This window comes from Carassius gibelio, chromosome B5 (genome assembly GCF_023724105.1).
Source record: "Carassius gibelio isolate Cgi1373 ecotype wild population from Czech Republic chromosome B5, carGib1.2-hapl.c, whole genome shotgun sequence".
Classification (NCBI taxonomy): Eukaryota; Metazoa; Chordata; class Actinopteri; order Cypriniformes; family Cyprinidae; genus Carassius; species Carassius gibelio.
This window is the reverse complement of record NC_068400.1, coordinates 21,695,339-21,767,427: the sequence shown is the minus strand read 5'-3', so window position 1 is coordinate 21,767,427 and position 72,089 is coordinate 21,695,339. Positions and strand designations below refer to the sequence as shown.

Genomic DNA, 72,089 nt, shown 5'->3' with positions numbered 1-72,089 from the left:
AGAGATGGGAAATGCCAATAATGAAACATGACATGGAAAACCTGCAGGCAGGGAATGTTTTCTGAAGGTTATGTCACCCTCAACACTTCTCTGTTGGAAGAAGGCAGAAAAAGGTTAACTAATCTCATTGAGAGAGAGATGAATGTGCTGTCGGGATGAGTGGTGAATGCATGTAAATGACACCAGAGCTTCAGATCAAGTAATACGAATGCTTGCTCTGGTCTAGGGATATGTGTTGCAAAGCTATAAATGAACTGAATATGCAGTCAGGAGATGACCAGGATGCTGTGTAGGTGTTTCGACAGTAGAATTGATGTGCACTCAAGTGGGCTGATTTAGCCCTTGACTCACACTGTATCAACAGTCACAAGTCAGTCTATTCGGGTGTCGTTTCTGCTGCTTCCAAAATTTCTCCTAGATTGGAAAGTAGTTAATCACAGTTTTGTCTTTTTTCCCCGTCTTACCAGATTCAACTGAGAAATCTGATGTATAAATGTATCTGTTAGCTGGATAGTTCTCTGAATGCTATTAAATGTTGCCAAAATCCTAGGAGTGAACCATTCACTGATGTGGAAACATTGGTATACACTCTTAAAAATGAAGGTGCTTAAAAAGGTTCTTTTAGCGATGCCACAGAAGAACTTTTGAATTCACAGAAGAATTTTTGGTTCCACAAAGAACTAAGGGTGTCGAATCTGAATTTTCGAATCTTGCTGATATTCGACTGATAGTTGAATCATATGTTTGGGGACGGGGCAAAATACATTGAGTCAAGTCAGACATTCGACTAACAATTACTGATGTTAACACACAGGGAAAATGTGTAACAAATGCCTCGCAGATACAAACAGGGTAAATAATTTTTTCATGTTTTGATTAAAAGATAGTTACCACTAAACGTCAGCGAAACCCTAACAATTCACAATTTTTACAATAGTGCTCTCATTATAAAGTTAGCCTATATGACAGAAGTTATTAATGTTTTGCATTTCTGTTTTGAGCTGCACACGCTGAGTAGAGTGAGCATTTGATAGCAAGTTTTTAATCAATGGGATTAAACTCATAATTACATATAGAATATGCTGTTATTTATACAACATAACGTTAATATTTGGACTTAAAGGTTATCTGCAAAAAGAGCCCGAATGCAAATGAACATGTCTGCGTGGCTCTGAATGAACTAATTTTGTGGACGCGTTCTTCATGAAACAATATAGAGAAACACGGTAGCTAAACTCTAAAAATTCACAGCGTTTTATTATAATGGTGTTCTCATTATAATGGTATGGGTGTGACAGTCCAGCCATAGTTATTAATATTCTGCATTGTAGTTTGACCTGCTCGCGCTGTACGCTGAAGAGATATTACCATAGTACTACCATGAAGTGCTTGACTCAAAACCAACTGCATATATATACACCGGCTGAAATGTTTTGAAATCACTTGGACCCTACCTGTTCGAAAAATTCCAGTCTCTGCCTGTGTCAGTTTGAGTCTTGGTAAAGTTTTAAATCTCTGACGCCAAGATGCTCCTCTTTCGGTCGCGGATTATGAAAAGTGAAACTTATATAGGGGTGGTTGGATTTATTCACGCACTTTAAAATATTTATTTGAAGCTTGTTTCTTTTCAGATTCTTATTGACGGATTTATCATATTAGGCTGCATATTAACTTATTGGTAGAAAAACGCAAGTTCTATGTGAAATCAGACATTTGAGCGCTCACATATAGTCAGAATGGCATAATCATAACAGCCCGCAAATATTCGACTGTTAGATTGATAGTCGAATCAGGCTCCTTGAATCGAAGCATCGAAACGTCGACTATTTTGGGGTAACCCTTACAAAGAACCATTCAGTCAAAGATTCTTTAAAGAACCATCTCTTTCTTACCATTTTATAATCTGAAGAACCTTTTGTGAAAAAGAGATATGTGAGTTCTACCATTCTTTTTTTATGTTTTTCAAAAGAAGTCTCTTATTCTCACAATAAAATAAAGAAAATACTGTAAAAACAGTAATATGGTCAATTATTATTACTTTTATTATGTTTGATCACATGATACTTTGGAAATCATTCTAATATGCTGATTTGCTGCTCATAAAGCATTATTATCACCACAGTTGAAAGCGGTTGTGCTGCTTAATATGGAAACCATGATGACAGATTTGCACATTTTACTTTTACTTACATATCATTAGTTCTGTTGTTTAGGAATAAAGAATCCATCCTCACTATTTGACAAAAAGCTGCAGCAGTCGGAAGTAGGAGTGAGTCATTTTTGCAGTTTAATACAAGGTCTTTTTAGATTGGGGACTTTTGACTTCTGAAAGTTATAGTATGTTTTCACAATATACATAACACATTTATCTCAAAAGATCAATAATAATTTGATTCCTCATGGATATATGACCCTTTTAAAATATGCTTTTGAAGAATTATGTTTCAGAATTTGTCTCCATAGAAGGCAGCTATTTCAGAACATCAGATTTTTCCCTTTAATTTTTTGAAATAAAGGAAAATCTTTTGTTCTTTTGTTCTTATTTAGACATATAGGTCACTGATCCAGAATATGAAGACTTCACCATCACTTCCAGTGTAATGTAACAACACGATTATAAAAAAGAAAATGTTAGGACAACTGTAATTACTTCCATTCATTCAGCAGCAAGGATTTAGCTGGAGGACAATGGTAGATCAAATGAGAGAAAGTCTACATACAAAGCCACTCTAAAGCATTTGTTCTCCTATATAATTCCCTCTGCCCAGTGATCCAAAAATTACCACCCCAGTCTAAATCAAATCCTGCATTATTATTAAAGGCACAGGAATATTGCTCCAGATCATCAACAAATGGCTTCCACCAGCATTCTATATACAGGGTATATACAGTGTGTGTGTGTGTGTGTGTGTGTATACACACTGTATATACACATACAACATGTCTGAGCCTCAGCACTGTGCACTGCCACACACTAGCCTTAAATAATAAACAAAATTAGCCCAGCATTAACAAAACATTTATGTAATATCACTGTCTTCAATGTTTGTAGGCGGTCTGTCATTAAAATGTTCCGGGTCATTAAAATTCTATAATCGGTGTCCATATAGAAGGTACAGCAAGGAAAGCAACACATTTGTTAATGCCACAGCATGTTGACTTGTCACAGCTTGAAAATGAGCTTGGGTGGCTAAAAATGACAGTGTCATTATTTTCTCATCAGAATACAGAAACCATGTCCTTACATTTTTCATAAATGAACAATTTTGATGACAAGCGTAAAGCTTAACCTGACTAATGTGGATTCCTATTATTCAGATATTTTGACTGGAATCCAGCTCTATGTTTATTTATATTTGTTTCTTCCCATTGAACAAAATGCACATGTTCTCAGTTTCTCAAAGCTGTTTATTTATTTATTTATTTATTTATTAGATAAAATTATACCAATATTCAGAAACAATATATCGACTTAAATCACTTTTTGTTTATATTAACTGTAAATGAAAAGTCTTTAAATTATTTTAATTTTGGGGAATTTTACTACAGAAATATTTATATATGTGATTACCTACAACTACTTACATCAGTTAGTTGCCATATAGTATAATTCATTCAAATATAATTTTTAATTGATACGTTTTTCTTCATCTGTATGGTTAAATACTGGATGTACAGCCATCATTGCCAAAGGGTGACATTTGCATCGAATGAAGAAAGAGAATAAAGCTGCTCTTTTCTTGAATGGGTTGCTGTCTCTTATATTCACGCTCAGCAAAGATTGCTTTCAGCTTTCGATGTTTAATATATGCATGTCAAAAGAATCCAGGAAAATAGGCTGAAATCTGCAAAGAAATTCAACACTGTAACTAACAGCACACAATGGCTGCACACATCATAAACATTTAAAGCCATTTTCGAAATGAAATAATGTGGACTCTTTTTGCAGGTGTGGTGACATCACGTACGTTCCATAATTGAGTGTTTGAGGTCTTACATTGAACTTAAAATGAAAAGGTTATGTGCTGAATTCTTATTTAGAATGCAAAAGGCATTTCCAACTGTGAGCAGGATCAGCAATATATGCAAAATTTATTTTATTATGTTTACCTTATATATAAAAAACAACTTTATATGCATATTTTAATCTTTTAATCTGTTTTTTTTTTAAGTTTTGAAGTTGACTTTAATCTTATTACAATGTGATGCAGCACATCATCACAAAGCACTGTATTTTACTATCCACCAAATGCAAAAGTGAAGCTTTAAAAATAACAGTTTCATTTAAGAATGAATATTTATTGATCCAGTATTACCTTGCATAGGTTTCTAAACTGGTAGTCTCCTTGATCTCAGCCACAGTCTTGTAATTGTGTTATCATGGAGTGCTATTGATTGTCTTTAAACCTAAAGTGCATGTAGAGTCACAAATTGATATTGCTGCCCTTACATTAGGACTATTCAAAGACTGAATGGTTCTGCTTGTACCAGTAATGATAGAGGTAGTTACCACTCTTAAATAATGTTTCCATCATACTTAGGAGCTCTACTACTTAACTGCTGTCTCCTCCACATTATGTACTTGAGTCATTCTAGTTCATGTTCATAGGATATGGTCTTTCCTGAGGCCAATAACTTGATAAGAGAAAGGTCTTTATCTGATTGTAAGTTTTAAGTTCTATAATTTTAAAATTCTATATATAGAGAGAGAAAAAAAGAAGCCACTTCTACTGTTGTTTTGCTTTGTTTAACTAACAAAAAGTAGATTTTTGTTCTTCAAAATTGATGTTTCATAAAAGATAGTAAGTCAAGAAACAATGTATGAGGGGATAAAACTGTCCATTTATGGTGAAAGTATTATTATATCTGTCTGTAAGCTATTTATTGTGACTGATTTAACTTTTTTTGACTTAACAAATAATGAGTAAGTGATATGATTCACTCAACAGACTCTTTCAGAAATGCTAAATCAGAATGGTGTTGCTCAGAGACAAAAAACAGTTCTGCTGTGGCTTCATTTGGAACTATTTGAACAAATGAATAAACAAATTAACAAACAAATTATGCACATTTGTATGACTGGGTTACCTTTTTCTACTAATTATTGTGACGAGTCGGCTGCCTCGTTATCATCCCCTAATTCTCATCATCACCCTATCCCTTAAACACTGCCCTACACCAGGCTCCCAGCCAGGTCTGGAGACGTGTGATAAGGCACACGTGAACCGAATAGAGACTGGTCACTGCCAATGTTAAATGCAGAGCGCGCCTCTCTTTGGGAGACCGGTCTCTTCCCCCATGCATGTACGCTGTTGTACTTGTGGGTACAGGAACGGAACGTAGAGGGACTCCCGCAACGCAAAAGACACAAGCTGCAGGACCTGCGGTCCAGACAAGAACTGCACCCCTTATATGGCTGAAGGGCCAGGATGACGGACTGTTTATATCCGTGAAGCATAGTGGGCCAAGCAGGACGCAGCCGCTAGAAGAAGCCACCGCCCACTCACTCCCCGGACCAAAGTGGGGAGCACGTACAGGACCTGGACCCCTCCTTCCTGAACACTGCCCTTCACGACTTCCTCTGCATGACGATGACACCAGATCTCCTGTTCATTTATGGACAATTTATTTCCCATTTTGGACACTTCATGTTGATTTTGTGTTTAACAAAAGCCTCTCTGAGGCTTGACACCACACCCACTGTGTCTGTTGTTTGCACCTCCCATAACATTATGTTGTATTTATAAGCATTAAATGCTATGGTTATAATTAGGGGTGGAGCAGTACACAGATGTCACTGTTCAGTACGTGCCTTGGTTCAGAGGTCACAGTTTGATACGATTTCGGTACAACAAACAAATCTATTATGCTCGGTGTCTTTTCATTTATTTTGAACAGACAGTAGTACAAATTTAGAAAATGTCCACCTGGATGTGAAAATACTAAATATTATTACATTATGCTAAATATATATAATCTGCAGTACACATATACATGTAAGAAATACATTCTTGAAATATATTTGATTTAGTTTACAGATAACTATTTGTTTTCTTTATGTTACAGAAGCACAATGTTTTGTTTTCATTGTGAGTGTACACAAATAAAAGTAGACCTTCATACAGTGCATTATTAATGCATTATTAATAGGACAATAAGCACTTAAAGTTCATTCTGCTGGTATAAGCTAACAGCTTAAGTAATCTTGCCGGTGCGTGATCAAACACATACACACACAAATCACATCAGTTCCAGCATTACTAACTTTACAGCGCAGCTGGTACTTTATCAAAATAAAAAAAGAGTGAACCAAACATCAGTGTGCTCGCCTCTGTGTCACCAATGGAACTGAAGTACATAATAGCATAATAGCATAATAGTAAATGAAGAATTGACATAATAAATAATAGTTTAGCATTCTGTTACGTTACATCGAAAATATGGAAATATTATGGAATATTTGGATTTGTGTTGAATGAGAGAGGTAGGATACGCGATCACAAGCTCCATTTCACAAACATTTGAGTGCACAAGCCTTCGAAGAACACTTTCTTTGTTTTCTTTGCTTTGTTTTCAAGTGCACAACTCACAGCATCTGCTGTTCTTCTGCTTGCGGCAGGTTATCAAACAGTGTTGCGTTACTGCAGGTGCCCCCTTCTGGATTGGGGGTGAATTGCCTGTATTCGTTGTAAGGCCTTATGCACCGAACGGAGATGTCTGTACCGTGACGCCCATATGTATTGTTCCACCCCTAGATATAATATATAAAATGGAAAAGAGAAGAAAGGGTTCGGAGTGAATGGGTTTGGTGATGCCTATGGTGTAGTAACAAACAACAAAAAAAGGTTTATTCAAACACTCCCTGTGCTTTTTATTATGTTCACACGGCAAAGGCTGCTTATATTACTATTAAGGTTTCAAGAGTTGCTCTCTGATTCCAGCCTCAAAGTAGAGCTCTATTCTGAGACAGGCAATGTGCCACAGTGCCACTGGGACTGCTTCCTGGTGGCCTTTCAAATATGTGATGTGAACAATTAATTACTGAGACAACTCACGATGACATATTTCATTAACATTCAAAGCATTCCCCAGCCTGCCAGTGCAGCCTGAGCTTCAGTAAGGATGGCAGGGGAAGGACACACAGCTGGAGGGAGGCCAAGTCTAAAACCCAAGACAACTGTGTCTCATTTTCTGGAAAAAGAAATTAACAAATACTAAGTCATTTCAAGGTCTATGCACTACAAATTAGACAAACACTCAAACATTATGTGGCACAGGTTAGTTATTGTTACACAGGGTTAGGTATAACTTCAGACTAGGGATGTAACCATTACCGTTTTGATGATAAATCATGATTAAATTCCCACGGTTGGTATTACCGTTTATCTTTTATTCATCATTAAAACCGTATTAGATTACCGTGATTTGAGCAACTCGTGATTAATAAATACCGTCCAGCATAAGGCACAGTTTTCAGTAACAGTCTCATGTGTGCACAGCATGTAGTTTCGTTTTGAGGAAAACGGCGGAAAAGATGGGAGGTTTTAAAAGAGTGCTAAGGGAATTAATCAAATGAATATATGAATGAATTAATTATATGAATGTACCTCTAAAGGTTCTGTCTTCAGAAATGATTCAATGCCATTTTGTTTATCTTCGCTCCATATATTACCTAAAGGAAGTGTTCTTAATCGAATTACTGCTTTGTCCACGGAGGTTATGTGAAACAGCTCTAATTCAGCTTTTCCATCAGCGCCACCTGCTGTCAGTGAGTGGATTTACATTCAGCCTGTGTGCAGCTTCTGTCCTGCCGAAAACAGACCAAATTTGTAAATATTGATGGTTAATGTAAAACAAGCTTATTATGGATTCTACACATTTAAACAATTCAGGTAAGTTATCTCGAATTATTTATGGAGCAGGTAAAATACATATACAGTGGGGCTCGAAAGTTTGGGCACCCCTTGCAGAATCTGTGAAAATAGTAATTTTCAAAAAATAAGAGAGATCATACTAAATGCATGTTATTTTTTATTTAGTACTGTCCTGAGTAAGATAGTGTACATAAAAGATATTAACATTTAGTCCACAAGACAAAAAAATTGCTGAAATTATTAAAATAACCCCCTCAAAAGTTTGGGAACCCTTGGTTCATAGTACTGTATGTGGTCACCTGATGATCCTCGACTGTCTTTCTGTTTTGTGATGGTTGTGCATGAGTCCCTTGTTTGTTCTGAACAGTTAAACTGAGCAGCGTTCTTCAGAAAAATCTTTACGGTCCTGCAGATTCTTGAAAACTTTTGGACTTTGAAGATCAAGGTAAATTGTACTTAATTTGTGTACCGGGAAACATACAAGTATCTTCTGTTGCTTACGAAGGGCAGAACTAAATGGAAAAAAAAAAATATTTCAACAAAATAAGACAAATTTGGCCATCTTCATCGTGTTCAAAAGTTTTCACCCCCCAGCTCTTAATGCATCTTGTTTCCTTCTGGACCTTCAGTGAATGTTTGAATCTTTTTTAATAGTTGTGTTTGAGTCCCTCAAATGTCCTCAGTCTGAAAAGATGCATCTCAAAATCATAAAGTCACTGCTGGAAAGGGTTCAAATATGCAAAGATGCTGGAAAACTGAATGATCTACAGGACCTTAAAGATTTTTCTGAAGAACGCTGCTCAGTTTAACTGTTCAGAACAAACAAGCGACTCATGCACAACCATCACAAAACAGAAAGACAGTCGAGGATCATCAGGTGACCACACAGAGTACTAAGAACCAAGGGTTCCCAAACTTTTGAATGTCACACCTGGACTCATTTAGTGTGTTTTTGCCCGTGACCCAGTTTGTGTCTTTCCGTGTTTGGTTTGATTAGTTCCCAGGTGTGTCTATTCTATTCCTCATGTGTTCCATGTCCCTGTTAATTTAGTCATGCCATCCACCTGTGTTTCCCCAATTATCCTTTGTACATAAGCCTTGTCCTTTCAGTTCTGTTTTGTCGGGTATCATCACTTGTGACTAACTCACTCACTTACGTGTGTCTATCGCTGTGCCCCATGAATGGTATATATTAAAAGCCTTATTTCATCTATCCTCGACTCCGTATTCCTTCAGGCAGCGTAAAACCGTGACAGAATACCCGACCTAAAGAAGAGAGTATAAAACCGCGTGTTTTTCCCTCCGTTTTGCTTTTGTTTTTTCACAGTCTTTTCGTAGTCTCTATGGATCCCCTCTATCGCCCCGAATTCCTCATCCTCCTGCTGAAGCAGGAAGGACGTTCTCTCGAGGACCATACCAGACAGTTTCTTCTATTAGCTAATGCCACCAGCTACCCGGACGACGCGCTCTGCACCTTCTACAACACCAGCCTGAACTCCAAGTGCAGAGCGTTGTCGCCCGAAGATGGTCCTCGGGAGGATTTCGCCGCATTCGTGGAGTGGACTCTGGCGAGAAATGGCTCACCTTTCACCGTCTGCCCCATTGAGGATCTCGCCAGTCCCACTCCCGACCCAGAGACCAGCCAGACACCATCTCGCTACACGGAGCCAGAGCCCACCGCAGCCGCAGAGCCCGAGCCATTCACCGACAGGGAGCCGGAACTCGAGAGCGCGACTGACCAGGTGTGTGAGCCGGCAACACCGTGCATCGTGGGAGTCCTCGTGGAGATCGAGGGCGTGGAGGAAAGCCCTGCCCACACTCCTGCGACTGAGGGTGAGCTGTATACAGTCTCTGAAGGTCATATGGAGCAAGTTCTGGATCTGATGGACTGGTCTATGGAGGTAATCCCTAATTTTCCTGTTTCCCCGCTGGTTCCGTCCAGCCCTGATTCCCCTGTATACCCTCTCAGCCTCCCACTCCTACCTCCTCCAGTCATTTCCTCTGCTCCATTTCCGCTGGTTCCATCCAGCCATGAATTTTCTGTTTCTCCGCTGGTTCCGCCCAGCCCTGAATTTTCTGTTTCTCCGCTGGTTCCGCCCAGCCCTGAGTTTCCTGTGTCTCCGCTGGTTCCGCCCAGCCCTGAGTTTCCTGTTTCTCCGCTGGTTCCGCCCAGCCCTGAGTTTTCTGTGTCTCCGCTGGTTCCGCCCAGCACTGAGTTTCCTGTTTCTCCGCTGGTTCCGCCCAGCTCTGAATCTTCTGTGTCTCCGCTGGTTCCGCCCAGCTCTGAATCTTCTGTGTCTCCGCTGGTTCCGCCCAGCCCTGAATCTTCTGTGTCTCCGCTGGTTCCGCCCAGCCCTGAATCTTCTGTGTCTCCGCTGGTTCTGCCCAGCCCTGAATCTTCTGTGTCTCTGCTGGTTCCGCCCAGCCCTGAATCTTCTGTGTGTCCGCTGGTTCCGCCCAGCTCTGAATCTTCTGTATCTCCTGTGTTCCCTCCCGGCCTCCCTCTCCCACCTCCTCCAGGACCTGCTGGTCCCTCTGCTCCACTTTCGCTGGTTCCGTCCAGTCCTGATCCTCCTGTCCTTCCTCCCATCCTTCTCCTCTCTCCTCCTCCTAGACCAGCCAGTTCCTCGTCATCCCTGCTGGTGCCAGTCAGTCCTGCAGCTCACCCTCAGTCCGCGCCATCGGGGCGCGGTGGTTCGCCGCTGGACTGCCAGTCTCCAGCTCCGCCTTGGCGTGTTAAGGCCCTGTCTCCGCCTCCAGCCTCCGAGCCCTGGACTCCTCCTCGGTCCTTCGACCCAGCGGCTCCGCCTTGGCTCTTAGCTCCCTCGTCTCCACCGTGGCCTGTCATCCCACCTGCTCCACCGGGCTCCCTCGTCCCTCCGGCTCCACCTTGGACAGTCGTCGACCATCCGCCGCCTCGGGACTCCACTCCTCCGGTTCCACCTCGTCTTTCCATCCCTCCGGCTCTGTCAGGCTCCTCCTTCCCTCCTGTTCCACCTCCATCCTCGGTCGCTCCGGCTCCACAGCGGTCTGCCAGGACCCCGCCTCCGCCTTGGTCGCCTGAGCCGTCTGCTCCACCTAGGCCCTCCGGAACCTCGACGTCCCCCTGGCTCTGCGGCTGTGCTGCTCCATCTTGGGGTCCTCACCCACCGGTGCAGTCTCCGCCTGTTGGCCCCCTGGTGTCGTCGACCCCTCCTTCACCATGGCTCCTCCCGCCGTCGACCCCACCTTGGATCTCCGTCCTGGCTGGTCTCTGGTGGACCATCTGGCTCCTCCTGCTCCTGTCTCCTCCCTGGCTCCTCCCTCCGTCGTCTCCTCCCTGGCTCCTCCTTCTGTGGTCCCTGTCTGCTGGCCCCCTCCTGGGAGTCCGTCCTCCACCGGAACCTCCTCCCAAGTTCCCACCTACGCCTCCCTCTGTTGTTTCTACGGTGCGAGGACGCACCTACCGGGAGGGGGGAGTACTGTCACACCTGGACTCATTTAGTGTGTTTTTGCCCGTGACCCAGTTTGTGTCTTTCCGTGTTTGGTTTGATTAGTTCCCAGGTGTGTCTATTCTATTCCTCATGTGTTCCATGTCCCTGTTAATTTAGTCATGCCATCCACCTGTGTTTCCCCAATTATCCTTTGTACATAAGCCTTGTCCTTTCAGTTCTGTTTTGTCGGGTATCATCACTTGTGACTAACTCACTCACTTACGTGTGTCTATCGCTGTGCCCCATGAATGGTATATATTAAAAGCCTTATTTCATCTATCCTCGACTCCGTATTCCTTCAGGCAGCGTAAAACCGTGACAGAATACCCGACCTAAAGAAGAGAGTATAAAACCGCGTGTTTTTCCCTCCGTTTTGCTTTTGTTTTTTCACAGTCTTTTCGTAGTCTCTATGGATCCCCTCTATCGCCCCGAATTCCTCATCCTCCTGCTGAAGCAGGAAGGACGTTCTCTCGAGGACCATACCAGACAGTTTCTTCTATTAGCTAATGCCACCAGCTACCCGGACGACGCGCTCTGCACCTTCTACAACACCAGCCTGAACTCCAAGTGCAGAGCGTTGTCGCCCGAAGATGGTCCTCGGGAGGATTTCGCCGCATTCGTGGAGTGGACTCTGGCGAGAAATGGCTCACCTTTCACCGTCTGCCCCATTGAGGATCTCGCCAGTCCCACTCCCGACCCAGAGACCAGCCAGACACCATCTCGCTACACGGAGCCAGAGCCCACCGCAGCCGCAGAGCCCGAGCCATTCACCGACAGGGAGCCGGAACTCGAGAGCGCGACTGACCAGGTGTGTGAGCCGGCAACACCGTGCATCGTGGGAGTCCTCGTGGAGATCGAGGGCGTGGAATAAAAAAAAACCCTGCCCACACACCTGCGACTGAGGGTGAGCTGTATACAGTCTCTGAAGGTCATATGGAGCAAGTTCTGGATCTGATGGACTGGTCTATGGAGGTAATCCCTAATTTTCCTGTTTCCCCGCTGGTTCCGTCCAGCCCTGATTCCCCTGTATACCCTCTCAGCCTCCCACTCCTACCTCCTCCAGTCATTTCCTCTGCTCCATTTCCGCTGGTTCCATCCAGCCATGAATTTTCTGTTTCTCCGCTGGTTCCGCCCAGCCCTGAATTTTCTGTTTCTCCGCTGGTTCCGCCCAGCCCTGAGTTTCCTGTGTCTCCGCTGGTTCCGCCCAGCCCTGAGTTTCCTGTTTCTCCGCTGGTTCCGCCCAGCCCTGAGTTTTCTGTGTCTCCGCTGGTTCCGCCCAGCACTGAGTTTCCTGTTTCTCCGCTGGTTCCGCCCAGCTCTGAATCTTCTGTGTCTCCGCTGGTTCCGCCCAGCTCTGAATCTTCTGTGTCTCCGCTGGTTCCGCCCAGCCCTGAATCTTCTGTGTCTCCGCTGGTTCCGCCCAGCCCTGAATCTTCTGTGTCTCCGCTGGTTCTGCCCAGCCCTGAATCTTCTGTGTCTCTGCTGGTTCCGCCCAGCCCTGAATCTTCTGTGTGTCCGCTGGTTCCGCCCAGCTCTGAATCTTCTGTATCTCCTGTGTTCCCTCCCGGCCTCCCTCTCCCACCTCCTCCAGGACCTGCTGGTCCCTCTGCTCCACTTTCGCTGGTTCCGTCCAGTCCTGATCCTCCTGTCCTTCCTCCCATCCTTCTCCTCTCTCCTCCTCCTAGACCAGCCAGTTCCTCGTCATCCCTGCTGGTGCCAGTCAGTCCTGCAGCTCACCCTCAGTCCGCGCCATCGGGGCGCGGTGGTTCGCCGCTGGACTGCCAGTCTCCAGCTCCGCCTTGGCGTGTTAAGGCCCTGTCTCCGCCTCCAGCCTCCGAGCCCTGGACTCCTCCTCGGTCCTTCGACCCAGCGGCTCCGCCTTGGCTCTTAGCTCCCTCGTCTCCACCGTGGCCTGTCATCCCACCTGCTCCACCGGGCTCCCTCGTCCCTCCGGCTCCACCTTGGACAGTCGTCGACCATCCGCCGCCTCGGGACTCCACTCCTCCGGTTCCACCTCGTCTTTCCATCCCTCCGGCTCTGTCAGGCTCCTCCTTCCCTCCTGTTCCACCTCCATCCTCGGTCGCTCCGGCTCCACAGCGGTCTGCCAGGACCCCGCCTCCGCCTTGGTCGCCTGAGCCGTCTGCTCCACCTAGGCCCTCCGGAACCTCGACGTCCCCCTGGCTCTGCGGCTGTGCTGCTCCATCTTGGGGTCCTCACCCACCGGTGCAGTCTCCGCCTGTTGGCCCCCTGGTGTCGTCGACCCCTCCTTCACCATGGCTCCTCCCGCCGTCGACCCCACCTTGGATCTCCGTCCTGGCTGGTCTCTGGTGGACCATCTGGCTCCTCCTGCTCCTGTCTCCTCCCTGGCTCCTCCCTCCGTCGTCTCCTCCCTGGCTCCTCCTTCTGTGGTCCCTGTCTGCTGGCCCCCTCCTGGGAGTCCGTCCTCCACCGGAACCTCCTCCCAAGTTCCCACCTACGCCTCCCTCTGTTGTTTCTACGGTGCGAGGACGCACCTACCGGGAGGGGGGAGTACTGTCACACCTGGACTCATTTAGTGTGTTTTTGCCCGTGACCCAGTTTGTGTCTTTCCGTGTTTGGTTTGATTAGTTCCCAGGTGTGTCTATTCTATTCCTCATGTGTTCCATGTCCCTGTTAATTTAGTCATGCCATCCACCTGTGTTTCCCCAATTATCCTTTGTACATAAGCCTTGTCCTTTCAGTTCTGTTTTGTCGGGTATCATCACTTGTGACTAACTCACTCACTTACGTGTGTCTATCGCTGTGCCCCATGAATGGTATATATTAAAAGCCTTATTTCATCTATCCTCGACTCCGTATTCCTTCAGGCAGCGTAAAACCGTGACAGAATACCCGACCTAAAGAAGAGAGTATAAAACCGCGTGTTTTTCCCTCCGTTTTGCTTTTGTTTTTTCACAGTCTTTTCGTAGTCTCTATGGATCCCCTCTATCGCCCCGAATTCCTCATCCTCCTGCTGAAGCAGGAAGGACGTTCTCTCGAGGACCATACCAGACAGTTTCTTCTATTAGCTAATGCCACCAGCTACCCGGACGACGCGCTCTGCACCTTCTACAACACCAGCCTGAACTCCAAGTGCAGAGCGTTGTCGCCCGAAGATGGTCCTCGGGAGGATTTCGCCGCATTCGTGGAGTGGACTCTGGCGAGAAATGGCTCACCTTTCACCGTCTGCCCCATTGAGGATCTCGCCAGTCCCACTCCCGACCCAGAGACCAGCCAGACACCATCTCGCTACACGGAGCCAGAGCCCACCGCAGCCGCAGAGCCCGAGCCATTCACCGACAGGGAGCCGGAACTCGAGAGCGCGACTGACCAGGTGTGTGAGCCGGCAACACCGTGCATCGTGGGAGTCCTCGTGGAGATCGAGGGCGTGGAATAAAAAAAAACCCTGCCCACACACCTGCGACTGAGGGTGAGCTGTATACAGTCTCTGAAGGTCATATGGAGCAAGTTCTGGATCTGATGGACTGGTCTATGGAGGTAATCCCTAATTTTCCTGTTTCCCCGCTGGTTCCGTCCAGCCCTGATTCCCCTGTATACCCTCTCAGCCTCCCACTCCTACCTCCTCCAGTCATTTCCTCTGCTCCATTTCCGCTGGTTCCATCCAGCCATGAATTTTCTGTTTCTCCGCTGGTTCCGCCCAGCCCTGAATTTTCTGTTTCTCCGCTGGTTCCGCCCAGCCCTGAGTTTCCTGTGTCTCCGCTGGTTCCGCCCAGCCCTGAGTTTCCTGTTTCTCCGCTGGTTCCGCCCAGCCCTGAGTTTTCTGTGTCTCCGCTGGTTCCGCCCAGCACTGAGTTTCCTGTTTCTCCGCTGGTTCCGCCCAGCTCTGAATCTTCTGTGTCTCCGCTGGTTCCGCCCAGCTCTGAATCTTCTGTGTCTCCGCTGGTTCCGCCCAGCCCTGAATCTTCTGTGTCTCCGCTGGTTCCGCCCAGCCCTGAATCTTCTGTGTCTCCGCTGGTTCTGCCCAGCCCTGAATCTTCTGTGTCTCTGCTGGTTCCGCCCAGCCCTGAATCTTCTGTGTGTCCGCTGGTTCCGCCCAGCTCTGAATCTTCTGTATCTCCTGTGTTCCCTCCCGGCCTCCCTCTCCCACCTCCTCCAGGACCTGCTGGTCCCTCTGCTCCACTTTCGCTGGTTCCGTCCAGTCCTGATCCTCCTGTCCTTCCTCCCATCCTTCTCCTCTCTCCTCCTCCTAGACCAGCCAGTTCCTCGTCATCCCTGCTGGTGCCAGTCAGTCCTGCAGCTCACCCTCAGTCCGCGCCATCGGGGCGCGGTGGTTCGCCGCTGGACTGCCAGTCTCCAGCTCCGCCTTGGCGTGTTAAGGCCCTGTCTCCGCCTCCAGCCTCCGAGCCCTGGACTCCTCCTCGGTCCTTCGACCCAGCGGCTCCGCCTTGGCTCTTAGCTCCCTCGTCTCCACCGTGGCCTGTCATCCCACCGGCTCCACCGGGCTCCCTCGTCCCTCCGGCTCCACCTTGGACAGTCGTCGACCATCCGCCGCCTCGGGACTCCACTCCTCCGGTTCCACCTCGTCTTTCCATCCCTCCGGCTCTGTCAGGCTCCTCCTTCCCTCCGGTTCCACCTCCATCCTCGGTCGCTCCGGCTCCACAGCGGTCTGCCAGGACCCCGCCTCCGCCTTGGTCGCCTGAGCCGTCTGCTCCACCTAGGCCCTCCGGAACCTCGACGTCCCCCTGGCTCTGCGGCTGTGCTGCTCCATCTTGGGGTCCTCACCCACCGGTGCAGTCTCCGCCTGTTGGCCCCCTGGTGTCGTCGACCCCTCCTTCACCATGGCTCCTCCCGCCGTCGACCCCACCTTGGATCTCCGTCCTGGCTGGTCTCTGGTGGACCATCTGGCTCCTCCTGCTCCTGTCTCCTCCCTGGCTCCTCCCTCCGTCGTCTCCTCCCTGGCTCCTCCTTCTGTGGTCCCTGTCTGCTGGCCCCCTCCTGGGAGTCCGTCCTCCACCGGAACCTCCTCCCAAGTTCCCACCTACGCCTCCCTCTGTTGTTTCTACGGTGCGAGGACGCACCTACCGGGAGGGGGGAGTACTGTCACACCTGGACTCATTTAGTGTGTTTTTGCCCGTGACCCAGTTTGTGTCTTTCCGTGTTTGGTTTGATTAGTTCCCAGGTGTGTCTATTCTATTCCTCATGTGTTCCATGTCCCTGTTAATTTAGTCATGCCATCCACCTGTGTTTCCCCAATTATCCTTTGTACATAAGCCTTGTCCTTTCAGTTCTGTTTTGTCGGGTATCATCACTTGTGACTAACTCACTCACTTACGTGTGTCTATCGCTGTGCCCCATGAATGGTATATATTAAAAGCCTTATTTCATCTATCCTCGACTCCGTATTCCTTCAGGCAGCGTAAAACCGTGACATTGAATGGGGTTATTTTAATAATTTCAGCATTTCTTTTGTCTTGTGGACTAAATGTTAATATCTTTTATGTACAATATCTTACTCAGGACAGTACTAAATAAAATATAACATGCATTTAGTATGATCTTTCTTATTTTTTGAAAATTACTCGCATTTTCACAGATTCTGCTAAGGGTGCCCAAACTTTCGAGCCCCACTGTAATCATTTATTAATCAGTTATCATTTCGACTTGTGTCTTTTCTTATTCTTTAAAAGCTGAAATGTGAGGTTTACCTTTTTATTAAACTTTTTCAAAGCTTTATTTGAACATTTACATTCGATGCTATTAAATTCGATTGCTACATGCTATTAAACTGTTCTCAGTCAAGTTGTCATTTAAAATGCCAACATCATTGGTAATGCTATTGTTTTAGTGATATGCAAACAAAAAGTCATTTTATTTGTTGTTTGTTGATTTTTAAATATAAAACTTGAAGTGATTTGTGTCATTACTTTCTCCAGCACAATACCGTGATAATACTGATAATCGTGAAATTTTGGTCACTATAATCTAAGAAATTTTCATACCGTTACATCCCTACTTCAAACGCTTCATACGGATAAAGACAGGTTTATTTTAAAGAAAGATCAATTTCTAAACATGTTTAACATAAAAACACCTTGAAGCTTTTAACATTGAAGTAGCCCCAAAAGATACCTAAACCACACTTAGATAAAAAATACCAAAGTAAATTAGACGATGAAAAAGCTTTTCTCTCTCATTTTAATTTTTTTTTGCTATGACAATGGGTTCCAAAGTGATTTTTAGAAGTCAGACTTTAGAAGTTAGTTCCTTTAATAAAGTTTCATTCATTCATTAATTCTTTCATTCATTCATTCATTCATTTTTGTTTCTTAAGTGCCCTAATGCTCTGTGGAACCACTGTTAAAACACTATCCAGTAGGCTGAATATAAGAACATCAATCTAGAAAGAATCTGAAACTATTAACCATTTTTTAGGTGATGTTAGCCTCTTCGTAGGGAATAGGATTCTTTGCTAAAACAAGGGATATGTATTCATTATACATGTTGTTTTTCCTAACCAGCATGACACTCGCTTGCTTCACAGACACAGCATGTGTTCATGGATTAACACGAGAGAGTCTTCAATACTTAATTCCCCTTGTAACCATTGTGAGTTCTTCTCCTTAGCTTTCTTCAATGAACAACATCAATCACAGCTAATAAATACGCAGCAAATGGAGTTATTCTCTCTTCTGCTTTAACTTTTTAAGTGAATATTTGAAAATTAACAATCCCTCACATAATAGGAAAAATACTGCCTTTGGTTAGCGCAGAGACGGCAACTTTATGACTCCAACATTATAAAAAGTCATAAAGGAGTGATAAAAATTATAGCTGGTTGACATAAAAAAAATTATTCTTTTCATGTTCAGTAACCAGATTTTAGTAATTCATTACCTCTGATATTCTGAAAACACCTACTGACCTATTTTAACATTGTCCTGATTAAACACTGCCTCAGATTACATTCAAATAGCATTGTAAAGGTCTTTTCTCCTTGGAAATGACAGATTTACAGATTTGACTTTGTGCTTTTTGTTTAAGTCATACATTTATATTATAGGTTGAGATATCTATTAAAAATGTATTCTTTTTTCCTAGGGACAACAATTTAAGAGACTGTTCACACAGGACACGTTCTTGCATCAGCCTGCACTTTCGTGTATGTGTGTGTGTGTGTGTGTGTGTGTGTGTGTGTGTCTTTTTTTCTAAATAAACAAAATAGACCAAGGTTTATCATATCCGGTCCTGGACAACCACACAAAAGAATAGTAGTAGTAGTAGCAGTATAGTAGTAGTAATAGTTTTAGTAGAAGAAGGTAAAATATTTTGTTAAATGAAAATAAGACATATATTGGCAATTTAATGTGACATTTTGTGTTTTTGTACACCTTACCTCTTTCTCTGAGGTGCCACTGCAACATACATGGCAACTAACTCAATATATACACTACCATTCAAAAGTTTGGGATCAGTAAGATTTATTATAGTTATTTACCGAAGTCTCTTGTGCTCATCGAGGCTGTATTTATTTGATCAAAAAAAAAGGCAGCTGTGGTTGCCAGAATAATTTTGTAAAAATACAGAAAACTGTAAACACATTTACGTCAAAAACTGTTAATTTTACAATATAAAGCTGTAATTTACAAACAAGAAAATGTGAATATAAACCAGTAAATTCAACAACACACAAAATTAAATCTGTTTTGTACCTTGAAAATACTGACAACCACCATAATAATAAAGATGGTACTGTATAAGAGAAAGCCACATGAAGTATCAAAGCTCATCACAAGTAGCTTCACCACAAGCAGAAGTATATATTAACATATAGAAGGTGCACATTTATGGAAACACAAAACACCATCATGGTAACACACGTGATACTTAAATAATGCAAAAAACTTTCATTAAGCAACAGAAGATGTAACATAAAGCTCAAATGTACATAACTGATAACAAGAACTATTTAAAAACATGATTATTTAAACAAAATACTTTCAAACGTGGAATGTCACGCAGGGAATTCTGGGAATATCAGTTTACAGTTTTAGACTGTAAATTATACATTGATTTGTTCTTTTTTTACTTCTAAAAGCTGTATAATTAACAGAATTTTACTGTAAATTTACATTAAATGCTTTGTTAGATCTTTTACAGTTTTTCCCTGTATATAGTACGGGAACTTACTGTTAACCTATTATCAGTTTTTTTCCGTAGTGTTTTTACAAAATTTTACAGTTAAAATTACACTTATTTTTTACAGTGTATATATATATATATATATACACACACACATAGTACAGACCAAAAGTTTGGACACACCTTCTCATTCACACCTTCTCAAGAGTTTTCTTTATTTTCATGACTATGAAAATTGTAGATTAACACTGAAGGCATCAAGGGCTGTTTGACCAAGAAGGAGAGTGATGGGGTGCTGCGCCAGATGAACTGGCCTCCACAGTCACCAGACCTGAGCCCAATCGAGATGGTTTAGGGGTGAGCTGGACCGCAGACAGAAGGCAAAAGGGCCAACAAGTGCTAAGCATCTCTCGGGGAACTCCTTCAAGACTGTTGGAATACCATTTCAGGTGACTACCTCTTGAAGCTCATCAAGAGAATGCCAAGAGTGTGCAAAGCAGAAATCAAAGCAAAGGTGGCTACTTTGAAGAACCTACAATACGACATATTTTCAGTTGTTTCACACTTTTTTGTTATGTATATAATTCCACATGTGTTAATTCATAGTTTTGATGCCTTCAGTGTGAATCTACAATTTCCATAGTCATGAAAATAAAGAAAACTCTTTGAATGAGAAGGTGTGTCCAAACTTTTGGTCTATATATATATATATATATATATATATATATATATATATTGTAAGGGAAACAGGTCAATTTAGCTCAAAGGGAATCATTTAAGATTTTAAAGGGAATTTGAACAGAATCACTGTTTCACGGCTGTTCACGGAGACGCGCCTGCGGTTCAGTGAACGAGCCGTTTAACATCAAATCTGCGCTGGATACTAATATCCAAACTATAGTGAAAACACTATCAATTAGCACAGTAACAAGATCGGCAGTTTAAGACATTAACTTGTAAGCACAAAACACAAGATACTTCTCTTTTCAATATGAATAAAGCTTTATTAGATAAATCTAAGACATATAAACTAATCTAACACATAAACACACGCACTCACACATTCACACAAGTTGCAGGAAGATCGAAAGTTAGGGAAAGATGAGTTTAAGAGAATGGAAATATGGAATTCCGAGTTTACAGCAATACGTTAAATTGCATAGACATGAACAACCATCAATCACGTAATTAGTGCTCGCATTGAGTTCCTCAATGTGACTAAAATTATATTAGATACACCAGCACAACAAATATCTGGGGATACGTTGCCTTCGTTTCCTGTGAAAGGGACTCCCATTGAAAGGGGTATCCCGGTGTCGCTGATTGGCTGGAAGTTCAGTAGTGAAGTGACGTCTTGGGAAGCCCGTGGTTGTTGGGCGTTGGCTCAAAGTGCAGAGTCGTGTGCGCTGGTTGGAGTTGAACGGGCATCCGAGGTCAGGCGTCGGAGACTCGACGTTACAAAACTTAACTCAGAACACGAAACTCTCAAACGGAAAAGAAAAGAAATAAAGTTTGACGAGACTAGGTTGTGTTCCTTCTCATCGTGGCATAGTAGCAGCAGGCAGGCCGAAGCACGCAGGAACCGCGCTCAAACAGTGATGACTAAACCTCATGGCTAGAAGCTACAAGCTAGCAGAAGCATAGCTAGAGACTAGAAACAGACATGGCTAATAGCAGCAGCAAGGGATTAAAGCAAGGCATGACTGATAGCACAAGCAATGCTAGAACTAAAAGCAAGATTTCATGGGGTCCAAAGTATTTAAACTTCCTTGTTGGCCACCCCTCAAATGTTGCCTTGACCAATCAGATATGGTCTTGGGTCTGGGGTATCATAAATCATTTGTTTATCTTACCAAGCATGTGGTTCTTGCCTCACAGGGTCTAATTTTGAAAAATTTTGAAAAAAAAACAACAACCAAAAAATGCATTTATTCAAAATGGAAATCTTGTGTTACAATATACACTACCATTCAAAAGTTTGGAGTCAGTCAATTTTTTTTTTTTTTTTCTTTTGTTGAAAGTAATGAATACTTTGATTAATCTTTTACTAAGTGTTAAATTGATTTAAAAAAAAAAATGATAGTAAAGACTCATATTGCTATAAAAGATTTAATTATTTTACTTTTTATTCATAAAAAAATTATCCAAATGCATATATACGATATATACAAAATACATATATACGATATACAGCTCATTGCTTGCAGCGCATCAGCCACGCTCGTCAGGAAAGTAAATGAAAAACACACACACAAAAAACAAATAATAGATCATTAATATCGGTTCACTTCCGTGATTTGGCATGATTCTATTCATATCAGCAGCGAACCATACCGGAGTTCACATGAACCGTTCCCCAGAGTCAGAGACCACACTTTTTAAGCAGAATCAGATACGGTTTGCAGGCACCTGAGTTTGGAAGACAGCATTCATCATCCAAATGAACCAAACTCTGATATCTATCCGGGTGCGCACCAAAAGTGCTAGTGTGAAAGCATCCTTAACGCGGTTTGATATAACTCAATTCCAGTTTAATTTTCCTAATAAAAAGGCTGTTCAATCCTAAATTTTGCATTTATATTCTCCCCTTTAAATTCTCTCTGCCTCACAAAAATCCCAATTTAACACGCTTCTGCCTTTTTTTCTTTTTTGCATTCCCATTTGCTCAGATATCAAAAGAAAATTGCCACAATAGTGTTTTCATGACTTATATATATAGAGAGAGAGAGAGAGAGAGAGAGAGAGAGAGAGAGACTGAATGGAGGTAAGAAGAGAGTGTCAAATATACCATCACTCACATAGATACTGTATTACAAATACTCCCATTAGCATTAATTATTGTTTTTGTTTTTTTGTGATATAATTCAAAAGGTAATATAAGTACAGTGTTTTTAATGTACATGAATGCAATTCATACAAAATATTTAAACTGTGTTACTTAGAGACCACCTCTGAACTTTCTACCACTATTCTGCAAGTACAACTGTTTTAAGATTTGTCATTGTGTTTTCTGACTTGTTATAATGTTTTTGGAATGGTTGTTGTGTTTTCTTATTTGTTTTCTGATTTGTATTTATAATTTGCTATTTTGTTTTCAGAACTGTGATTTGTTTTTTTTTTGCATAATGTATATAAATACACACTCACTATGTATTTTGTATGTATATATATATATATATATATATATATATGAATGTGTTTGTTTTTTTATATACATGATAAATATATACAGTATACACATATTATGTAAACAAAAACTAATCATTTCGCTGCACTAATATATATGTATACATACAATTTTTTCTTTCTTTTTTTGGAGTCATACCTCTAACCTCAACTCTAGAATTCCCTTGTGCGAATTCACACTCTGCATTTAAAGGGACAGTTCAGCCAAAAAATAAAATTTGATGTTTATCCGTTTACCCCCAGAGCATCCAAGATGTAGGTGACTTTGTTTCTTCAGTAGAACACAACAGGAGATTTTTAACACAAACCATTGCAGACTCTCATTCTTGTAATGGATGTGAATGGAAATCATGGCTAAAACATACAATAAAAGTTTTAGCCATGATTCCCATTCACATCAATTTCTGCATACAACGCAAGCTGCTAACATGACACTTAGTTGATCTTGATAATGGCTACGCAATACACACAGCGATATGGATTAGAAGAGCATTTACTTATCTTAGATGTTGAATTCACTGTTCTAAAGAAAGCTGCACTGCTACAGCAAGCTGTAATCATATATTTGAATGATGAACAGCACACTCATTGGCTACCAATACAGGAGAGAGCCAATCAGCTGTGCCATGTGATGATGTCATTATGTCAGACTGAGTTAGACCTAACGGACTGCACCATCAGAGTTTCATGCTAGAACTCTGTACAGTATGTGGGAATAGCTATACTGTAACAGACAATAAAAATATGAAAGGGCACAGCCTTGGGCACCTGTTCTGCGGGCCCTCATAAGTGTTTCTGAAGGATGACTGGTAAACAGACAGCCTGTGTTCATCTATAGCTCATGGGTGTGATGTATAGTGAGAACCTTGGTGATGGACCATATGGAGCCCAGCAGGCCTGACACAGATCGCTTATCCCCACCGCACTCCATATCAAGCTGTGAAATGACATAAAAATGGCTTTAATTATTCGCTGTGATATCATGATCTTAAGTTCTTTGAAAAACAAACAAGTGTACCATTTTTCTATAGTACATCAGTCTTTTATCACTGTGGTACAATGAGGTCAGATGTGACTTTCAAACACTACTTTCTTTTTTCCCCCTGCAACCTAAAACAACTTTCAGATAGCAAAATCTCAAGACAATCAGTGTGAATAGTAACTGGGACTTTCAAACTCTAAAAAAATTAAATAGATAGAAATAATTTGATAAAAAGCTTAATAAAAGTACCATAAAAGTAGTCCATGTAACTATTTGTGCTATTTTCTAGATCGTCTGAAGTCATATGTTGGCTTTGTGCAATAGACCAAAATTTGGAAGGACATAAGTGTGAGTAAAGGATCATAGAACTACTTTTTTGGGCTTAGTATCCATTTAATAATAAAATCGAAAAAATAATGCCATAGTCAGGCAGAAGTCACAACCAACATAAGAAAAACAAGCCAAGATAAATCAGACCCAGAGTATCCAAGAGAATAACAAACATTATTGCAATAGAAATGTCAAGATGTGAGGACGTGGGCTTTTTAAACATTCAAAACAGGAAATTAAAGTATGATGGTGATGACTGTCCATTAGCATTCAAGAGATTCTCTCATTCTTCAGAATATCTGCTTTTGTCTTCTGCAGAAGAGGTTTGATGTGAGGGTAAGTAAATTATGACAATTTTAATTTTAGGCTGAACTATTCCTTTCAGAGGAGGACAACCTCATGTTTGATCTTTCTAGCTGACATTAAATATCACATACTAGTTAACTTTGCCCAGACAATCTGCAAGTAGAATTTAACCCCTGCTTTATGGGGATTTTGGTTGTGTAAGCAGTCCTGTCATTTCTTTTGATGGATACCCCACTGTGCATTATCCTCTATGACTTTGGTCCTTTGTTCTGCTGAGTGTTTCTGTTCTCAAATGTGCTTCATTTAAACTGTAGGGCTAATGACGAAGTTGACTCAAGCGTATAAAAAAAAAAAAGACTTTCGGAAAGAGGATTTTTTTAAATTTATTTTTCTCTCCCAAGAAATGCTGAATTGCAGTAAACACAGTAATATAAAAAACAAAAGCAAGCCTGGCCACAGAAAGTCCCTCAGTTTAGTTATTTGATTTAAAGGTAACCACTAAAACATCTTTGAAAAACTGCAAGTTTTTTTATCACATTTAACTGTGAATGTGAAGCTACTTCGATCGTGGGAAAGCATATGACCCTTAAAAGTTATATATAACTCCTGAATCATCATGGCGGTGCGTCCACACGCATCGGCTTCTCTCTGTCCCGACAGAATGGTGTTTTCGTGTTTTTCGTTGTCTTGTGAGTCGCAGTGTTTTGGTATGTCATCATCGCGTCTACCTGTCTGTAAGCGTGCATACAACGATGTCGGCAGAACTGCATTTTTACAGTTAAACTCAGCACATGCAGAACAGCTGCAGGATCTCTGTCTGCTACGAAGGTCTACACCATCACCGATCCCCACTACTGCATGTCGCCCACAGCGGAGGTGCCACAAGCGGTGTGAGAGGAAGTAGAAGAGGGGTAAGTGTGGAGGTATCCGGAAAAGGCTAACGGCTAACCCACACAAGCCATCTTTCCCCACCATCGTACTGGCTAACGTACGCTCGTTGGACAATAAACTGGACTACATTTGATTTTTACGTTCAACACAGAGGACTATAAGAGACTGTTGTTTTTTTGTGTTCACGGAAACATGGCTCAGCAACAGCGTTCCAGACAGCGCTATTAAGCTCGACCAGCTGACATGCTATCGAGCGGACAGAGCTCTCGTCACGGGAGGAAAAACCTGTGGCAGCAGGCTTTGTGTTTATATCAATGACGCGTGGTGCCGCGATGCTGTTGTGATCTGCAAACACTGCTCACCCCTGGTGGAGTTTATGATTATTAAGTGCCGGCCGTTCTATCTGCCGAGGGAATATACTGCCATACTGCTCATTTCGGTTTACATTCCCCGAACAACAACAACAGGAACGACGCACTAAATGAACTGTACTAGCACATCAGTGAGCAGCAGACAGCACACCCTGATGCTTTTCTCATCATAGCTGGTGATTTCAACCATGCTGACTTAAAGAGTGTGTTTCCAAATAGACACCCACACATTAACTTTCCAACATGAGGTAATAACATTTTGGACTTTGTTTACACCACACAGAGAGGAGCTTACAGAGCCTTTCCCCTCCCCCACCACGGAGCCTCAGACCACATCACTGTCATGCTAATGCCTGCATATAGACCGCTCATTAAAGCCGCCAAACCAGTTCAAAAACAGATTCAACTGTGGCCAGAATGATCATCAGAGGTTATTCCAGACTGTTTCAACACAACTGACTGGGACATGTTTAAGCAGGCTGCCACATACAATAACTACACTGACCTCCAGGAGCACTCCGAGACTGTCACTGCCTACATCAACAAGTTTATTGATGATGTAACAGTCACAAAAACCATCACTGTCCGGGCCAATCAGAAGCTGTGGATGACAGGGAAGGTCTATAGACTCCTGAAGACACGGAACGCTGCCTTCAGAGCTGCAGATGAGGTGGGCCTGAGAACAGCTCATTTACATTTAGCTGACGCTTTTATCCAAAGCGACTTACAATTGCTATATATGTGTCAGAGCTCGCACGCCTCTGGAGCAACTAGGGGTTAAGTATCTTGCTCAGGGACACATTGGTGTCTCACAGTGGATTCGAACCCGGGTCTCTCACGCCAAAGGCATGTGTCTTTTCCACTGCGCCATCACCACCCATGTTTCAAAACTACCACCATCATTCCAGTTCCAAAGAAGCCATCTCCATCCTGCTTCAATGACTACCGTCCTGTTGCACTTACTCCCATCCTCATGAAGTGCTTTGAACAGCTAGTCATGCACCACATCAAGTCTGGGGGGCTTCCAGATTGCATATCAGTCCAACCGGTCGACCGATGATGGCAGTATGGGTCGGCAACATCACATCCAGCATCATCACAATGAACACTGGGGATGTGTGCTGAGCCCCCTCCTCTTCACTCTGCTGACCCATGACTGCATACCGTCACACAACTCCAACCTCTTCATTAAGTTTGCGGATGGCACGGCTGTGGTGGGTCACATTAGCAACAAAGATTAGAAACTACAGGAGCGAAGTGAGCCACCTGGCCGGGTGGTGCAGTGACAACAATCTCTCTCTGAACGTGGAGAAGACAAAGGAGATTGTCGTTGACTTCAGGAGAGCCCACACTCTGCACGTTCCTCTGACCATCAACGATGTGACCGTGGAGAGAGTGAGCAGCACCAAGTTCCTGGGTGTGCACATCACAGAGGACCTCTCCTGGACTGAAAACACAGCAGCACTGGCCAAGAAATCACAGCAGCATCTTTACTTCCTCCGTAAACTGAGGAGAGCCAGAGCCCCACCCCCCATCATGCACACCTTCTACAGAGGCACCATCGAGAGCATCCTGATGAGCTGCATCACTGTGTGGTATGGTGCCTGCAACGCATCCTGCCGAAAGACTCTGCAACGCATAGTGAAAGCAGCTGAGAAGATCACTGGTGTCTCTCTCCCCTCCCTCCCATCTCATTCGCAAAGCCCTCTGCATCACAGGTGATCCCACACACCCGTCACACTGCTTCTTCAGTCTGCTGCCATCAGGGAGGAGACTGCGGAGTCTCCAGGCCAGGACCAGCAGACTGAAGGATAGCTTCATCCATCAGGTTGTTAGGAAGCTGAACTCGCTCCTGAACTTCGTCCTCCGTCCCTCTTCTGCCCCAGGCACCACTGAACTATGAACCCCCACCCCCCGAGATCCCACATCCCCAAGTCCTTTCCCTGATAATGTGGTTTTAATGATTCGGAGTTTGAAGTTCTATACAAAACAATAGCCATCAGTTTGATGGACTGGTTTTTAATTTTTCTGTCATGCTCCATCATCCGTATCTATTATCAAAATACATGAATATCTAATGTGACAATAATAAGCCATTTAGTCTTACCAAGTGCTGCACTGCAGGTTCTTGGCTTTTGTTTTTTATTCTGCTCTCGCAATGTGCAAAAGATAAAACAATCTGCAGCCTTTTCCAATGAACAATTACCCTTGAATTATTCCACCGGACTACATTTGGAAGCTCTCATTTTCCTCCCTAAATCCCCACCGTTCTGTTTTCACATGAGCAGAGAAAACTTTATCCTTTCTCCTTTTCTTCACTTTTAATCCCTATTAGCATCCTTTGCTGAAAGGTTTTTAAAGTAAGGGAATGCAACAGACCAGATACCTTGTTTGTTAAAAAATGCAGAAAACTTATTTAATTATATACTACTGTGCAAAAGTCTTAGGCCATTATGTTGTAATAATAATAATAATATGAATAATTATATATATATATATATATATATATATATATATATATATATATATATATATATATATATATATATATATATATATATATATATATACAGTATTGTTCAAAATAATAGCAGTACAATGTGACTAACCAGAATAATCAAGGTTTTTAGTATATTTTTTATTGCTACGTGGCAAACAAGTTACCAGTAGGTTCAGTAGATTCTCAGAAAACAAACGAGACCCAGCATTCATGATATGCACGCTCTTAAGGCTGTGCATTTGGGCAATTAGTTGAAAGGGGTGTGTTCAAAAAAATAGCAGTGTCTACCTTTGACTGTACAAACTCAAAACTATTTTGTACAAACATTTTTTTTTTCTGGGATTTAGCAATCCTGTGAATCACTAAACTAATATTTAGTTGTATGACCACAGTTTTTTAAAACTGCTTGACATCTGTGTGGCATGGAGTCAACCAACTTGTGGCACCTCTCAGCTGTTATTCCACTCCATGATTCTTTAACAACATTCCACAATTCATTCACATTTCTTGGTTTTGCTTCAGAAACAGCATTTTTGATATCACCCCACAAGTTCTCAATTGGATTAAGGTCTGGAGATTGGGCTGGCCACTCCATAACATTAATTTTGTTGGTTTGGAACCAAGACTTTGCCCGTTTACTAGTGTGTTTTGGGTCATTGTCTTGTTGAAACAACCATTTCAAGGGCATGTCCTCTTCAGCATAGGGCAACATGACCTCTTCAAGTATTTTAACATATGCAAACTGATCCATGATCCCAGGTATGCGATAAATAGGCCCAACACCATAGTAGGAGAAACATGCCCATATCATGATGCTTGCACCTCCATGCTTCACTGTCCTCACTGTGTACTGTGGCTTGAATTCAGAGTTTGGGGGTCGTCTCACAAACTGCCTGTGGCCCTTGGACCCAAAAAGAACAATTTTACTCTCATCAGTCCACAAAATGTTCCTCCATTTCTCTTTAGGCCAGTTGATGTGTTCTTTGGCAAATTGTAACCTCTTCTGCACATGCCTTTTTTTTAACAGAGGGACTTTGCGGGGGATTCTTGAAAATAGATTAGCTTCACACAGACGTCTTCTAACTGTCACAGTACTTACAGGTAACTCCAGACTGTCTTTGATCATCCTGGAGGTGATCATTGGCTGAGCCTTTGCCATTCTGGTTATTCTTCTATCCATTTTGATGGTTGTCTTCCGTTTTCTTCCACGTCTCTCTGGTTTTGCTCTCCATTTTAAGGCATTGGAGATCATTTTAGCTGAACAGCCTATCATTTTTTGCACCTCTTTATAGGTTTTCCCCTCTCTAATCAACTTTTTAATCAAAGTACGCTGTTCTTCTGAACAATGTCTTGAATGACCCATTTTCCTCAGCTTTCAAATGCATGTTCAACAAGTGTTGGCTTCATCCTTAAAAAGGGGCCACCTGATTCATACCTGTTTCTTCACAAAATTGATGACCTCAGTGATTGAATGCCACACTGCTATTTTTTTGAACACACCCCTTTCAACTAATTCAACTAATTGCCCAATTGCACAGCCTTAAGAGCGTGCATATCATGAATGCTGGGTCTCATTTGTTTTCTGAGAATCTACTGAACCTACTGGTAACTTGTTTGCCACGTAGCAATAAAAAAATATACGAAAAACCTTGATTATTCTGGTTAGTCACATTGTACTGCTATTATTTTGAACAATACTGTATATATAGGAAATGTCAGGTTACATAAAAAAATCCAATGAGAATTTTGTACGCAGAAGGAGTCTGACAACAGCGAGATCTGATCATCATTCAGTCTGTCTGGGATTACATGAAGAAACAGAACAAACTGAAACAGACTAAATCCAGAAGAACTGTGGCAATTCAAAGATGCTTAAAGAAACCTTCCTCTCAGTTTTTTTCTTCTTCTGTTTCTTCATTTAATTCTAGACAGACTGGATGATGGTGAGATCAGATCTCTGTTGTCAGACTCATGCATACAAAAATCTCACTGGACTATTAAAATTAATGGCAAAATGAATGCTTGGAAATTTAAACTGAAACTCCCTACTGACACACTACAGCAAAATATAGAAATAACCTTTTTTTTTTTTTTTGCTGGTGAAAACACTAATGGCCTAAACCTTTTGCACAGTAATGTGTGTGTGTGTGTGTGTGTGTGTGTGAGAGTGTGTGTGTTTGTGTATATATATATATATATATATATATATATATATATATATATATATATATATACACAAATGTATAATTCTGTAAATTAATGTAATTTGTAAGCCATTAAAATCCATGCTTTTTTCCCTCTTGTCTTGCGTTGTCATGATAATTTTTTTGTTATTTTAATGTTATCTAAAAAAAATTCTAAAGATAAATGTCTTCTCATGATAGAGTTTTCTCTTTTTTCATGATGTCCTTTTATCATGATGATCATTTTAAAAGTTAGTAAGCCTCATTTATGAATTTGTTTGTTAGTCCTATGGATTACTTGTGGATTGTTGTGATGTTTTTATCATCTGTTTGGACTCTCATTCTGATGGCACCCATTCGCTGCAGAGGATCCACTAGAGTGGAACATATGATATATTACACAATATTTTTAATTCTGTTCTGATTAAAAAAGAAAGTCATCTGCCTCTTGAATGGCCTGAGAGTGCATTTTCAGCAAATGTTCATTTTTTGGTGAACTATTCCTTTAAGTCTTGGCTATTGTTTTGTCTAAATCACAAGGAAAAAAAACAGGGGGAAAAATATAAAATATGGAATCTGTGGGATTCTGCACTCATGCAATATGTACAGTACAGCTAGAAAAATACTGCATCCAACCTTTGAAAAAAAAATCTCTGAATATAGCAGTATTTGGGATTTCTAGGAAACAATCCCTCAAAATAAATGGAAAGAAATGTATGAGATACCACCGCGGGGCATAAAACTTTAAACCTGAGCATCTGAGAGATCTCTGTGTGCAGCCATGATTGTCTCTGCAGCAGCAGTGGAGGAGGAAATCACCTCTATCACAGAAAGTCCCTGCACCCTCAACAGAGCTCATACAAACAAACATCCACAGCTGTGACAACATATATATCTGATCTAGAAGATCTTTTGACTTCTTTTGTCATGATTACCAGGTGCTAGAAATGCACCGCTGTGCAAAGTATCTGTGAAATCAATGCTACATTGCCATCTTGTTGCCTTTCGGATTAACCAAGCATATCCTCAGGGTGCATCTCAAAAGTGCACTGTTGCATCTTCTCTCTCGGCCCCACAGCATGTAGAAAATAAGAGGGTGAGTGTAAGAACAGAGAAGAGGTTTTGAAGGGAATGAGTGTAGAGCCGTGCCGTCAGTCTTTATTAGCGGTACGCTAACGCTTCTGCACCCTGTCTGCTTTCATTACCATGACTCATTAGCTCGCACTAGGGTCATGAAAGCCAGGCAACTAAAAGGGGGGATGGAAGGACTCAGGAGGGAAGTGAGCTTTGTCACTTTGGACATTTATTGACCCGTTTTCACAGTGGGAAATAAGAGGAGAAGGAGAGCGGGATGCCCCTCAGAGAAGAGGAGAAGCTCATACAGATGAGCTGTTGGACCCTCAAACTGAAAGATGACTTATTCTGTCAGCAGCTGCTGTAATGCACTGTAGCTGAGGCTTTGGGCGCGACTTTCAGAAAAGTGTGAAATCATTTTACTTCAGCTGGACTAGCTGAACATTTCACTCAGTTGTACATTACAGGAAGGCACTCACATAAAGGAAAAAAATCTACACTACCCTTCAAAAGTTTAGATTTAGTATGATTTGTGTTTTTGAAAAAAGTCTGTTATGGTCACCAAGGGTGCATTTATTTAATTAAAATTGCAGTGAAAATAGTAATATTCTGCAATATTGTTACAATTTGAAATAACTGTTTCCTATTTTAATATAATTTCAATGGCTATTTATTTTAGTGATGGCAAAGATTAACTTTCTGAAGTCATTACTTCAGACTTGTCAATGTAGATAACAGATGTTTTTGTACTTAATATTTTTGTGCAAAGTATTTTTTAAGAATTCTTTGAAGAATAGAAAGTTCAAAAGAATAGCTTTTAAAAAAACATAAATCTTTTTTTTACATTATACATTTATTTACCGTTAATTTAAATTAATCATTCTTGCTGAATAAAATAATTAATAAAAAAAAAAAGGTTTACCCTAAATTGAGAAGTTGTGTTTCTCAGGTTGACAACACAGAAGGCTTTTATTTATATTCTATTTTTATTTTTTTATCTAAATTAGGGTCGATAAATTAATGAAGAAATGAGAAATGCAATAACATGAGCAACGAAAAAAAAGCTAGAAATAATAGGACAACCCTATGAATAAAATGCATTGAATCAGTGATCAAACTGATTACCTAAATCCCAAAGACAAAGACTTACCAACATACAATATGACAATAAGCACATTTTAAGAGTGTTTGACTATTGCCTTCAGCTTTTTCGAATGCAAATATGTATGCTTATTATTGGAATAAGCAGCTTGTTACTGTAAAAAAAAAAGACAGCAGCTGAGCAACTGCCACACTACTGAAAAGTGTAAAGAAAAATAATTTAATTAATCTCTCGGCTGAACCTCGCAGACTTCACGTAGAGTACGATGTAGTAGCATGTGTGTGAGAATTTACGAGTTTGGCACAACGACGAGAAGTTTCACGCTGCCAATTTGCACTTACGTGTCATACATGTTTGTAATGCTCTTACTTGCCACTCAAGTTTTCTTTCCTCGGCATAACAGCCAGTTCTCTCTGTCATGCTCAGCCCTTAATGATTAGCTGGTCTTGTCAGATTTACAATGCAGCATTTCTAAAATGGCTATATGATTAAGTGGGCAGAAGAAGTCTGTGCTGAGGGAAGAAAATCAGCAATCTACCAGCAATGCCAATCATTTGAGAATGAACATTTTCAGTCAGTTCTGTCTATTCAGTGCATTGGACAAACAGGTTTGCAAAACAGTCTCAATTGATTTGCATTCATTCAGACTGCTCTCTCACTAAATCAGTTTCTCAGTCAGTAGAACAGACAGTATCGCCTACTTGAAGGAATCATCATCAAAACAGATTTGGAGAAACTGGATCCTCTGCAGTGAATGGGTGCAATCAGAATGAGTCGAAACAGCTGATAAAATCATCACAATAATCCACAAGAAATCCACATATCTCCAGTCCATCAATTAATGGTTTGTTTATCAAAAACATTTTACCTCAAACCATTTATTCCAACTAAATCAGCTTTTGTTTTCAGCTGATGACAATCACTCACTGCAAAGGATCATTGTTGAGCAAGTTATTGTAATGCAAATTTCTCCAACTCTTTTTGGGTGAACTATTCCTTTAAGGACACAGAGAACAAATAGAATTGAATGGATACTCAAATACAAACTAATGGCTACTTTTTGGGAGCTAACATTCAATTAAAATTCAGCTCATGCTAATGTATGTCATGATATGAATAATCAACTATTCGCTATATTGAAAACATCTTAGTTGATCATTTGATGTGAAAAGTCTTAAAGGGGGGGTGAAATGCTATTTCATGCATACTGAGTTTTTTACACTGTTAAAGAGTAGGATTTCCATTCTAAACATGGACAAAGTTTCAAAAATTAAGTTGTACGTTTGAAGGAGTATTTTTGGAACAAAAATACTCCTTCCGGTTTGTCACAAGTTTCGGAAAGTTTTTTTTTTTTGGAGTATGGGTCTGTGTGACGTTAGATGGAGCGGAATTTCCTTATATGGGTCCTGAGGGCACTTCTGCCGGAAGAGCGCGCGCTCCTGTATAGCAGAGCAGAGACATTCACTGATCAGAGCGAGAGCGAAATGTCACAAAAGAAGTGTGTTTTTGGTTGCCAGGGCAAGACAACCCTGCACAGATTACTCCAAAAAAAAAAAAAAAAAAAAAAAACAGCATTAAGGGACCAGTGGATGGAGTTTATTTTTACAGAGCATCAACGGAGCTGTGCAAGTGTTTTGGTTTGTTCCCTGCATTTCGAAGATGCTTGTTTTACAAACAAGGCCCAGTTTGACGCCGGATTTGCATATTGTTTATTTCTTAAGGATAATGCAGTCCCAACGAAGAAGGGTCACGATCGTGTGTTGGAACCGCAGGCGGTGAGTAAAACTGCTTCAAATATCTCTGTTTTGTTAACTTAGCTATCGGCGCGTAAGCACATCAAGTAAACAACATGCGATGTTGGCATAAAACTGCACTTTCCGAATGTACACCTTACCACCTTACCATACCACGTAGAGACGTCCTGCTGTAGTCGTTGCTGCTGCTGCTCTTGTTCAATTTCAGCCTCTGGATCTGATTCTGGATCATAAATATACAGCTGACACTGACTGTTAGCCATGGTTTGTTTTGGATGATGTTTTTTTCCTCACGGTAATGTCACAGTTTCTAGCGCTCTCAACGCAAAAGCCTACCCGTGCTCGTAATTCTTTAGCTCCGCCCACACGTCACGCCTCCAGCCACTCGTGTTTTTCCGGGAAAAAACGGTACAGACTATCTTTCTCTTATAAATATAATAAAACTAAAGACTTTTTGGAGTTATGAAGGATGCAGTACTACTCTATAGGCCCTCAAGATTAACAGGATATTGAATGAAAACGAGCATTTCACCCCCCCTTTAAAGTTGCAGAAAGTGAATTCTGAGAAACACTGTTGAAAGTGGATCGGACCAAGCATACAAAACACACTTTTAGCAAATCACCAGTAAGGGGCGTGTCCACTCATAATGGGGGAGTTGCTTATGTTGCACATATCAAATATGCATTATTCCACCTTTAAGTGTTACAGAAATGCATAACAGTTACATGAATGCTAGACATACTCAAGAAAATTACAACTTCTCTTAGAGTTGGATAAACATGAACATATATTGAATTACTGAACTTTTATTGTTGTTTTTTCAAGATTTTTCCCCTCTGTGTGAAACTGCAAATTATGCAAAACCCCTTGTATTTCCCTGCTGTTAGTGTCTACATACAGTACAATAGAATACATTTGCCAATCCTGTTTTAGCATGAAAAATACAGTTGCATTCACATCAAATTCAGAGTGACAACTGCATTCTGCTTTAATTAAACTAAACTGTCTGTGTTTTTTTAAGATGGTTATTCAGAACATTTTATATACACTACAAAGTGTCCACGTATGAATAATACAGTAATCATTCAAATCTAGTAAGTCCTTGGACAATAGTCTATAATGTGGTTTGGCAATGTAAGCTGAGATGCCCATTGTCAAGAGATTTGTTCTTGACTCAGCATTTTGGTCCTGCGACAACATTGATGTTTTTTATCCCTGAGCCTGTGACAGGTCAAGAGTTCTGCTCTCCGCTGGCTGAAAGATGTGGATGTGTGACAAGCCAATGGCATATTTGTCAAGTCCTGTCATGCCGTCAAGGTAAATGAATGTCCACTCATCCAACACTACTCAAATTTAAAAACTATTATAGTTAAGGGCACTGCTGGTCAGAGCTCGATTGATTCACAGCATTCGTGTGGCAGAACATTGCTCTTTAACCCAGGTTTCACCAAGCATTGGTTAATGCTTTCTAGGGTGGGTTTTGACACAAATTTCACGATTTGATAGGATTCTCATTCACAAGCTTTCGATTCGATGTGATTACCGATTTGATTGGATTCGATTCGAGTACTTACCAAATTTTCTCAAGGAAACAAATCTCTAGATTGATCTGTCACTCCACATTAAACAGTGTCAAAATGTATTTATTGATTGAATACTGCAATACAATGGATGGACATAATTTAAAACCTGACACTTTGCTTCATATTAAAAGCACCAAAGAATAATGTTTATTGCGATTTATTGGGAGGGAAGTGCCCTTCATTGTTCCATCCATTTACTGAAAACAGGCTAGACTAATCGATTCTTGGGATTTAAAAATCAATATCGTTCTGTAAAAAAGATAATCGATTAATATTGAGATATCAATATTTTCTACCCAGCCCTATTGTTTTCTATTCTTACATTTTCAGTAAAATGATCATATGTATCTTTAGGAACAGTGAGATGATCAATATATTTTTCCTTACAGTTAGCAGCACGTCATATATTGGGGCTTTGCTTTGCTGTAGTGGGAAACAATCCCATTAGACTGAATTTACTTATTTATTTGCCCTGTAATCAGATCTGTAAAGAACTGTATGTTGGAAAGCTTTGTAAGTAGCTTTGACTGGAAGGTCTTAGCCCCGCTCTTGCAATTCTCTAGCAATTCGAACACTGCTGTGGGATAGAAAATATTTACCTTTTTCATTAGTGTTTTTGGAGTCTTCGTTTCCCCCCCTGGTAATGAAAGCAGAAAAGTTTACGAAATAATAATAGGGAATATTTTGGAGCTTCTTGACAGGCAGACTTAAACAAGGTTTTTTTTTTTTTTTTTTTGCTGTCACAGTCACCGTTTGTTCTGTAGGTTTCCCTTCAGGAGATTCATTTAATGGAAAATCAAATGTAACTGAGCAAAGCTGTTTTGTCAATTACAGCTTGTAAGCTGTCACAACAGACACTTAAAATAATAAAATGTCTCTTTTCCCATGAGCAGGAAACCTGGCATTTTGCAGACAAGTTAGCATTCTTGTAGAGTCTCACACAGCTACATAGCAACTCGTAATGTAAAGGTGTGTTTTTTATACTACTAGGGTGTGTTTACGCTTCGGTTCTCTTGGCTATTTTGGTCCAGACATTTTGGTTCCAGAATGTTATGCTCCTATGACAAGAAGAACCAGGTATGCTTAGGGATTTTGTCCTTTTTAAGGTGGCATCTTGTGACATCGCATCCTGTTTTTGGTTTGTTTAGATGTCGTTAATTCAGTGTTGCATTCTTATATCAGTTGAACTGCACCAGAATTCATTTGGTGCGCACCAACAATTTGTTCGGATGCTTGTTTTTGTCTCTTATGTTCACCAAGGTTGTATATACTATTTTCTATTTTGGCATATTTTACCATTTTAATTTATTCCTTTGAAAATAGGCAAAGCTGAAGTATTAGCATAATAACTAAAGTCTTCAGTGTCACATGATCCTTCAGAAATCATTCTAATATGTGACCCTGGACCACAAAATCAGTCATAAGGGTCCATTTGTTTATTTTTATATTTTTTAAATAAGCTTTCCATAGATGTATGGTTTTAAAAGCATAGGACAATATTTGGCTGAGACTATTTAAAACTATTTAAAATTTAGAACTATTTAGATTCTGACAACACAGTCTCACTCTCTACTCGTCAAATGTCTGACGCATGGTCAAGTGATCTGGCGTCACTTTTTTGACGCACTGGGTATACCTTTGGCGTTATTTTTCAACGTGCAGGTTAGTCCGATAGACTTCTATAGAACTCAGTAGCGTTTATATTTGACGTCTTGGTTCAGCACACCGCAACTACACTGAATAAATAAAAATAAATAATAGGCTACAAATATATATATATATATATATATATATATATATATATATATATATATATATATATATATATATATATATATATATATATATATATATATGACCGAGATCGTTTTTATCTGGCCCTCCAACTTGTTTTTGAGGTTTAAATATTCTCGCAATCTGATATTAAAGTGATCTCTGTGCCAAAGCTTAGCGCGTTCATCAGTGGTGAGTTTAACAACACTCAACTGCAGGTAAAACAGCACTCAGCGGTGAGTTTGACCAAAGCAACACTCAACTGCAGGGAAAACGGCATAAAAAGGTGAGTTTAACAACGCTCCAAGGCGCGTGCAAGTAAGCAGTTTAACCGTTTTCTTACACACCATTCTCGCTTATCGCTTATTCATAGTTCATCATCTCTATGAAATCACGTTCAAGAAGTCTCATTCAGCACACATCGCGATACTTGCCATCAGTTTCCATGTGCCACAGGGTCGGTGAGTAGATATAATTACGCTCTTTTAATGCCTGTTATAAAATGTATTCTGTCTTTATTAATCAGATTAGCGCCATATTGTTTACTCGCTGTATTATATCAGTCATCCGAGGCTGTCTTTGAGTTTCATTGCGTTTAACTAAGTGAACACACCTGCTAACTAGTGTGATTAAACCCTGTCGGTCACGTGACGTGCCATAGACTTTCAATATATTCATTTCATGTCAAAGATGTAAATTTGTAGTAAAATCATGGTAACCACGGCATGTACAATAGCAACAAATTAAATTTGAAGTTAAAACCCAGGAACGGGACATTTACCATGTTTTTACCTCAGTAACTGTAGTTCTACTATGGTATACTATGGTATATTAATAATCAATACAACAATAAAATAATCATCAAACTAACTTTGGTTGTACAACTGTAATTGTCGTTTTTGATGTACTTTTATATTACAGATATATCACACATTTACTGTACCATGCTTTTGAACATTTTTATGTAAATCCAAAAAAAGTAAATGAATGAAAGGACACATTTTTCCCTTCCTGCAGTTCATTCATATCAGTTTATATTTTAAATATTTTGCTCACAAAACATTATTAAAATTCTGTTTATAATTCTATTTTATTCTACCCCTCCCCCTTTCTTATTTTTATTATTATGTATTTTTTTTTTAGCTGAAAAGATGTAAAGGAAGCAGTCATCCCTGTGGTGTTTGTGGAGAGGTTTTCCTTCAGAAATGGAGAAGACAAAAAGCTGCGGAGGCAGACATTTGCAGCAGTAAGTCTGTGTTGGTTTTACCTTTTTATCAAACTGCTGTTATAAATTGCACAGCATTTTTTTGCACTGTCCAAATACCCACACTTACCATCTTTGCACTTGACCAATCGATTATTTATTTGACGTATTTCCTATGTTTAGGCCAAGTGTTCGAGTGAGCATGGTGACCACAAGTGTGTGTCGAACTTTTCATGACCTGATGACAGTGGTTCCCGTTCCTGATCCTGGAGAACCCCAGCACTGCACGGTTTTGGCGTCTCTCTTATCTCACAAACACACTTTTGAGGTCTTGGAGTCTTCACTGATGAGCTGATGAGTTGAATCAGGTGTGTTTGATCAGGGAGACATCTCAAATGTGCAGTGTTGGGCTTCTCCAGGACCAGGATTGGGAGCCACTGCCTTACGGGACACACTTAAGTGTTTACAGAGATTTTTTTTTTTTTTTTTTTTTGATTATTATTCAACTTTGCATTTTAAAAGAAATTCTAATTCTCTTTTCATTAGTCCCTATTACAGAGGACAATTAATTTTTTGGGGCTTCTAATTAAGTGAAAAAAAAGCAGTTGCAAATGATGTACAAAATAAATATACTTTTCTGTACACCAAGAAAACATGCAACACTTTGTTTTACTTCCAAATTATTCTCAGTATCTAATTATTATTATTATTATTATTATTAATAATAATATTTCACATACATTGGAAAGGTTTCCGTGAGCAGATCAATTACACTACTGATAACATTCCTTTAAGCATGTAATATATTTTTTTATAATTCATATGAATATAGCTTGCTATTATTGACTAGCTTTTAATAATAGATGCATTTAATATATAATTATACAGCATCTTTACAGAGGCTGGTTTTATGGTCTAAAAGTAGCATGTAATAATATTTCCTTCCTTTCTGTCTTTCAGGATTGTTCGCAGATAATGATGTTCTTCTTGATCATGCACAAGGACTCACCTCTTTAACTCTTTATCTTCCCAACACACACAGAAATGCTCCCTTTATCAGTGTTTAGACTTTGCAGTGCAGTTTTGTTTTAGTTCTAAGCTTATAATGAATACATTGTGACCTTCCAGCAACCCATATATTGTATACAGAACCAGTGATCAAAACAATGGTTGAAAATAGTATTTTTATATTGATAAAGCATTGTGTTCTCTTTTTCAAGCTTCATACAGTAAACTTTACTTCTGGTGCTTTTATCATAAAAAAACAAACATCAGTTCTCATCAGCAGTTTTCGTAAAGGACGTATTCATGCACAGCCATCCCCTAGTTCCAGTCATGAAGTGAATGATGTTATTGTCAGTTTTATTTCTGCAATTTTATGTAGCAGGTGTTTTTTTTTCCTGAACGTTATCTTTCTTCCATTGTTCGGACAATCAGTGTTTATTTGATGCTGTGCTGATGGAGGTTTATAGATGATATTGCACACTTGACATGCATGTCTTCATGGTCTTTATTTTCTGAGTTTGAAACAGTGTGTTGTATCACTTTTTGGTCAAATAAATTCTTCAGTGTTCTCTGAAAGACTATCTGTATTTACTTTTTTTTTTAAATAAAAGTATTTGCAAAGAATTTTTATTCTTCATAGTGGCAAAAACAACTTATTGACAGAGGATGCAGTGCAGTTATATGGGCAATTTGTCTTTGAATCAGTTTTTTTAACTCTGTTTTTATTGCTAGAGTTCAATTGGTAAAGAATGGCAAATCACAGAAAAACTAAAGTGAATAATTTTTATAGATTTAAAACAAAACAACATGCAATTTAAATGTTACAAGCTAATCATTTGATTAGAAAATGCACCTGTCTTTGAAAAAAAAAAAAAGATTTAATGAGAGGAATCGGTTCGATAGAACTGCGAATGCTGGCCATGTGCTCATCAATATTGCCCAATTTTTGTCAAGCTGAAAACAATAATTAGCGCATTTGCATTATTGTTGGAGGAAGGTGTAGACGTTAATAAAACACAATCTAATAGGTAGCAAATGTTATTGATTGTTAACCAATCTATCCCTTCAGCCGAAAAACGAAAGTCATCGGTCATAAATGGATAAGGAAGCGTGACGCCGCTGCTCAGCTTTGATATCATTGGCTGTCAATGTCCCTTGTCATCACAGGGTTGTCTGTGGTTGGACTATCCTTTAACCCATACTAAACAGCGCATCGTGTTACAGAAGAACGTTTTGCTACTATTATCACATTAGTAATATATTAAGTCAAAAATTAAGGGTTGCTATGTTGAGGAAAATTACCTCTTTAGCGAGATCCTAACCCTAACCCTAATCATAACTTTGATGAACTACAAAAAACAGCCCCTAGTTTCGCCTTTCCATATATAGAACGACGGAGGCTTGTGGGTAATGTAGTTTAAATCGTTTTATTGACGAAATGAAATAAATAAAATATTTAATGGAAAACTGGATATATGAATAGTTTCATTGTGTAAACCTCTATGATATAATTGAAAGACAGAGTGAAATTTGGTATTTTAGAGGGAGCAATATTTAAAATGGCTTTATGAAACATTTCCATTTATTTCTGAAAACTGTGCCCGACATTATTTTATCAGCATAGCATAAGTAAAAATTCTTCTGGTTTTCTCTTTGATTCATTAATTGGACTCTGATTTACAGCCATTTCAAATGTACAGTTTTTGGCTCTTCCGGGGGGTGCTACTGGGCCCCTGGGGGTAGAAGGGCAGTAAAACCTACATGTATGTATTCTCCTCATAATGGACAACAAACTGAGCTGAGTCACATTTATATCTGACAGTTTTCATAGACTAACCTTTTCTTATTCTTATGTCATGAGCAGTAAAGCTTTTGACAGGACATGGTGAGGCCATCTGGTGAAACATGACAAAATTAGAAAGAAATGATTTAATAATAAAAATTATAGATTATTTATTTTATTTTTGAAGTTAACAGTAATAAATATAATGGATGAACCTGCAACAACATGCCATTATCTATTCCCCACTGTTAAGCAGTAATCAAGGACAATTTATACACATTGTGATACTTCACTTTTCCACAAGGAATAATTCATGGAGTACTCAGAATACTATATATATTAACTAATTAGCAACAATCAGTGTAAAAATGTCCTCCTCATCCCCTTATCTGGGTCCTCAGATGCTGAACATCAGTAATGTGCGTGCTCTTGGATTTAATGCAGTACAAGATCCATGTTGATCATTCCTGCTACATTCTCAGTTATCCCTCAAGTGTTTGTAACTATAAAGTAAATGGCTTTTCAAAATAATTCATCTAGTAAATCCCTTTATATAGATATATAGGCATATTTGTGATTAAATATATACAATAATAACTTTCTGGTGTATTGTTGTTCCAGATGTCATTAATGTTTAAGCAAAAAATAATCCTGGTAATTAATATGTAGTTTTTCAAGTGTAGAATAAACCCATAGTAGCCTACAGTATCTAGTAAAATTATGAATTTACCAAGAATTTTCAACACACAATATTCACCATATTAATTTTATTGAAGTAGCTTCAAGACAAACACAATTCAAGGAAAATAATAAAGGATCAAAAATTCATTAATATCATAAATTAATCAGTTCACACAGATGAGTGATGAAATGTCCTTAAAAGTAAAAATAATCCATCCAGTCAACTGTGATACAGATCATGTGATGCATATAAGACATGTGATACTGTTCCAGAAAATAATGATTCCCATCATCACATCTAAACTGGTTTCATCTCCCCATCGTGATCTTCTTCTCTCGTGTCTGGAAACTGTTTGTGGTTGATATCCAGCACTGATGTGGTGTAGCTTCTCTCAGCCAGAGGATCTCTCAGTCCTAACATCCCAGACCTGGTCAAAGTGAAACAAGCAATTCAGATGAAGTTGTTTAATTGACAGAGAGCTCAGCTTATGTTCTGTGTGATTTTAGCAGGGTGAGCAACTATGACCCTTGTAGTACTGTACACTTACCATTCTTCAAGCTGTTTTAAGACCTTTAGAGAACGTTTTTCTCTGAAGACAATTTACCACATCCTCTTCTTTCAGTCCTTTCAAGAGCATCACTTGGTCAAAACCCCCCATTTGGCTGATGAGATCATCTGTACAAATTAAAATACTGCAATAAAAATTTCATTCTGCAAGAATTAAGGCAAAGGACTTGCTCATGAGACACCCCTTAGCATGTGACAGAATTTTTTGCCTCTATAATTCATCTATTGTTGCAGTAAATGTGTCTTTTTTCCCTCTCTAATTTATCTTCAAAGTTCCTGACTTCTCTCACAAATGTGTTTTAGTGTAAGGCCTGGCTTCAAACCAATCAACTATCAATCCACAATTTATAATACAACATTTATGAAACAATGAAATAATGTAAACCACTTACATAAAACTTGTATTCTTTTATTTAAGACAAACAGTTGGTGTTTTTTTTTTTTTTTTTTTTTACTTAAAGTTTAAAAATATTCCAGTCACACTTTGCCTACATGATTTAATTGTAATAGCTGTATATAATTTTTTTTTTTATTAAGAATAAAAACATAGAAAGAATAAATTACGGCTGAGATGAACAGTCCTGTGAGATAAAATCATAAAGTGCTGTAACACATAACACAGCATTGCACAGCATTGCTTCAACACACACATACCAGAGGACTTCTGTCTTTGTTTGGGCTCAAGATGGCCGTCTTCATTCCTCATGAGCAAATCATTTCCTTGGTCTTCCTTCTCTTTGGAAAAACAAGATAATCTTACTCTGTGTGCAATTAACATTGCTCATTAAACATATAATTAAGTTAATTTAAAATAAGATTCAGACCAGAGCATTTGATGAGTAAATGTTGATTCAAAAATATTTTAAACAAATGTACCTGGGAAGAGCTGATCATGGCAAGATTCGCTGAGACTCAGTAACAGCTCTTTTAGTTTTTAGGAAGGTTTGTGAGGGTTGGCTCTTAAAAGAGCTGTTGAGCTTGAACAGCATTATCTGCAAACAATCCTGTAAGACAGAAAGAAAGAAAAATATTACTACATTACATGCATCTTATACATTACTGTGCGTATGTGTGTGTGTAATTATACAGCTATATTCATATATATATATAAAAAAAAAATATTACAAGCTAACAGGACTGTTATCAGTAGTGCGCAAGTCTTAATAATGCCAAAGCACAGTGCCCTTAATGAACACTAAACCCACATTATCTCCAATACCGCTCCGGAGCTCTATACCAGGCTTAGTGTATCCCGTCATGCATCAATTTTTGGAATAAATTGTGAGACCTTTTGTCGAGATCTCACAAGGGGTCACGGAAACCTTTACAATGTATGTAAAATATTAATAATAATAATAATAATAATAATAATAATAATAATTAGATATTGAAAATAATTTTTCAATTAATTTATTTTAAAATGCAAAGTTGAATGATCAAACTAAAAATCTCTGTAAACACTTAAGTGTGTCCCGTAAGGCAGTGGCTCCCAATCCTGGTCCTGGAGAAGCCCAACACTGCACATTTGAGATGTCTCCCTGATCAAACACACCTGATTCAACTCATCAGCTCATCAGTGAAGACTCCAAGACCTCAAAAGTGTGTTTGTGAGATAAGAGAGACGCCAAAACCGTGCAGTGCTGGGGTTCTCCAGGATCAGGAACGGGAACCACTGTCATCAGGTCATGAAAAGTTCGACACACACTTGTGGTCACCATGCTCACTCGAACACTTGGCCTAAACATAGGAAATACGTCAAATAAATAATCGATTGGTCAAGTGCAAAGATGGTAAGTGTGGGTATTTGGACAGTGCAAAAAAATGCTGTGCAATTTATAACAGCAGTTTGATAAAAAGGTAAAACCAACACAGACTTACTGCTGCAAATGTCTGCCTCCGCAGCTTTTTGTCTTCTCCATTTCTGAAGGAAAACCTCTCCACAAACACCACAGGGATGACTGCTTCCTTTACATCTTTTCAGCTAAAAAAAAAATACATAATAATAAAAATAAGAAAGGGGGAGGGGTAGAATAAAATAGAATTATAAACAGAATTTTAATAATGTTTTGTGAGCAAAATATTTAAAATATAAACTGATATGAATGAACTGCAGGAAGGGAAAAATGTTTCCTTTTATTTATTTACTTTTTTTGGATTTACATAAAAAGGTATCAAAAGCATGATACAGTAAATGTGTGATATCTGTAATATAAAAGCACATCAAAAACGACCATTACAGTTGTACAACCAAAGTTAGTTTGATGATTATTTTATTGTTGTATTGATTATTAATATACCATAGTAGAACTACAGTTACTGAGGTAAAAACATGGTAAATGTCCCGTTCCTGGGTTTTAACTTCAAATTTAATTTGTTGCTATTGTACATGCCGTGGTTACCATGATTTTACTACAAATTTACATCTTTGACATGAAATGAATATATTGAAAGTCTATGGCACGTCACGTGACCGACAGGGTTTAATCACACTAGTTAGCAGGTGTGTTCACTTAGTTAAACGCAATGAAACTCAAAGACAGCCTCGGATGACTGATATAATACAGCGAGTAAACAATATGGCGCTAATCTGATTAATAAAGACAGAATAAATTTTATAACAGGCATTAAAAGAGCGTAATTATATCTACTCACCGACCCTGTGGCACATGGAAACTGATGGCAAGTATCGCGATGTGTGCTGAATGAGACTTCTTGAACGTGATTTCATAGAGATGATGAACTATGAATAAGCGATAAGCGAAATTGGTTGTAAGAAAACGGTTAAACTGCTTACTTGCACGCGCCTTGGAGCGTTGTTAAACTCACCTTTTATGTCGTTTTCCCTGCAGTTGAGTGTTGCTTTGGTCAAACTCACCGCTGAGTGCTGTTTTACCTGCAGTTGAGTGTTGTTAAACTCACCACTGATGAACGCGCTAAGCTTTGGCACAGAGATCACTTTGATATCAGATTGCGAGAATATTTAAACCCTTAAAAACAAGTTGGAGGGCCAGATAAAAACGATCTCTGTCATATATAATTTTTTTTGTAGCCTATTATTTTTTTATATTTATTCAGTGTAGTTGCGGTGTGCTGAACCAAGACGTCAAATTTAAACGCTGCTGAGTTCTATAGAAGTCTATCGGACTAACCTGCACGTTGAAAAATAACGCCAAAGGTATACCCAGTGCGTCAAAAAAGTGACGCCAGATCACTTGACCATGCGTCAGACATTTGACGAGTAGAGAGTGAGACTGTGTTGATTCTGAGGGTGCAATTGCTAATAAAGTCCTTCGAAATCCATTTTTCTAATCAAAAAATAAGTTGATACAGTAGGAATTTTACAAAATATCTTCATTGAATAAAGGTATTGAAAAAATAAAGTTTTCAACTTTGAACATGATTTTGCTACTTTGTTAAAGATTATTTAATGTAATAAATAATAACAGCTTTAATTTGAAAAATATTTTGCTATATTATCAACATCTTTACCATCTTTACTTGTAAATCAATTTAATGCATCTTTGCTGAATAAAAATGTTGATTTCTGAATAATAATTAAAAATAAACATTACTGACTTCACACTGTTAAATGTTTGTAAAGCATCGACAGAGAAAAAAATAAGAAAAAAAAGACAAAAAAGAGCTCCTGCCACAAACCTTTTAAACTTTCATAAATCCAGTGATTATTTATTTCTCAGCAAAAATGTTTCCAGGCAGACTGACCTGTGTGTTGTCACTCCTAAAAGTTTTGTAAAGCCAGTCAGACTCAAGCAGCCAATTTCATCCAATTTTTAGCACAATGTTACTCAGACGGTCAGTTCACAGACTCTGAGACAAAGTAACATGTTTGTGAGTTTGAATCGAAGTCTTACACAAAGAAACCTATGCAATATGATGAGCAACACCAAGCTTTATTAGCTTCTGTTCGCCATAGTTTAGATGAAATGGAGAATTAAGCAACAAGCAGGGTAGCGTTGGACTTTAAGTGGCTGAAATAAGCTGTCAAGAGCATGTTCATTTTCATGACAACAAACACGCTGTGGGTAATCCCTGCAGACCCCAGATCCAACAATCATATCAGCTCCCTATTTTTGCAGAACATCTACAAGTGTATATCTGGGATCTCATTGTTTTATTCGGTCATAATACACAGGATTGCACAGCTCAGTGAATGTATTATTCATCAATGCAGTACAGTCATTTCAGTACTGAGTGTTTCATGTTTTTTTGAACACCTCAGGGGCGGTAGCTGCATGGCATGAGATGATTAACCATTTTTGGCATGTAAATGCCAAGTTAAATGGATTCGATCAAGTTAGCTCTCGGTCCAACCCTGGTAATTAGAGCGAGGGATGGGGCACAAACCTCTAGTGCAAGACAGCTTGTACTAAGAGACTGCCAACACCATGTAGGCAAAATACTTTGCAGTAATTCTGAAGTTAATTGTCACACATTGAGAGTATGAGCTGTATAAATGGTAGAGAATAAGAATCATTTCGCTGCATAAAAATACCTAACTCTAAATTGTCAAACATTTATTTCAGTTAAACTCACAAGTGCCATGAGGCATGATCACAGAAAGACGTGTTTTCTAACTTTTAGACCTCAGAGACCCATTAAGGCACAACAGTTGCTTATATAAATAATGATAAACAGGCATAAATATCAATTTGTGCACATTTACATTTTCAAAACTGTAAAATATTAATACCATAAACACAATAATCAGTCTTTTAATTTCTTAGAAAAGGGAAACTTTTGGACTGCAATGCAAACATTTTTTAAGTGACAAAGTGTGTTGGGTGACAGTCTTTGCTGGTGTTTTGGAAGAATGGCTTGGTAGTTTTAGTGCATTTTGGATTTTAAACAAATTTACTGCTGTGCCGAGTTGAAAGTTGATTAAAAAAATAAATAAATTGTGTGAAATGTTTTGGAAAAACTGACCTGAGCAATAGGAAATGTGTGAAAATTGTAAATAAGACACAAATCTAAACAGATATGGGTTAAAGCTAGATATAGTACAACAATATTTTACTCATTTAAATGTACCATAACAACAATTTTGGCAGGAACCTATTTAAAAATTGGCATGCCAAATGTTACAAAGTCAGTATGGTTTGTGGTTTTGAACTGCTCAATCATCCATTTGACCTGTCCATTTTCTTTTCTTCTTCCCCTCAGTTTTAAATGATGGGAAAAATACAACATACCTTCAACTTTATGGAAAGCAGCTGCAGCCTCTAAAGATGCAATTTCAGGGAATATTTCTCTGACATGCCTCCTAGCATGATCCTAGTACTCCATAGGTCAAAAGAGTAAAGTTTAGTCTAAATATGAATTTTCAGTACACTTCACAGTAGAGTCTGTGATATGTGGGAGTAGTGTCTTGAAAAGATTAAAAGTACTGCTCTCACACAAACTTTTATTTTATTCTAAATGTTCACCTCCTATGGCTTCTTAACAAAACAAAACCCACATTTGCTTGTTTTCCTAGTGCTTTTGTGTTACTTTACTTTTAAAATATTGCTTCATATTAATGGATTCAGAATTGAAATCCTTTGAAGTGAGGTAAAATTCAAAGAAGTTTATATAATTACAATTTTAACTGAAATTGGAATTATATTTGTCTTACATACAACATAAATCATTATCAATATTTGGGTCCAATAAATGTTAAATAAATTGATACAACTATTAAAAAGGGTTATGGCTGTTGTTTTTATTATTATTAGGTTTTTGAAGAAATGTTTTGTATCATTAATACATATCAGATGATGCTTGTAAGTACTTGTTAGAGCTCACCAAAGAGAAACCCTGGTGAAATCCTGCCGATTCTGAGGTTTTGAATGTGTGAGAGATTGGCTTTCCTGGGTTGTTATTGATGTTTTCTTGTATTATGATTACTTGTCAAGCTGAATGCTGTAAACACATCTATTGAACAAATGAAAGTCTCAAAAGGTGTTCAACAGAATTTGGGGCAGGATTTCAAGCCACCTTTGTCTTCTATTGACCTTCACTTTGGCTTATTTATGCAACATTCAGTACAAGGTTGAGAGCATAGTGAAGATTAATAGCCCCGTTAAATGCCTGTGGTCTTGCACTGCATGAAACAGTGTAGCACATTCTTACGTTAGTGTGAATCTAGCTAGGCACTCGGCATGAGCTGCATACATACATGCATATTAATCACTCCTCTGTTCTTAAGCGAATTTGATGACATTCACACACAAACTGGAAAAAGAAATCTATCATAGATGTGAATAAAATTGTGTGTAAATAAAATTCTTTGGTTGTGGCACTGAGTAGCATCCAGATTCCACATTAAGGAATGGCTTATGGATTTTCTTCAGATTCACATACACGGTAATGTGAAATTTCTTTCAGTAGCAGAAAGAACAGCATATAGTCTAAGAACAGTCTTTGTAGGTATAGCTCAGGAATAGTAATCAAAGGTTATTGGTTAAAGGATTTACTCCACCCCAAAATGAAAATTTTGTCATTTATCACTTACTCCTACAGGTATGTCATTACAAACCCATAAAAGCTACATTCATCTTCAGAACACATTTAAGTTATTTTGGATGATAACCGATATGCTTGTGACTGTCCCACTGACTGTCAAATAAATTGCACCATCAAGGTCCAGAAAAGTATGAAAGACATCTTCAGAATAGTCCATCTACCATCAGTGGTTCAACCGTAACGTTATAAATGTTATATGTTATAAAGCTCAGAGAATACTTTTTGATGCAAAGAAAAACAAAAATAACGACTTTATTCAATCATTTACTTCCTCTATGTCTTTCCACATCACCACAGTACTTTTGGAGAACATCCGCTGAACCCAAGCAATATCCACTCTTCTGTGTCAAAAAAGTCAAAAAGTATTCTCGTCGCTTCATAAAATTCAGACTGAACCACTGGTCGCAGATGGACTATTCTGACGATGTCTTTCATACTTTTCTATACTTTGACAGTAGAATTTATTTGGCAGCCAATGGGACAATCACAAGCCTACATCCAAAATATCTTAAATTGTGTTACGAATTGTTTTACGGGTTTGGAATGTCATGGCAGTAAGTGATTAATGTCAAAAGTTTCATTTTGTGGTGGAGTATCCCTTTAAAGCTCTACAAGGAGCCTTTGAGCAAGGCACTTAACCCCTGGTTAAATGGAGGCCAGGTCCACATAATAAATGTGCTGTGAGGCACTGGACAAAAATGTATACCAAATGACTACTTACAGCCTACTGTGTCTCAGCAGCAGACATTTATCAAGGCCTATTTTATGAAAAAAGCAGAAAAGATTTCTGTGTAAATTGTTCGTAAAAACCCGCCATTATTACTTTAAATAGTCACATTGCTGTAACACTTTACATTAAAATGGTATTCAAACCATTTGGCTCATGTGCCCATGCTTAATAAATGAAGTCTGCTGTCCATCTGATATATCTTACAAAGCTCAAAAAGTGCTTATGAATATTGTAAGCTTCAATGATAGTGCACGAATGAAACCTGCGGGAATCAGGTAGCACAGGTTTTCATCAATGTAAATGTCTATGACCTATGCCATAGCCTACACACAGGTGCACTCCCTTACGCTGTAGCCTGACGCCCACCTCTATCTAACCAAATCTAACAGCACGTACATTCTACGCTGACAGCACATGCTATGATTGGTCTGATAGAACCTTCCTCCATATGCACTTGAGTTTTGTGTGTTTATGTGCACTTTAATATATCTTAATGTTATATCTTCTTATATATAATAAAATAAAGCAAAGAACAAGTGTCTTTTCATTTATTATACTACATAGCATTATACATCAGTAGTTGTCCTCGACAAACAATGTTGTTAAATAATGATTAAATGATTTGATATTTATTTGCAGCCATCACGGCTATTATGCTTCTCCAACGAGCCACTTCTTCTTCGGCTTTTATCGTGGACACTGCCGACAAGTGGGTTGCATGTGTACTGCATGTCGACAATGACAAGAATCATAAATAAAAACTGACGCACAGCCTATGGCAATTAAATTAAATAAGTTAAAGTGAAACACTTAAATTACTGGAAACAAATACCAACTAAAACTGAACTAAAATCAAATTAATATAAATAATTATATTATATATTAATTCTTGGAGAGGTGAGGTGTACACGTTGCAACATCTAACTACTGGGGTGCCTCAGGGCTCAGTTCTTGGACCACTTCTCTTCTCTGTCTACATGGCATCACTAGGATCAGTCTTTCAGAAACATGGCTTTTCATATTACTGTTATGCTGATGACATCCAACTCCACCTCTCATTCCATCCTTATGGTCCAACGATAGCTGCTTGCATTTCAACTTGTTTAAGACATTTCTTGCTGGATGAAGGACCATCACATTCAACCCAAAACCTCATCACAATTTCACCATCCAGTTAGGCACATTAAACCATAACTCCTTCAAAAGCAGCCAGAAACCTTGGCATTATGTTTGATGATCAGCTCACTTTCTTAGACCACATTGCTAAAACTACCTGGTCTTGCAGACTTACTTTATTCAACATCAATTAGATCAGGCCCTTCCTTTTGGAACATGCTTCACATCTCCTTGATAAAGCTCTTTTTCTGTTCAGGCTGGACTATTGCAATGCTCTCTTGGCATATCTTCCAGCCATTTCTATCAAACCTTTACGATTAATCCAGAAAGCGGCAGCAAGCATGCTCAATTCAAATTCTATTCTTTAAAAAAAAAAACTGGCTTCTTTTAGACTTTTAACTGCTTATTTTCCACACAAAAAAAAATTATTTATTATACAAACAAAAGGCAAAATATGCCTCTAACACTATAGCTTGCTATATTCTTTTTCTATTCAGTTTCCTTTTTATTATATAATAAAAACCTTGTTACGTGTATTGCCTTAAGCTAACTGAGACTTGTCATAGCAATTGCATATTGCTCTTTTGTTGAATTTGATTGCTTCCATTATCCTCATTTGTAAGTTGTTTTGGATAAAAGCATCTGCTAAAAGACTAAATTGAAATTCAAAATGTTATATAAAAAAACTAACAAAAATTACAGAAGCACACAGCAACTTTAAATGTAACTAAAAATCTAACTAAAATTACAATGAAAACAAAAAATATAAAAATAAAAGCCAATTTAACCCAGGTAAAAAAAAATAGAATAGAATAGAATAGAATAGAATAGAATAGAATAGAATAGAATAGAATAGAATAGAATAGAATTAAAACAAATAGTATATACTGTAAATAATCCAAAAAGAACACTGGGGATAAATAGATATTCAGAGAAAATGCATTTTGGTTTGTCCTTCCTAGAGGTTTCCCCCTAAGCCAGTGGTTCTCAAACTTGGCTAGACCTTCACTTAATAGCATTAAGAGCAAATATTGACATGGACTGAGATTGATTTAAACTCTTTTCAATACAGACACACTCTGTTATTGTTTTCATGATTATTAAGATACGAGCAAGAATGCAAATTTCCCTTAATATTGAAACGATGGCAAATGTGCCATTACTTTTTACAACAAAAAAGTTTAACAAAAAAATTAATTTTAAGTGAACATTTCACATTTTAAATGTGGCCTACATTTTAAACATCTAAATAATAGTTCCAACGAAATCCGTATCATCTGTTGTGCGTCTCCAAGCAACCTACAGCGGCGTTTCATTAGTGAACGAAACTGCTGCTACGAATCAGCGACTTGCTGCCGGTTTTATTTTTAAATAACTTAAATTTGCCATTATTTATTGCTTTATTTATTAAATTATGAAATGTTAAGATTATGAAATAAAACATGACATAAGAATAGAAAATATTTGCCTCTATACGGGTAAAAAATGCACCTGTAAATCAATTTAAGGGGCAAATATTGCCCATTATTAGAAAAAGTGTGATTGCGATCTACGTGGAAGAGAGGGGGTACGCAGAAGAATGTTAAATGCCCCAAGGGGTACGTCACTGTTAAAAGTTTGAGAACAACTGCTCTAAGCAATTGACCTGCAGGAACATACCAAACAAGATCCAAAAAAGTTATGTCATCTATAACTGATGATCCAGCATTTTTCAGCTGAATTTTAGAGAGAGGCTTTATGGACAGTCGTTGTAAAATAAGAGGGAGTTATGTGCACAGCCATGACTCTCAGCAGGTGGCTGTTAACAGCCGTAGCATACTCCCTGCTGTGCTAATGATCCTACTGACTCCAAGAGAACATGCAGCTTGTTCAGTCGGTGGGACTGTGCTCTTGATGCCTCGGTGACCAATGAGCTTCTACTCACACAGACCAACTGACAAAATATGACACTATTGTTAAAGAAGAAACTGCATCTTCCAGTTTTAATCGGTGTGTATTAAATTTGTAGGGCCCTATTAAATCAGTTTTATTCTCTTTCAAATTCCGTTTTGTTTATTCCAAATAAAAAAGATTTCAGCTTTAACCCCCCTCCCCTCCATTCCGCATTATCTTTAAAATATCTTCTTTTTTTTTTTGAATGAATTTTGCAATTCCATTTATCTTTTCTGCATAGCAGAAACATTCACCAGACAAGGTTGAATTATAATTTAAAAAAGCAAAAATACTCAGTAGATGTGACAGACTAGAACTAACATCGAATTGCTCAGAGTGAGCTAATGGTTGGCTCTCAAGGTCTCATCCAGCCAGCGTCACACAGGCATTCACTCTGAATTTACATTCATCTGCATCCCTAAGTATTAGCATGAATCCAAAACACAAGTTAGTAACAATGGCAGCTCAAACCCATTGTCCCTCGGGAGATCTGTGGCAGCTCCAGACTGGACCTCATCAACAACTCTCTATGGTCCTGCAGCATTATGTCTAAAGCTGCTCATTACCATCATTAGTCCATTAATAAACACAGGACTGAAACAAAAAGCCACATGAACAAATGTCCCCACAAGGAGAGTGAAACTGTAAACCACCTACATTATGGGTAGCTGCTAATGGCTCCAAGAAGAAAATTTTTTAATACTAAACAATGTTTTAATTAAAATCCAAATATTGTGCACTTTATGTGTAGGAATTAGGGATAAAAATCTTAATTAACCAAGTATAAGTACAATAAATGTTAATTGAAAGCCCCCAACACTCACTCTCACCCTCCCAATCCATGTAAAATATTTAAATTATTAATGAGAAACAACCATTTTGAATAGTTGAGGGTTTACAGATGGTCTACAGCTTTATGGCTTTTAGTTTTGTTGAATGGTTTCAATATGAATGAATGATGTATGTATTCCTTGAAAATAATCTAAATATACCAACATAAAAATACTTTTCAGTTCTTTCATGACATCCTTTGAAGCTTGTATGAGGAAACGGTCTGTCAGTATGCACAAACCTCCCATGCCCACATCCTCTCTGACATAGTTATGAATATCAGTTTGCTAAGTGACTAAAAATTGACAGTTACAATCCCTGGACTTAATAAATATGTAATCTATAGAGGAAAATTCATCAGATATAACCACATGACTCTTAACATGGTTCTCCGAAATCTTTGATTATGATTGGTCAACGACAGTATTGTCTTGTGCCTGTAGTTTTCTAAGCATGTTTTGATAGCACTTTATTTTACAGTCCTGTTCCTCATGTACATACTATGTACTTATTATAGTAATTACAATAAATATGTAATAACTAGGTACTAACCCTGAACCTACCCCTAAACCTAACCCTACACCATGTAGCTACCTTGTATTACCAGAACCTTCTTAGATAAATACACTGTAAGTACACTATAAGTACATGTTAGTACACATACTGTAAAATAAAGTGCAACCCATGTGTTTCTAAATCCACTTCCACACTAAGCAAACATATGGAATACCCTTCCATATGAAGGCATGTTCTATTCAACTTTTTGAGATACTTCACTTCTTTGTGAAAGACAAGTTACCAAATGTATCCTATTTTATGTGTGCATTTTTATAGGTCTGTCTTTCAGAGTGGTTTACCTCAGTTCACCTCACCCACTTTATACATATTCTTCTTAAGTGTTGTATATTATTGAATGAGACTAATGCCTAATAAAAAAAATATGAATTTCAATATAATAAAGCTTTTTTTATTTTCTTTTTTCGCAAAAACAATTATTGTCCAGTTTGAGAATCCTGAAAAGTCCAACAAAGCAACAACCTTTGTTATTTTAGCTCAACCATAATCATTACTTTCATTACATCCATTTTATGATGCAACCATGTTCATGGTGTCCAGCAAAATAAAATGAGGATGAGTAAATGATGACAGAATTTTCATTTTGGTTGAACTATCCATTTAAGACGAACTGTCATCTGAATTTGAGAACTGACAAAGCTTTACCACCTCTGGCAGAAATACTTTATCACAAACTTTACTGAAAAACTTGGTTGTTACATTCTTGACATTGATTGGAGTATGATAAATTGCCAGAGCTTATCATCACATTTGGCCTTCTCAGATGTTACTGCGGTATTAGAAAATTATTCAAAGCAATTCTGTCAATACAAAGGTCAAAAGTTGCCATAAAATTCATGAAGATGTGTATTTATGCTGTTCTGCTTCTGAAAGCATGATTGCTTTAACGTTTCTCTTTGGACAACAATTAATCACAGCTTAAGAACACAAAGTGTGTGAAATTGTGTTCTTACTACATACACTTAAAGGAATGGTTTACCACAAAAACATAAATAAATAAAATACAATTCTGTCAGAATTTATAAACCCGTGTCTTTCCAAACATTCTAAATCTTTATGTATAACTTTTTCTTTCTTATGCAGAACACAAAAGCATGTCTATTTTCATGTGTCAATCCATCTGCACCACAGATCTTTTTTTTTTCTTTTTTTTTGCGCTCAAGGGAGGGGCACATCAGTACAAATTCTTGCCCTTCGGGCTGTACTTGTCCCCCCGTGTCTTCATGAAAGATGCGTAGGGGGCTCTTGTGCCCCTGAGAGAGCAGAGTGTTCGCGTCCTCTACTATCTCACAACTGGCTCATACTAGCACAGTCTCGGGATCAGTTGTGTGAGCACAGGGTTTTGGTGCTCAGGGACCTCAGCCTGTTGGGCCAACGGGTCAACTGACAAAAGATCAAACTCTCCCTGATGCAGAGGATAACTTTTCTCGGTATGGAGTTGGATTCAGTTGAACAGACAGCACTCCTCACAGAGGAACATGCACGGTCGGGTCTGAATTGCTTGATTTCATTCAAGGGCTCGTGGTGCCTCGCTGACAGATATTTGTAGAGCTGTAAGCTGGGGGACTCCCAACACATTCACTAGATTCTATATCCTTTGTGTGGAGCCGTATCCACCTGTTTTGTGTCACTGAGAGGTTTAGTGTTGGTTTGCTAAAACTCATATGTGTAACTGCTTCCAAAAACTCCTTCAAGAAGGAGTGGGTAGTGCTACAAGAAAAGTGACTGGGATTCTTGTTGCGAGCCCCGGCCTAGACCAAAAAGGGGCCCGGGCGGCTCTCACAGGACACTGGAAGTGGCGGGGTCTCTGGCTCAGCTCTTCAGTATAAACCTGATTATGCACTGCACCGGCGGCCTACTTATACACACATTGTGATCAGTGGCAACTGAATGTAATTGGCTCATTTAGTTTACACTCAAAGTGGGCTGGTCTCTCTCTGGCGAGATTCCCAATCCGTCGGTCACCGACGTGACATCTCCGTTCCCTCCTTAAGGAAATGAGGGTTAAAATACATAACCAAGACGTTTTGTAAATAGTTAAAAGAGTGTTGGTGGTATATTTCTTTAAAAGTGGCAGATTGGTTGGACCTTTTGTGACGCTTTCATACAACTACAGCAAATGCATCCATACAATCCATCTATTTTTAAATATGACCAAGAACATCTAGAGAAAGAATTCTCAAAGTCTCTCAATTAATTTAAATGATGTGCAAAATGCAAGCAAAATCATCAAATGGAATTTGCTGTATGATGCGGAATATCGCAATAGTTTTTATAAATAAATAAAAAGTCAGTGCACATAACAATTTTGCCATATGGACTCATGTCCAAATGACACAGACGCACAGTTTCATCTACAATAGAAATTGAATAAATAAAAAAAATTCAGTTCCTTAGACATTCTAAAAAATATATTTGAGGGGGAAAAAATTAAAACAAAAGAGATTTAATATAACCCTAAAACATATTAAATATATTTTTGTTAAACTGTAAAAGTTTTATCATTTCAAATAATTAGATATAACGTAATCCAGAAAAATGTAAAATTCCAGGAAGTTCCAACGGCATCTAAGAGTACAAATTCTAGGCTTGATCATTGTTATAGTTATGGATCTAACTTACGGATATATGAGTCCTTGGATAACTTTCTTCCCTTGCCCCAAAAAGTCTGAGAACCCTCACTGATCTAGAGTACATGTTTACTGGAATACATACAGTATGTAATATATTTTCTATGCTAAAGGAGCTAACCTTTTTCAGACTGTAAACATGTTTTAATGTTTGAGAAAATGAAAGAAATTAAAGCCCTAAAGTGGAGCATATTTTATTAATACTCTGGTGCAACTGATTTCAGCTGTCTTTTTGAGTGAGGACAAAGATTATAGTGCAGGACATTGTACAAACACAATGATTATATTTTTCTGTATACCCTATCCTCATTTTATCATTCAGTAATGACACGGCTATGTCTCTGCCATCCTATTAGAGTTTATTAGAAATTATTCGCTTTAGACCATTAAAATTTTGATGTCAAAATGTGCCAGTCCATTAGATGAGACTTTTGTTTATGCCTATATGTGATTAAACGAGACACACAGAGCCTGACAGACAACACGAGCCAGAAAGAGCAGAAGCCATCCATTTCCCATCACATCTGAAGATGCAGAAGACCTACTTGAGCCAAATTTCATTCAGCTCTCCCAAAGAGCCTGACTGGCTGTTGGGGCCGTGACACTACTTGATTTTGACAAGGAGCCAAATGAAAGCTTGGAGGATGTCACAGAGCATGAGGCAGCCTGACAGCGCAATTGCCAGCTGTTGGCAGACTGTTTTCAGACCCCACCTCTCAAACACCTCAATAAAGCCGTCAGGGTCTCAGAGATGTTTATTTCTCTTTAATACATGGCTTTCAGCAGTACCTGATGCTGGTTGGTAAATCGCAACATTGAGTGTGAGAGTCAAATATTTTTGGATATTGACCATTATGTCTGTCGGAACATGTGGTGCCACTTTCATGTCCCTCATATCAGTCTGCACTCTTTTCATATCAATGATAGTTAGAATAACTAGTTTGCTAATAGTAAACTTATTCGGTAGCTCAACTTGGATTCTGGATTCTGGAGTCCTATGTAGCACGAGTCACAATAAAAGAGCTTAAAGACTTATACAAGCAATGGAATGGTTGTTTCACCAAATGTGTTTTTATCTCATGTTTGCTTTTGTCACTTTTCCACTGAGCCTAGTTTAGGAGTCCCCCAGTTAATATAAAAAAAATACAAATAAACTGTAAGGAGACACAAAAGACATGCTATTATAATATAGAATATAATATTGTAATACTATTGCAGTTTGTAGTTTTCTATATTATTTGTCTGTTTACTCAAGTCATATTTCATGCTTATGTTTTTGGCAAGTAGCCATGTAATAAGCAGGATAATGCAAAGCCAACCAGTCGTTATTGCAAAGTAATACCGCTTTTCCATTCATAGGTATGGTTTACTCTTATAAGAAAATTAGCACATTCATGAATAAAGAATTATTCTACAGTGTGAATAAATTCTAAAAAAAATATGTTTTTTTTACACTGGGTCTTTTCAACAACTCGCTTTATCTAGTTCTTAGAAGCAGTCAGAGTGATTCGCTGTAATTATACTTACAAAAATGAACAGGATATCCTTCAGAAATCACATTTAGAAATTGAGGAAAGAAATAATGGCATACAGATGAAGGTGCATAAATGATGACAGAATTTTCATTTTAGGTGATTTATTTCTCTGGAGAGCTCACAGAGAGTACCAAAGGGTGAACACGACCAAACGAAAGTGCACTGCTTCAGCAGACACCTCTCGATCACAGAGGGTCACATATGGAAATAACAGGGCAGTATTTCTCCGAATGGAAAACATAGCACACGATTTACAGCTTACTATGCCTCACCCATCAAGGTCCTGCTTTGCCTCATCAATCAAAGCAGCCATCCACTGGCATTGGGAGTTATTATACTGCATTCGTTTCGCTCTCCTTCCCTCACCTAAGAGAAGGTACATGGGCTTTAAACTTGAGGTCCTCCCATTAAATGCCCCACACCTCAGAACTGCCCTGACCCTTCGCTCATCTGCACACCGACCATGTGCAAAGCTGTTATTCTGTTCAGCATGGAACCCACAGTTACTTTATATGACTGTGAAAATTAGACAGTGTAAAACATTAAGAAAACCACCTTGGATGAAATAAAAAAAAAGTTAACAATAACAATAAGTCTACAGCACAGCAGGGATTCATTTCAAGGTCTGGTTTGAAACTCTAAACCAGACCATTATTTTTTTTACATTTATGTAATCGCAAAACATCAGCAAGATGATAGACATCATGTGAAAAGTGCTTATTTGTGCTTTTGTGATCTGTCAAGGAATAGAAATGAGACATCAATTGCCGTCTTAATGAAGTATGGGCTTATTTAATGAGAAAAGTTTAGGAAAAGTGGGAAAGGAAAGAGAATGGGAAGTACTTGGACTGGTAAAATTTTAATTACCATCATTTTGCCTAGATGGATGTTTTTCTGAATCACATATTTGTTGGTCCAATGTTCAATGAAGCTTCAAGCTGAACACCAATGAGAGATCTGTTTCTCAAACTAGAGTCTCTAATATACTTGTCCTCTTACTGGTGAATTTTCTTCTCTGTCTGTCCTGATTAGATCTAGTTTTTGCATGCAATCGCCTTTATCAATCAAAAGCACAATCGACTAATTTGTTTACAGAGAAACATGCAAGTCACAGGGTTGCATATAATGTCATTGTATTTATGATATAATTAGAACAAGGTTTCATTGTTTACTGTTAAATGCCAGTTTAATATTATTATGAAATGTTAATAACAACAACATCTAAACAACTGACAATATAACACTCTTCTCACATTAACAGGACAGCTCATGTTTTGAGGAGTTCACAGTGTGTGAGAGCACAGTAAATTAACAACTGCAAATTAGAGTCTGTGAGATGCGCATGGTAGTATGACTTAATTCATAACCTTGCAGATACACTGTGTCCACAAAAATTTCACTCATACTGATATGAATACCAATGTTAAATTGCATCCAAGGATGGTTTGCAACATTTCTGTGACCAAGGATGCATATTGTGCTGTATAAAGGAGTAATCAGTGGCAACAGAGCAAAAGGAATAGTTCACCCAAAAATGAAAATTCTGTCATCATTTACTCACACGTGTGAATTTTTCCCGCCCTGATAATGGCTTTTTGCCACAGTGTACAAGTAGCAACCCAGGCTCATTGAAAAATTTGTGACTGAAATTTGTGACTGAAAACAGAGCCAGTAAAATGCCAACAACCATTCTTCATTTTCACACAAATGATGATTACAGGGCAAATTATCTATAAATAAAGACTTACAGTATATTTGTGTCATGACCTTAAAACATAATTAACATAACATAATAACATAATTTATTTAGATTTTTCATCACATAACAGGCTCTCTATATATGTTTATTCTAATGTAATAAGCTTGCTCTGTAACTCGCCTGGTACAGCACATGGAATTCAATCACATCACATAATTCAATCATGGACAGTGGTTCCAAGATATTAAATCAAGTTATTTAGACATGTCAGATGCCAAATTTTAGTTCAGTTACTCATATGATCTTAGTTGTTGGCAGATATATTTTTTTTTACTTGAAGCAACTTCATCTAAATTTTAGCTGGTCCTCAAACCAACCACACACTCCACACTTAACCACAATGGTAACTCAGCCAAAAAACACCAACTTACTATAACAGAAAGTATTTTAAAGTTCCAACATAATAGCACCTTAGATATTAGTCTCCCTCTTTAGGAGACTCCCTATTTATGGAGCCACGGGGAAGTTGTGGCCTGATGGTTAGAGAGTTTGACTCCTAGTCCTAAGGTTGTGGGTTCGAGTCTCGGGCCGGCAATACCACGACTTAGGTGCCCTTGAGCAAGGCACCGAATCCCCAACTGCTCCCTGGGCGCAGCAGCATAAATGGCTGCCCACTGCTCCGTGTGTGCGTTCACTGCGGTGTGTGTGTGTGTGTGTTCACTGTTGTGTGTGTGCACTTTGGATGGGTTAAATGCAGAGCATGAATTCTGAGTATGACTCACCATACTTGAATTCTGAGTATGACTCACCATACTGTATATTACTATCTCCTCTTTTTGCTAAAAAAAAAAATAATAATAAATGCATAAAATTTATTTCAACATTTTCCCTTCCCTTATACTGTACAGACCATGCAAAACATGATGGGAAGTGTAAAATTTATTTTGAGGTACTTGATTGAAACATGTTTTTTTTAAATGAGTTGAAGCTGCGATAGGGAACTTTTGACGCTCTAGCGGTTAATAAACAGAACTGCTTGCGTCTTGCGGAAGAACATCGTAGCCGGAACTACTTCCCTCTGTTTATGTCTATGAAGAATCACAACGGTACTGGGTTACTCCGCCGTGGTACCCCCGAAGCAATCTAAAATAGTCCGAATATAAACACTTATTATAGGTGTACCCTAGTGATTCAGGACAAGCTAAAAACACGGTTTGGAAAATGGATTCATGGTGTACTCACTTATTATATACATTTTTCTACATTTTGAACACAAACAAAGTTACGTACCGCAGTTCTAATTGGTTATTTTTTACCAGGAGCGATGGAGTTTCTGCAAATGGCAATAGGACCACTGGGAGGAGCCAGAGGAGCTTGATTTTTTTCACAGATTATCTCTCTCATATTCTACTGTCAGGACATAATGACAGGTTTAATAAATATGTAAAAAATATTTTTTTACAAAAGTTCCCTACAGCACCTTTAAGCCAAAAAGTTGCCATATCAAGTCCGTTTAATATGATAATAAATAAATAAATCATTTTTTAGTGCGCTGAGATGAAATCTCAAACACATTTTTGTAGATATTCTGAAGTGCATTTCTATTTTTTATTCGATATAAAAGGGACAAATGCAACCCTGGACCCCACTGACTTTTCCTGTTTTGACAAAAACAGTTGGAGAAAAAAAGAACTGTGTGAACGGTCTATTTACATCATTACATTGCTGTAAATCAATGATATTACTGTCTATTCCACTGATAGCCTAATTGGTCTCATTTAAAATATGAATGGCATGTTGCAGACAACATTTGAGAAAACATTTGAGCACAGGATACATTTTTGCCTGAATCCTGTTTCTCCTTATCAATATAACTTACAAAAAGACCTGATATAAAATCTCAGCTTAGACAGATACTTCTGTAAATAAGCCAACATAATGGCATCGGTTTATCTGGCATTGAATTTAAGGTAGTCTTGAAATTGAGCTCTAGAATTAAGACTAGTTTACATGTTTGGTATTAGCTCAGCTTAAGCACCCTAAGGGCAAACTCCAGCAAAAGTAGGACGGATAAATGTGCTACAGAAGAGATTGTTGCTTAGACTGGGCTCCTATCCCAGGTGTCAAATATAAAGACATCACTGCACAAAACAATGTTGAACTGTGCATCTCCGATACTGTCGGCAGGCACATAACACCACAGCGTCTTGCAGTGTTTGACACGATTTGCAGTCCTAGTTTCTCCTGAAGGACAAATGCTTCATTGGCAGAGGAAACTTTTTGACATTTCCCTCAGGTACATGGATACACACATCAGCATTTTCAACTGCTATTTTAAGCCCCATTGAATAAATGTACAGGAGATTTGTCTCATAAAAAAAGAGCTGTATGTGCAAAGGGCCTAAAGTCGTATATTTTCATGAGGCACCTCAGGTGAAACATGCTGGTGCTGACAGAAAATGGTTGTCAAAAATATTCATCAAAAACGCTGTTTAATTCTTATTTAATTGTATATGTACACTGGTTCTACAGCAGAACTGATGAGTTACTAAAGAGAGTGTTACTACTAACTAAACTACATTTTTATTAGTGTGAGAGTAGTTCAGTAACATAACTCTTACTTGCTGGAAAGTCAGATTCATTGATAGTGAATCAGTTCTTCGTAAATGGTCCTCACTTTTATAGTGCTGTAAAGTCAGATTCATTTAAGTGAACTTGTTCATCCACGGTCTTCTCTCATTCTTATTAATGAATCAGATAAATCCGATTATTCTATTGAGTCAGTTCATTCAACTATCCTTCATTAAACACTGTAAAGTCTGGTTCGTTTTAGTGAAACAGTTAATTTTGAACAGTCCTCGCTTTAGTAGTGCTGTAAAGTCTGAATTATTCTACTGAACTAAATGGTGATTCATTCTGTTTCTTTCTAGTGAATCAGTTCATCCTAAATTGTCCACTCTCTCTTATTTGTTCTCTCTAAGTCTCTTGGTTTCTGTTTAAGTTTGTTCCTGTCTCTCTGATTAGTTGTTTATTCATTCAAATCCCCTTTTTTCAAAAATAAAAAATATTTGTTGAGCCAAAAATCTACCGGATTAAAATGATAAATGACATCATGATTATTTAACAACGCATCGGCTACTCCATAAGAAGCCTACTTTTTCAAAAGAGCAGCTTTAATGTAGCTAAATTAATATTCCAGTTGAAGAACATAATAAAATGATAAATCAACATCTGAAATTAAGAGTGGATTTTTTTCTTATTTTTATTACTAACCAACCATTGCAATTATCAATCATTGACTGCATTTTTAGCAGGAATGGAAGAAAACACACGTTTAAAGAGAAAAAAGAAAGCAAGCTCAGCTTTTTCCCTCATTGTATCTGCTGAGAGAGAAATATGAGATAAAGCATGTTATATCCTCTCACTTTTCCATGTTTCTTGCTGTTTGTTAACAATGAATTATTCTCTGCTTCTTAGTGATCCATTAAGTCTAAAAACATCATTAATATAACATTGAAATACATATTGAGCCTATTTTCACACATGACAATTAAAACAGTGTTCTGCATCTGATTTATCTGATTTAAATAAAATAATTGTAATTGTAAACAATGTAATTGTCGTTTGCCCACAATATGATCTTCAGCTCATGTAAGAAAGTGTTTGTTTGTTTAGAAATGTTTCAGCTTAATTTCTTATCAATTAGCTCAACATTTGAAAGTACTAGAGAAAAGATATATTAAGCTCAACTTTTCTCTTTAACAATAATGCTACAGATCTGCTAATCAGCCTGAATGAGTAAAAATTATGAAGAAGATAATTTATTAAGTAAATAAAGCACCCACAGACAAGACCACTTCTTGTCATGTCTGAACTGAAATTAACTTCATATTAAACTAACATAACATATGAAAGAGCCCTGTGTTCACTCAACTGGATTAAATTAAAGCTGTACCTCCATGTCTGTGACCTTCATGAGACCTGCAGTGTTTACTGAGCATGTGATGACTAATGATCTGTAAGGACTGTGACCTTTAATAAAAATAGCAACCCATTCTCACTCCAAAGGCGTCAAAAACCGAAGCATGGTCAAGCGCCCCTAGCGTCACTTTTATGACGCCAAATGTGACTCTCGGCGTCGACTATCGAAGCACTACGACCTTCATTGCTTTCAGTGGGAAACTTTTGGCGTCAGAATTCGACACGAGGACATGAGATGTTTATCGCTATGAAATCACGTTCAAGAAGTCTCATTCAGCACACATCGCGCGATACTTGCTATCAGTTCCACAGTTTGGGTGAGTAGTCGTATATACGCTCTTTTAATGCCTTTTATCAAATGTATTCTGTCTTCTTTATTAATCAGATTAGTGCCATATGTTTAATCGCTGTATTATATCGGTCATCCGCGGCTGTCTTTGAGTTTCATTGCGTTTAAATAAATGAACACAGCTGCTAATTAGTGTGATTAAACTCTATCTGTCACGTGACGTGCCATAGACCTTCGATCCGTTTTATATTATTATTAATTTCAGGATCAATGATGTAAGTTGTATTTGTAGTAAAATCATGGTAATCACGACACAATAGTAATAAATGAAATGTGAAGTTAAAACACAGTAAATGGGACATTAGTAACTGTAACTGTAGTTTTACTATGATATATTAATAATCAATACAACAATACAATAATCACCAAACCAGCTATGTTTGTATCACTGTAATGTTAGTGTTTTTATGTGCTTTTATATGACAGATATCACAGTAATCATGTGTTCTGTACCATGCTTTTAATACCTTTTAATGTGAATCCAAAAAAAAAAAAAAAAATCAAATTAAAAATAAATAATAAAACATGTATTTTTCCATCTTGCAGTTCATTCATATCAGTTTATATATATATATATATTATATATTATTATATTATTATATTATTATTATATATATATTTTGCTCACAGATCATTATTAACATTCTGTATATAATTCAATTTTATTTTCTCTCCCCTTTTTTATTATTTTTATTTTTAGCTGAAAAGACGTAAAGGCAGTCAGCCCAGTGGTGTTTCTGGAGAGGGATTCCTTCAGAAATGGAGAAGACAGAAAGCTGCGGAGGCAGATATTTGCAGCAGTAAGTCTGTGATAGTTTGTCTCTTTTATCAAAAATTCCTGCTGTTATAATTTGTACAGCATTTGTTGTTTCTTAAACTGTTGCACTGTCCAAATACCCACACTTGCCATCTTTTCACTTGACCACTTGATTACTTATTTGAAGTCTTTCCTGTATTTGGCCTAGTGTTCGAGTGAGCATGATGACCACGAGTGTGTGTCGAACTTTTCATGACCTGATGACTGTGTTTCCCAATCCTGATCCTGGAGAACCCCAGCACTGCACGGTTTTGGGGTCTCTCTTATCTGACAAACACACTTTTGAGGTCTTGGAGTCTTCACTGATGAGCTGATGAGTTGAATCAGGTGTGTTTGATCAGGGAGACATCTCAAATGTGCAGTGTTGGGGTTCTCCAGGACCAGGATTGGGAGCCACTGCCTTATGGGACACTTATGTGTTTAAAGAGATTTTTAATATCTAATTATCAATATTTCACATACTGTACTAAACACATCACAGTCTTAATAATCCAGTTTAACACTTGTATGATATTGTACAAGCCCCAGGACGGTCTCATCTGACACTATCAAAAGAATTCATATGACTATAACTTGTTATTAATTACTTGCTTTCAATAATGGATTCATTTAACATTTAATTTTACAGCATCTTTACAGAGGCTGCTTTTATGGTCTAAACAAAACACAGTGTAATGTATAAGTTGAATGTAATGTAATATTTCTGTTTTACAGGATTGTTTGAGGATAACACTGCAGTTCTCCATCATGCACAAGGACTCACCTCGTTAACTCTTTATCCCCCACACACACAGATATGGTCCCTGGATCAGTGATTAGACTTTGCAGTGGTTTGATTTTTGCAGAAGATGTAACTTTGTTTTATTTATAAGCTCATAATGAATACATTACAGAACCAGTGATGAAAACAATAGTTAAAAATAGTATGTTTCGTATTGATAAAGCATTTTGTTCTCTTTTTCAAGCTTCATACAGTGAACTTTTTAGACTTTAATTAAGAGTTTTAGTAAAGGAGATATTCATACACAGTCATCCCCTAGCTCCAGTCATGAAGTGAATTCATGATGTTATTGTCAAAGCAAGCAGGTGTTTGTTTTCCTGAACACTTTCTCTGTCTTCCATTGTTCAGACAATCAGTGTTTATTTGATGCTGTGCTGATTGAGTTTTATAGATGATATTGCACACTTGACATGCATGTCTTCATGGTGTTTTTTTGTGAGTTTGAAACATTTACATTGTGTTGTATAACATTTTGGTCAATTTAATTTTTTTAATAAAATTGATCTTTTTCCAGTGTTCTCTGAAAGACATACTGTATTTACTGTTTTGTTTTTTAATAAAAGCATTTTCATTTGCATACTGAAAATAGTTAATGATTACAACATAACTGCCTTTTTATTTTTTATGGTGGCAAAAACGAGCTTGGTGACAGAGGATGCAGTGTAGTAATTTGGGCATGTTGTCTTTAAATGAGTTTGACATATCAATAAATAATGGAAGATCCTTACAAAAATATGCATGTTTATTATGCTTTATGTATTTATTTGTTCATTCATTCATTCATTAATTTATAATTTCTGTTTTTATTCCTAGGGTTCAAATGGTAGAGAATGGTAAATCACAGAAACACAAATGTGAACAATTTTAACTTTAAAACACAATGTAATATACAATGTAAATTTTAGAAGCACGTCATTTGATTAGTAAATATATTTGTCTTTGGTCAAAAAAAAAATACAAATCTTAAAAATGTGTCTTATATTTAATGAGAGGAATCTATCTGTTGGATACAACTGCGACTGCTGGGCATGTGCACATCAATATTGCCCAATTTTTGTCAAGCTGAACAACGGAGGAAGGTGAAGACGTTAATAAAACAGTATCTTATAAGTAGCAAGCTTAATCTATTGTTAACCGAATCTATCCCTTCAGCCGAAAAACGAAAGACATCTGTCATACATGGATAAGGAAGTGTGACGCTGCTGCTCAGCTTTGATGTCATTGGCTATGACTTTTCAGGACAGTCTGTGGTTGGACTATCTTTTAACCCATATTAAACAGCGCATCATGTTAAAAAGTATGTTTTGCTCCTATCATCACATTAGTAATATATTAAGTCAACAATGAAGTGTTGCTATCTTGAGAAAAATGACATCTTTAGCGAGATCCTAATCCTAACCCTAAGCATAACTTCAATGAACTACAAAAACAGCCCCCTAGTGTTGCCTTTCTATAGATAGAACGACGGAGGCTTGTGGGTAATGTAGTTTAAAACTTTTTATTAACGAAACTAAATAAATTATTTATTTTAAGGAAAACTGGATATCTAAATATGTTTATTGTGCAAACCTCTATGATATATTTGAGAGGCAGGCTGAAATGTGGTATTTTACAGTGAGCAATATTTAAAATGCCTTTATGTCAGCTTTCCATTTATTTCTGAAAACTGAGCTCAACATTATTTTATCAGCATAGCATAAGTAATAATCCTGCCCATTTTCTCTTTGATATGTTAATTGGACTCTGATTTACAGCCATTTGAAATGTACAGTTTTGGGCTCTTCCGGGGGGTGCTACTGGGCCCCTGGGGGTAGCAGGGCAGTAAAACCTACATATATGTATTCTCCTCATCATGAACAACAAACTGAGCTGAGTCACATTTATATCTGACAGTTTTCACAGTCCTCTGTTTTCTATTCTATTCATCATGGCTATTATACCTTTTGACAGGACATTGTGAGGCCATCTGATGAAACATGGAAAAATTAGAAAGAAATGATTTAATAATGAAAATAATAGATTATTTCTTTGATTTTTGAAGTAAATGGCAAGAAATATAATGGATGAACCTTCAACAACTTGCCATTATCTATTCCCCACTGTAAAGCAGTAATCAAGGACAATGTATACACATTGTGATACTTCACTATTACACAAGGACAAATTCATGCAGTGCTAAGAATATTAATTTATATATATATATATATATATATATATATATATATATATATATATATATATATATATATATATATATATATTAGCATTATATATAACTAATTAGCCGAAATCAGTGTAAAAATGTCCTCCTCACCCCCGTATCTTGCTCCTCAGGTGCTGGACATCAGTAATGTGCGTGCTCTTGGTTTTAATGCAGTACAAGATCCACGTTGATCATTCCCGCTACATTCTCAGTTATCCCTCAAGTGTTTGTAACAATAAAGCCCATGGAACCATATTGTAATGCAGAATAATTAATCTTGTAACTCCCTGTATTTCACAAAAAATGTGCATATTTGTTACTAAAATATAAAAAAATACTTTCTGGTGTACTGATGTCCCAGATGTTATTAATCCGATCAAAAATGTTTATGTCTTAAATAAAAAAATAATCCCAATAATTAATATGTAGTTTTTCCAAGTCTAAAATAAACACATATCAGCCTACCTAGTAAAATGATGTATTTACGAAGAATCTTCAGAACACAATATTCACCATTTTCATTTTATTGAAGCATAGACTATAAAGTTGATAAAGTAGCATCAAGACAAATAAGATTCAATGAAAATAATTATCATCAAAGATACATTAACCTCATATATAAATCAGTTCACACAGATGAGTGATGAAATGTCCTTAAAAGTCACACAGTCCCATCCAGTCAACTGTGATACAGATCATGTGATACATATAAGACATGTGATACTGTTCCAGAAAATAATGATTCCCATCATCACATCTAAACTGGTTTCATCTCCCCATCGTGTTCTTCTTCTCTCGTGTCTGGAAACTGTTTGTGGTTGATATCCAGCACTGATGTGGTGTAGCTTGTTCTCAGCCAGAGGATCTCTCAGTCCTAACATCCCAGACCTGGTCAAAGTGAAACAAACAATGCAGATGAAGTTGTTTAATGGACAGAGAGTGCAGCTTATGTTCTGTGTGGTTTTAGCAGGGTGCGTAACTATGACCCTTGTAGTACTGTACACTTACCATTCTTCGAGCTGTTTTAAGACCTTTTGAGAAGCTTTTTCTCTGAAGACAATTTACCACATCCTCTTCTTTCACTCCTTTCAAGAGCATCACTTGGTCAAAACCTCTCATTTGGCTGATGAGATCATCTGTACAAATAAAAATACTGCAATAAATATGTCATTCTCCAAGAATTAAGAAAAAGTTACAGAAGCAAAGGTCTTGCTCATGAGACTGCATTAGCATGTGTAGTTCTTAGAGACTCTAGAACTGATCTAATGTTGCAGTAAATGTGTTTTTTTCCTCTAGAATCTTTCTCCAAAGTTCCTGACTTCTCTCACAAATGTGTTTTAGTCTGTGCAGTGTAAGGCCTGGCTTCAAACCAATCAACTATCAATTCACAATTTATAACATAACATTTACAAAACAATGAAATAATGTCAATTGATGTTTATATCAACTAAACCAATTTCATGATACTTGTCTGCTTTTAAAACAGGTGGTGTGTTTTTAAAAACATAATATTAAAAATGTCCAGTCACACTTTGCTAACATGCTGTAATTGTAATAGTATAAAACGAAATCAAGGCTGACATGACCAGTTCTGTGAGAGATCATCATAAAATGTTGTATAACATTGCTTCAACACACACATACCAGAGGACTTCTGTTTGTTTGAGCTCAAGATGGCCGTCTTCATTCCTCATCCTGAGCAAATCATTTCCTTGGTCTTCCTTCTCTTCTGTGAAACAAGATAATCTCTACTTACTCTCTTTGCAATTAATATTGCTCATTAAACATAATTAAGTTAATTTAAAGTAAGATTCAGACCAGAGCATTTTTGGAGTAAACAAATGTACCTGGGAAGAGCTGATCATGGCAAGATTCGCTGAGACTCAGTAATAGCTCTTTTAGGTTTTAGGAAGGTTTGTGAGGGTTGGCTCTTAAAATAGCTGTTGAGCTCGATATTTTAGACCTGAAAAAGAAGAACAGCATTATCTGGAAAAAATCCTGTAAGACAGAAGGAAGGACATATTATTAATTACGTGCAGCTTGTACATTACACCTCTGTAAAGATGCTGTAAAATTAAATGTGAAATGAATCCATTATTGAAAGCAAGTAATTAATAACAAGCTATAGTCATATGAATTCTTTTGATAGTGTCAGATGAGACCGTCCTGGGGCTTGTACAATATCATACAAGTGTTAAACTGGATTATTAAGACTGTGATGTGTTTAGTACAGTATGTGAAATATTGATAATTAGATATTAAAAATCTCTTTAAACACATAAGTGTCCCATAAGGCAGTGGCTCCCAATCCTGGTCCTGGAGAACCCCAACACTGCACATTTGAGATGTCTCCCTGATCAAACACACCTGATTCAACTCATCAGCTCATCAGTGAAGACTCCAAGACCTCAAAAGTGTGTTTGTCAGATAAGAGAGACCCCAAAACCGTGCAGTGCTGGGGTTCTCCAGGATCAGGATTGGGAAACACAGTCATCAGGTGATGAAAAGTTCGACACACACTCGTGGTCATCATGCTCACTCGAACACTAGGCCAAATACAGGAAAGACTTCAAATAAGTAATCAAGTGGTCAAGTGCAAAGATGGCAAGTGTGGGTATTTGGACAGTGCAACAGTTTAAGAAACAACAAATGCTGTACAAATTATAACAGCAGGAATTTTTGATAAAAGAGACAAACTATCACAGACTTACTGCTGCAAATATCTGCCTCCGCAGCTTTCTGTCTTCTCCATTTCTGAAGGAATCCCTCTCCAGAAACACCACTGGGCTGACTGCCTTTACGTCTTTTCAGCTAAAAATAAAAATAATAAAAAAGGGGAGAGAAAATAAAATTGAATTATATACAGAATGTTAATAATGATCTGTGAGCAAAATATTTATATATATATATATATATATATATATATATATATATATATATATATATATATATATATATATATATATATATATATAAACTGATATGAATGAACTGCAAGATGGAAAAATACATGTTTTATTATTTATTTTTAATTTGATTTTTTTTTTTTTTGGATTCACATTAAAAGGTATTAAAAGCATGGTACAGAACACATGATTACTGTGATATCTGTCATATAAAAGCACATAAAAACACTAACATTACAGTGATACAAACATAGCTGGTTTGGTGATTATTGTATTGTTGTATTGATTATTAATATATCATAGTAAAACTACAGTTACAGTTACTAATGTCCCATTTACTGTGTTTTAACTTCACATTTCATTTATGACTATTGTGTCGTGATTACCATGATTTTACTACAAATACAACTTACATCATTGATCCTGAAATTAATAATAATATAAAACGGATCGAAGGTCTATGGCACGTCACGTGACAGATAGAGTTTAATCACACTAATTAGCAGCTGTGTTCATTTATTTAAACGCAATGAAACTCAAAGACAGCCGCGGATGACCGATATAATACAGCGATTAAACATATGGCACTAATCTGATTAATAAAGAAGACAGAATACATTTGATAAAAGGCATTAAAAGAGCGTATATACGACTACTCACCCAAACTGTGGAACTGATAGCAAGTATCGCGCGATGTGTGCTGAATGAGACTTCTTGAACGTGATTTCATAGCGATAAA

At 38.3% G+C, this 72,089-nt stretch overlaps 3 long non-coding RNA genes across 6 annotated transcripts; 2 read left to right on the top strand and 1 right to left on the bottom strand.

Moving 5' to 3' along the window:
* Positions 1-37,595: 37,595 nt before the first annotated feature.
* On the top strand, positions 37,596-40,086 carry LOC127957279 (uncharacterized). 2 transcript variants are annotated; one of them, XR_008153751.1, is made up of 3 exons: positions 37,596-37,962; positions 38,653-38,747; positions 39,666-40,086. It is a non-coding gene; the product is annotated as an uncharacterized LOC127957279 (long non-coding RNA). The 2 variants fall into 2 exon arrangements; XR_008153752.1 differs by having other exon boundaries at positions 38,645-38,747.
* Positions 40,087-42,289: 2,203 nt separating this feature from the next.
* LOC127957278 (uncharacterized) lies at positions 42,290-71,308 on the bottom strand. 3 transcript variants are annotated; one of them, XR_008153748.1, is made up of 6 exons: positions 71,156-71,307; positions 70,292-70,407; positions 70,089-70,173; positions 69,476-69,580; positions 42,723-42,745; positions 42,290-42,602 (listed from the first exon to the last, which is right to left on the bottom strand). It is a non-coding gene; the product is annotated as an uncharacterized LOC127957278 (long non-coding RNA). The 3 variants fall into 3 exon arrangements; XR_008153749.1 differs by lacking the exon at positions 42,723-42,745 and having other exon boundaries at positions 69,453-69,580; XR_008153750.1 differs by lacking the exons at positions 42,290-42,602; positions 42,723-42,745 and adding an exon at positions 68,953-69,332 and having other exon boundaries at positions 69,453-69,580; positions 71,156-71,308.
* Positions 64,370-67,219, top strand: LOC127957282 (uncharacterized). The gene is made up of 3 exons (XR_008153756.1): positions 64,370-64,611; positions 65,344-65,443; positions 66,175-67,219. It is a non-coding gene; the product is annotated as an uncharacterized LOC127957282 (long non-coding RNA).
* Positions 71,309-72,089: the final 781 nt, after the last annotated feature.